Below are 70,554 nucleotides of genomic sequence, written 5' to 3'. Positions count from 1 at the left end.
ACCCTCCCTCACTGACCCACTGATTGTCCAGTCTTAAGGGACCCAAGCTATATGGGATTAATGTCTATTGTCTGTCTGTCTGTCTCTCTCTCTCTCTCACACACACACACACACACACACACACACACAGAGCAAAGGTAACAACCTCAGAGCCTTGCCGGGCTTGCTTTGTGTCACTCTACTCTAAGCTTGTAGCTAAATAGTGGGTTAGGCTCTCCTGCTAACTTGGGTCATTTCACTTCCCTCTCTCTCCTTTTGCAGCCTCAAGCCAGTGACTTGCCTGTCTGAGGCAGGGCTTTGTCTAAGGCTGAAGCGACTCCCCCCAAACCCTGCCCCAAATCTGGCCCCTAACTCCATGGAAGGCTCTGGACACCATCTAGTTCAGGCTCCTGCTTGTGCCATGTAACCCCAGAGATCTGCCTCTGCCCAGCTGACCACAGAGAGGATCTGGTCTCTCTCTCTCTCTCTCTCTCTCTCTCTCTCTCTCTCTCTCTCTCTCTCTCTCTCTCTCTCTCTCTCTCTCTCTCTCTCTCTCTTTTGCTTTTCGGGTCACACCCAGCAATACACAGGGGTTACCTCTGGCTATGCACTCAGGAATTATTCCTGGTGGTGCTGGGGAACCATATGGGATGCTGGGAATCGAACCCGGGTTGGCTGCATGCAAGGCAAACGCCCTACCCACTGTGCTATTGCTCCAGCCCATGGATCTGGAACCTTCTCTTACCTCTGGTCCCAGAGCTCTTCCCCAAACTCTTCAAACTCTCTCAAGTTTGCCTTTTTTTAAAAAAAAAATTTAAAGCTGGCCTTTGGGGGTGGGGGAAGGGAGGCAGGGCGGGTCCAGGCAATCCCAGGGCTGATGGCCAGAGCAGCCTGGCCTGAGTCTCCCACAGGCCTCAGGGGCCATAGGGCAGCGGACCCCGAGAGCCTGCACGGGGGTCCCAGGAAAGGCCGGGGGGCTGCACTCAGCTGCTCTGTCATCACCTCCACAGCACCGAGGCCGCCGAGAGGGTGGCGTCCAGCCCCTCCCTGCAAAAGCCACAGCGCAGACACCGTGCAGAGACGTCCGAACACGTCCTTGACTTGCCGTGGACCCCACCCTGCCTTCTCCTTTCAGAACTCGCCCTGTGACTGGGCTCCCCCACGACTCAGCTGTCCTCTTGGCAACACGGCCCCTCTCGCGCGCGAAAAACAGAGAGAGCAAAGCCGACGTGACTTCAGATGAAAAATCTCACCGTTCCGACAGAAACGGTGTGTAGGATTCGCAGGAAGGAGCGAGTCCTGCCAAGGTAGGGGGGAGGCCACCCGGACCGAGGGCAGGACCCACAGAGGCAGGGCCCTAAGGGGATACGAATGGACACAACTGTCCCCGTCAGGGCTGCCTGGGTGAGGCTGAGGGGGCGCGTCCCAACACACACACACACACACACACACACACACACACACACACACACACACACACACCCTCTGTACTTGGCACACAGCACTGAAAACAGGAAGGACGGAGCCAGAGACTGGCCTTAGCTGTGTCCAAACGACCATGGCAGTTGGGCTCACCTGTCACCTCACAGGTGCCAAAAGCAGCAAGCAAGGGGTGTTGTTCCTGTAGTGGACTCTGGGGTCGGGCTCTCCCCGTGGTCCCCCTCTCTGACAGTGGTTCCGATGGGCGTAGGTGAATGAGAGGCCCCACAGTGCAGCTCCCAGCACGTGGCCCCCCTTAAGCTCTTTCCGGCTGTCCACCCTTGGTCCAGTTGGTCTAGCGAGTCGTCACGTTGTAGGTCACACCACCAGCACTCAAATCTCTTATCACCTCAGACTTGTCTCTTTTGACCCCCTCCCGCCCCTCCACCTCTGGCACCCACAGATTTTTTTAAAAAAATTTTATTAGTGAATCACCATGAGGTACAGTTACAGACTTAAAAACTTTCGTGCCTTGGCCAAAAGGCACATGAAAAAGTGCTCTACATCACTAATCATCAGAGAGATGCAGATCAAAACAACCACAAGATACCACCTCACACCACAGAGACTAGCACACATCCAAAAGAACAAAAGCAACCGCTGTTGGAGAGGATGTAGCGAGAAAGGGACCCTTCTACACTGCTGGTGGGAATGCCGACTGGTTCAGCCCTTCTGGAAAACAATATGGACGATTCTCAAAAAATTAGAAATTGAGCTCCCATTTGACCCAGCAATACCACTGCTGGGAATATATCCCAGAGAGGCAAAAAAGTATAATCGAAATGGCATCTGCACATGTATGTTCATCGCAGCACTGTTTACAATAGCCAGAATCTGGAAAAAACCCGAATGCCCTAGAACGGATGACTGGTTGAGGAAACTTTGGTACATCTATACAATGGAATACTATGCAGCTGTTAGAAAAAAGGAGGTCACAAATTTTTTATTTAAGTGGATCGGCATGAAAAGTTTCATGCTAAGTGAAGTCAGAAAGAGAGAGACAGACATAGAAAGATTGCACTCATCTATGACATAGAGAATAACAGAGTGGGAGACTAACACCCAAGAATTGTAGAAACAACTACCAGGAGGTTGACTCCATGGCTAGGAGGCTGGCCTCACATTCTGGGGAAAGGGCAACTCAAAGAAGGGATCACCAACTATAATGTAGTCGAAGGCCATGTGGGAGAAGGGAGTTGCGGGCTGAATGAGGGCTAGAGACTGAGCACAGTGGCCACTCAACACCTTTATTGCAAACCACAATAGCTAATTAGAGGGAGAGAACAGAAGGGAATGCCCTGCCACAGTGACAGGGTGGGGTGGGGGGGAGATGGGATTGGGGAGGATGGGAGGGATGCTGAGTTTACTGGTGGTGGAATATGGGCACTGGTGAAGGGATGGGTTCCCGAACTTTGTATGGGGGAAGCATAAGCACAGATGTGTATAAATCTGTAACTGTACCCTCATGGTGATTCATTAATTAAAAATAAATAAATTTATTTAAAAAAACAAAACAAAAAACTTTCGTGCTTGCATTTCAGTCATACAGTGATCGAGTACCCATCCCTCCACCAGTGCCCATTCTCCACCATTGATGATCCTAGTCTAGTATCCCTCCCACCCCCCCACCCCACCCCTCCTGCCTCTGTGGCAGGGCATTTCCTTTTGTGCTCTCTCTCTCCTTTTGGGTGTTGTGGTTTGCAATAGAGGTATTGAGTGGCCATCGTGTTCAGTCTATAGTCTATTTTCGGCACGCATCTCCCATCCTGAGCAGTCCTCCAAACACCGTTTAATTGGTGCTCCCTTCTCATTCTGAGTTGCCTTCCCCCCCCCCCCCGTGTGTGAGGCCAGCTTCCAAGCCATTAAGCAAACCTCCTGGTACTTATCTCTACTATTCTTGGGTGTTAATATCCCATTCTGTTACTTTATATTCCACATATGAGTACAATCTTTCTATGTCTGTCCCTCTCTTTCTGACTCATTTCACTTAGCATGATACTTTCCATGTTGATCCACCTATATACAAATTTCATGACTTCATCCTTTCTAATAGCTGCATAGTATTCCATTGTGCGGATGTACCAAAGTTTCTTTAACCAGTCATCTATTTTTGGGCACTCGGATTCAGGCTATTGTAAACAGTGCTGCAATGAACATAAAAGTTCAGATGTCATTTCTACTATACTTTTTTGGCACCCACAGATTTGATCCCTTTCCCTATGGGCTCTTATCTGCTCCCCCGTAGAAGTGGGACCAGGCCATCCTTGTCTTTCTCAGTCTGACAGACCTCACCAGAGAACGTCCTCTAGTTCCATTCACGAAAGGGAAAATGGTGGCATTTTCTTCTTTCAGTAATTATGAGTTCCCACCTGTGTAGGCTGTTGAACCAGCACCCGATCCCCCAGTGCTGGACATCTGTGTGTGTGTCCAGGTGTGGGCACCGTAGCTAGGGCTACTGTCAACGGGAGCCACAGGGATCCCTTCAACAGTGAGTTTTTTTCTTTGGTGATATTTCCCCACGTGTAATCACTGATAGATCAACTTACTCTCTCTCTCTCTCTCTCTCTCTCTCTCTCTCTCTCTCTCTCTCTCTCTCTCTGTGTGTGTGTGTGTGTGTGTGTGTGTGTGTGTTCAGGCCACACCCAGCAGCACTAAGGGCTTACTCCTGGCTCTCAGAATCATTCCTGGTGAGGCGGGCTCTGGGGACCATATAGGATGCCAGGAATTGAACCCGGGTTGGTCTCATGCAAGGCCAGTGTCCTACCCCACTGTACTATCTTTCTACTTAACATTTTATAAGGAACTTTATAAGGAACTTCCACAGTCTCCTAAAGTGGCTGCCCCAATTCACAGTCCTACCCACAGTGCGCCTGGGTCCTCTCCACATCCTGCCAGCATCTGTTACCTCTCGTCCTTTGGACACTGGCCACTCACAGGGACGGGTCTTCCTGTGACTGGTTGGTTTGCAATTCTGTGATGTTGGGTGAGGCTGGCCCCCTTCTTCTCCCCCTGTTGCCTGCTCCTCTTCTTAAGAAAAGTCTCCGCTAAGTTCCAATGCCTTAGTTTTTTTAAAGATGGCTTGTCGGGGTGGGTGCTTTGGGGTGTCTTTGGGGAGCTTGAAAACATCAGAAATGTTCCTGCTGAGAAGGAAAAGCAGAAGCCAGGCCCCAATGAGAGAGTGAAACTCACCTTTCCCGTCCTTCCTCCCCACACCCCCATGCCCCACCCCCCAGCAGTGACACCAGGAGCCTCTCTCCGAAGGAGTATCTGAAGGAGTATCTGAGCTCTTCCAGCCAGTGACAAAGACCAGGAGGAGGTGCGACCTGCTGGCCGAGTGCTCAGCAGAGCGGAGAGCACTGGGCACTGCTGGCGACTTTGCCTCCCCGCAGTGCCAGGCATTTGGCTATTCAGACCCAGTACCTGACTTCCCCGGGCGTTGGGGGAGGGGGGAGTCTACTCCCTTCACTGTTGTGAGGCTCGATTCAGGGACAACCCTTAGATGTCCCAGAGTCCCCATGGTTCCAACTCGCTGCATGATCACACGTAAGAAAGCCCAGTGCAAGACCCACTGGTGACTTTAAAAGTACGTTCAGGGTCCAGAGCAAGAGTCCAATGGGTAGGGTACTTACCTTGCATATGACTGACCCCGGTTGCATCCCATGTAGTCCTCTGAGCACCACCAGGACTAATTCCTGAGTGCAGAGCCAGGAGTAACTCCTGGATATTGCCAAGTGTGACCCCAAAGTTAAAAAAATAAATTAAAATCTCAGAACTTTTAAAAGATGAAAGCATGTTCAACCTCATTTATTCTGTGAAGGGCCTCCCAAGGATTTTGGCCATTGCTGAGCGTGCCGGGATGAGGTGAGTCTCTTCCTGCTTCCCCACTCTCTCCCGAGGACCCTCACCTGCCCCTGCACCCCTCAGTACCAGAGAACTTCTGCTGGCTCTGGGAATTGCTTCCTAAGATGGTCCGCAGTTGGAAGCCTGCCTCATGAGCTGGGGGAAACCCGCCCTGCTGCTGCCACTGGCTCTTTCCCCCTAAGAGGTTAAACAACTGACGACAGTTATTTCAAGCCTTGCAAAGCTTTTAAAAGCTTTTCCCTCTTGATGTTTTGGTTCCATGGGTCTAATTCTTGGAGTGCTGTCTGGGGCTCAGCAGGGAAAGTGCCCCCTGCCCACCCCTCTTCCCCTGCAGTCTCTCCGGCCCCCTCAGCACCCTCCTGCTCCCCAAAACCGCAGTGCACACCAGGGAAGCCCGAGGGACCCTCCTGAGAGCTCTGAGGCTGGAAGGGATTTCATGGTCACGTGGCCTCCAGATTGGCATGGGGGAGGGGCTTGCCTCTGAGCTCCTCGGGATGCGCTGGAATCTGAGCTGATAAGCATCATGCAAAGGCAGAGATGAGCAGGACAGAACAAAAAACTCCTTCCTCCCTTCTTCCTTCCTCCTCCCTCTTCCACCCTCCTTCCTCCTTCCTTCTTCTCTTCTTCTCCCTCCTCCTTCCTCCCTCCCTTCCTCCCTCCCTTCCTCCCTTCCTTCCTTCCCTTCCCTTCCTTCCTTCCTTCCTTCCTTCCTTCCTTCCTTCCTTCCTTCCTTCCTTCCTTCCTTCCTTCCTTCCTTCCTTCCTTCCTTCTTTCCTTCTTCTCTCCATCTCTTTTCTTCCTTCCATCTTTACTCATTCTTCCTTCTTTCCTCCTCTATTCCTCCTTTTCTCCTTCTTTCCTTCCTCCAGCCCTTCTTATTTTTTCCTCCTTCCTTCTTTCCCTTCTTTCTTCCCTTCTTCCCCTGCCCTCCTTTCCTTCCTCTTTTCAATTTTTCCTTTCCTGATTTAATTCCTCCCTCCTCTCTCCCTCACTTCCTCTCCACACCAGCCCTCCCTTGAGCACTGATCATGGATGGCACCAGGCTGTGTTTCCCTGAGAGAGCCTCACCCCTACTGAGGTGTGTGTCACCCCTTGCACTGCTGGTGGGACCTGCTTGCTTCCTTGGGTCAGGACAGTGAGAGTGGCACTGAGCTCAGATCATAGAAATGACATTGGTCGTATCTGTCTGTCTCTCTCTGTCTGTCTCTCTCTCTCTGTGTCTCTCTGTTTCTCTGTCTCTGTCTCTCTATGTCTCTCTGTCTCTGTCTCTCTCTCTCATGCTGACTCTGGGCCTCCAGCCGGCCGCATCACCAGGCAACACCCACCTTGGTGACCAACCCTCAAAACCCTCTCTGAGGCTGGGCCATGGCTGGGCCTTAGGGCTGTCCCTTAAGTGCTCCCCTGAGTCTTCAGTCCACAAAGCAGCAATAGCACAGCTCATAGGAAGGTGCTGAGGGACTGAGTCCCCCAGGGAGGCACAGATGAGGATTCCGTTGTTGACTAGGCCCGGAGGAAGGGCCAGTGTGGTGGGGGCGGGGGGTGCGTCTGGAAGGGCTTGGGCAGAGGCCAGCCTTCAGCCAGGTCGGGAGCATGGGGGAAGGAGACGGGGTCACATCCCTGGGACACACGCCCGACCCCCCGCGTGGGAGTGGATGGTCTCGAAGACTGTGCGTGGGTCCCACAGCGACCAGAGCCTCCGCAGCCACCGGGATAAATGCCATGGAGGCCTTGTCTGTCCCTTGAGTCCGTCCCTTGCCCACCCACGGGGAATGTTCTTCCGGCCACTCTCCTGCTCCCTGGCTCGGGCCCCTCAGGAGTCCCCAGGCGGCTCCCGCCTGTTTTACTTGCTTGCCGAGCCCCTGTCGGAGGCGTCTGTGTGTCTGGGTGTGCGTGTTCGCCTCGCGTGTGGGCTGTGTGACCCACCACGCCGTGTCTGTGTGTCTGCGTGTCTATGGGTCCCCCTCCCAGGGCTGCTCTGACCCGGGCATGTGTGGGAGCGGGAGATGCAGGAGATGTGGGTGCCGGACCCGGGCCGGCCCTCTACGGACCGCACTCCGCGGGGCTTAGTCAGGAACGGATTAGAATTCCCGGGCAGGCCGCATCTGCAACCAACTTGAGGGAAATAATTGTTGAGCAAGTTGAAAGAAAAAAAACGTTGTAGCAGGGAACTTCAATCCGGCCAGCCATCCGTGTCATTGAATTAGGCTAATCGAAATCCTCAGGGCCTAATTGAGCAGCCTCGAGGCCCACCGAAGCCTGACCCCACAGGGCTCTCTGGAGCACCCCCTGCTAAGGCTCTGCGGAAGTGAGGACACTGCGGGCTGGGATCTGGAGGCCTGTGGCCACGGGGACTGCAGAGGCCACGCAGGACACGCAGCAGCCGTGCTTCCAGCCCGGCTCTGTGGCACGGTCCTGAGGCCGCCTGGCCGGCCACCCGCCCTCTGCTCTGGGTCCCCGGTCTGGCTGGGCCAAGTGGGCAGCAGTAACATCTGACGCCCTCCAAGGCTCCGTCTACCTCTCGCCACCCCGGAGGACAGTGCCGAGGACTCGTGCAGGAGAGGGACTGGGCCAGGAAGTCGGCTCTGGTGGCTCCAAGGGCCTGAGGGAGCAGAGGCTTCTGGCGCTTGTTGTCTACACAGCCAGCATGAACCCGGTTCAACGCCCCCTGAGCCCCTCCAGGAGTAAGCCCTGAGCACCGCCGGGCGTGCACCCACCCCTCCCAAGAGCAAAACAAAACACCGCGGGGCTTGAGTTTGCTCCCTTCCTCCCACGCGCCTGCCCAGGCCCCTCGCTCCCTCCCTGATTTTCCATCCAGCCCCTCCTCTTCCTCCCCATTCCCGCCCCCCCACCCCAGTTTGTCTTCTTCCCTCTGCCAGCCCCAGGGCACGCCTCCCAGGGGCCCCGCAGACATGGTAAGAGTGCCACAGCCCAGTGCCAAGCTTCCCCAAACTGCTCCTCTCCTTGTCTCCTTGCCCGGGGGAGCCCCCTGCGCGCCCCCGAGCGCAGGGGGTGTGGGTGAGAGCTGAGGGTGAGTTGGTGGCACTCGGGAGAAAGGTGCTGAACCAACCTGACAAATGAGCCGAAAGGGATGTGTGGCCGGGACCGCCCCTCGTTTTGATCCCAGTGCTCTGAACCCCCGATGACATCCCGTGGCATATTCCTCTATTAATCAGAAAAGCCTTGACAGATGCAAGCAATTTGTCTTGGCGAGGGCTGGAGGGGGCTTGGGAGGGGGCGGTGGCGGGGCGCAGCAGCGCCGTGAGGAGGCTGAGGGCTCGTCTGGAAATGGGGGCTGAATTCATGCATACTAAGAAGGCCGGAGCAGGGGGAGCCAGGCGGATCAGAAAGAGGCGTTTTCATTTCAAAGCATATTTCTCCCTTGATTGTATGGAGGGCGGGGGGGGGGCTACTGCCACCAAACCACGGAGGCTGGGATCCAGGGGTTAATGCCACCCAGACCCCATCAGGGCTCAGATGTTTGAAGCACTCGCCAGGGGGTCCAGGTGTGGGTCCCCGACAAGAGGGCCACAGCGGCCTCGCCACTGCTGTCCCCACTTCCGCCCGGGGCTGCTCCCACAGCAGCCAAGGGTGGAGCTGCCAGCCGTGGTGGGCACCGCCGCGATGCAGAGAGAAGTCAGGCGTCGGGACAGAGCAGTCACCCGGCACCTGGGTCTGGGCAGAGGGGCGGGCCAGGAGGGAGACTTGCCCATTCCCCACGAGGGAGCCTTCCCAGGGCAGGGGATGGGAGCTGGTGGCTCGGAGGGGCCCCCTCATGTGGCGAGACGCCCCACAGTCTCTGCTCGCTCTGCTGCGAGAACTCTCCTCCTCCTCTTTCCTTTCCTTCCTCCCCATCACAAACTGGATCTGATTCAGCTCCAGGGCCCAGGACCCAGTCGTCGGGATTGGGGGGCAGCTCAGAGTACCAGCTCCCGGAAGTTAGTGGAACAGAATTGCAGAGGGTGGGAACAGAATGCATGGGGCAGGGGGCTCAGAGGTAGGCACACAGATGCCCAAGGGCATTGCCCAACTCGTGCTGGCACCCGGGGGGGGGGGGTTACTGTGTCTAGTTGATGTTCTGCCTTCAGTAGGGACCCTGACAACTGAATTTTGTGTCTGTTTGCCTGTGGGTTTCTGGCGTCCAAGAAACGCGGCGCGAAAGTCTCATTGTCGCCGAGGAGGGTTATGAAATCTCCCTCCCATTCTGCTGGGGAGTGAGGCGGGGGCAGAAACGAGCAAACACAAAGCAGAGGGCCCACAAATCTGTTTTGATGTTTCAAACACAGGTTTTTAAAAACCCGCTCCTGCAAATTTTAGAGCCAGCCAGCGTTTTGATCGTTCGCTTCCTTCCCCTTGCAATAAACACCTAACACACATTGCCAAGCTTTCTATGCCAGGGGTCTACAGATCCGTGACTCACCCAAGAGAGCCAGGGAACATGAAAAGATGTCGCTGGGGAGAAATATGCAGGAGAGGCTGGGAGAGGTCACGCCTCCGCCAGGCAGGACAGACTCCCACAGCTTTTCCTAATAAACAAGTTTCCAGGGCCCTTTGAGTTCTTCCGGAGAGGAGAGGAGCGTCCCTGGCCTCATGGACGGCCGCCACGACACGGACAGGGACCACATGCGCCCCGAGCTTCTGAGAGTGGCTTAAGAACAAGGATGGGAGGCCCCGTGGGGGGAGGGGACGGGCTGGCACTGCAGCGGCAGGTCCCGTCAGGGAGTACCCAATGGCGCCCCCACCCTGCGTGACCGGGCCGTGGGGGGCTGGAATGAAGGAGCATTTGCTGGTTGCAAAGAGCCGGTTGTGAGATTTCGCCGTGACTGCGACGGCCGGGTCTGTGTCCACGGGGCTGTTTATTGTAAGATGCTCAAGGCCACTCCAGGGAGTTGGGGGAGGACGTGGCTCGGCGCGAGGCCCCTGCCTTGCATACATGAGGCTGCGTGCTGGGCCCCCGGCACTGCCAGGAGTCCAAGCTCTGGCCTCTCAGGTCCAGCGGCTGTTAGGCCACAGCCAAGGATGCTACCCAGCACACACACAGCAGCAAAGTTGCGCCCCAAAGAGTGCTACAGCAGCAACAACTGGAAACTGGGGGATCGAAGCGCTTTTCAGAGAACTTGGGCTTTGTATTCGCTCTGCAGGTCAGGGGTTAGCTCTGGTTTACTGCCAGCCGGGAACGGTAGCACTGTAGCACTGTCATCCCGTTGTTCATCGATTTGCCTGAGCGGGCACCAGTAATGTCTCCATTGTGAAACTTGCTGTTACTGTTTTTGGCATACCAAATATGCCACGGGGAGCATGCCAGGCTCTGCCATGTGGGTGGGATACTCTCGGTAGCTTGCCGGGCTCTCCGAGAGGGGCGGAGAAATCAAACCTGGGTCAGCCGCGTGCAAGGCAAATGCCCTACCCACTGTGCTATATCGCTCCAGCCCAGCCAGGAATGGCACATGGTTAAATTCTAGTCCCATTTCCACTCACTCATGTTCCACCTCCTCCATGCAGTCCCCTGGTGCTTCATGAATTTTCTAGTTTCTTTCCTCATTCTCCCCAGGCCGAGCCCGCGGCCACTCAGGGAGATTCCACAACAAGTAGGAAATGATACGGCAACAAGGCAAACGCCGCTCCGTGTGGCCAGGGCTCCCCTGGCGCTCCGAGGCAGCCCCTCGCCCCCAGCAGCTCCCCTCCAGGCCCTGCTCCCCATGCATCTGGCGAATCTGCCAGCCCAGGAGTAAGGGGGGAAGAGCCAGTCCACTTCCCGGCACCCCGGAACCCTCGTCCTAATGACGGAGGGACAGACTCAGCCCAGGGCTTCTGGAAGGTCTTTCTCTGCATGGGTGAGCCTGTGGTCCTGGGCAGCGCGTCTGAGAATGCGTGTGAGTAGGATGGAGTGCACGTGTGTGTCTGCAGGGGTGGGTGTCTGCGCGCCTGCTGCTGGGGAGGTGGAAGACGAGAAGGAGGAGATGAGTGGGAAGGGGTGTGGGGGTGATGTGCAGACCAGGCTCTGGGCGGGGGAGGAACACATGTCTGCAGGGGCTCGGTGACAAGGGAGAGCCCCGGGGCTGCAAAGGGAGCAGAGGCCCGGGCAGGAAGGCCTCTAGGAGGTCCAGCAGCTCAGTGACGTACTCGTCAGTCCTGGCTGCTGTGCTGCCTCACGCTCCTGTGGGGACCCGTAGGGCAAGACGAGCTTGTGTCACAGCACCCTGACTTCAAGGGTGCCAAGAGAGGGTGCAGAGAGGGTATGGTGAGAGGGTGCAGAGGGAGGGTATGGAGAGAGGGTGCAGAGAGAGGGTGCAGAGAGAGGATACATAGATGGTGTGGAGAGAGGGTGCAGAGAGGGTGCGGAGAGAGGGTGCAGAGACAGTGAAGAAAGAGGGTGCAGAGGGAGGGTGCAGAGGGAGGGTGTGGAGAGAGGGTGCAGAGAGAGGGTGCAGAGAGAGGGTACATAGATGGTATGGAGAGAGGGTACAGAGAGGGTGAGAAGAGAGGGTCAGAGAGAGTGCGGAGAGAGGGTGCAGAGAGGGTGCAGAGAGTGTTGGAAAGGGTGTGGAGAGGGCACTTCTGAGGGTGCAGCATCGCATCCCCAAGTGCAGGTGACACTGAGATGCCTGAAAGAAGCATTCTCAGCGAGGGACTGCTCCTGAGTCAGGAGCACACCACGCACCTGAGGCTTGAGGATGTGGAATGGGAACAGAACCAGGACTGCATCTGCCCGCCAGGGAGAGGAGCCGGGGCCCTTTGCAGGGGGTTCTGGGGCCCCAGGGTCCCTAATCTGAGACCCAGGGCACATGTTAGAGGCACAGAGAGATCTTCCCGACAAGGACCAGGAGCCCCGGCCACTACTTGGTGCGTAACTGGACCCGAGTGGGGGGTACCCAGGGTCCGAGTTATCAGGGTCCCCCTGCCTGTGGTCAAGGAGGGCCTACGTTTTCCCGAGCACACATCATTAATGTGCATTTGTTGGCAGGGGGCTGGGTGGGGGGTGCAAACCCAGCCATTCTCAGGGCTGACTCCTGGCTCTGTGCTCAGGGCTTTTCCCTGAGGTACTGGGGATCAGAGTCGGTCCCTTGTAAGGCGAGGGTCTTAATCCCCTGTGTTCCCTCTCTAGGTGCCACATCAGCAAGGTTCATGGGGCTGGGGGGGCCTCTGAGTGTGACCCTTGAGAGGCGTGTGCTCAGCAAGCTCGTTGAGCGAGTTCATCCGCAGGCTGATTCGGACCAACCGTCTAGGGCTGAGCTGCAAGCCCACCTTCCCCAGGCCCTTTCTAGCCTCACCCCGCCCTCAGGTGCTCCCACCCGGACCCTCCACAGGATCTTATGGTTGGTCCCGCCTGTGCCCCGTGCACTGGGCATGGTGGGAGTGGGGCGAGAGCACCGCCGCCCGGAGACCCAGCAGAAAAGGGCGGGGGGATGAAATGGAGCTAGAAAGAAGGCCACGAGCCACAGCCACCGGCCACACGCGTCCAGGGGAGCAGTGACCTCCGGCCTCTAGTTGGGAAGTAAATGCTCGTCCAGGAGCTTCCAAGAAGCAGGTCCTCGAAGGGTGCGGCTGGGAAGGCGGTTGTGAGGCTGTGTCAGTCGCCTCGTTCTGGGCGCGGGTTCCAGAACGGGCAGGCGCCCTTCCTCTCAGCACACTCGCCTGCACACGGAGGCGGACTTCAGCTCTCACGCCTCAAGAGAGAAGACAGAGTGCTGGGGCGGGGAGGGGGGCAAGAGGGGAGTGGGGCCCCCCCCCGTGTCGCCCAGCTTTCCCCACAGCCCTGATCCACACGAAACCCAAGGAGTGCTTCTCCTCCGGGATGGACTGAGCCATTTCCGCCTTCCCTGTGCCCTGGACTGTCCACCGTCTCCTCTTGCCCCTCCGGGGGGCATCTGGGCCTGTCCCGTGAACTCCACTAAGAGACGTGGGAAGTAGGGAGGGGAGCAGCGGGGGGTTGGGGAGGGGAACCCCAGCAAGGTCATGGTGACCTCAGCTCAGGACAGCCATGGGAGAGTCTGTCGGGGCCCTGGCCCCACGAGGGGCTGAGACAGGGCCTGCAGCTGGGGTGCAGCCAGGTGCCTAGGCCAGGGAGCCCCTAGCAGGCTGGGGGTTCTGAACGAGAGACCCCGAGAGTAGGAGTTGGGAAGGCAAATGCTCCTCGGCTCCCTCCTCACGTGAGAGACCCCCACGGCATGGGCAGGGCTGGTGCTCCCCCCGCCCCCGTGGCTCTCTGCTTACAGGAGAGAAAGGAAAGAGGGAGATGGTGAAAGGGATGGGGAACCCCTTCCATGCAGGATGCACTAAGCCCTGTCCCCATCCATTTCCCTTGTGACCTTACAGTGCCTCAGGTCAGGCTGCATCCAGGGGGAGTGTGTTAGCTGGCGGACTCCGAGAAAGGATTCGTCTCCGGTTTGGCCATGATTCCACAGACGGACGCTGTGTAAAATCTAGGTTCCATCTCTCTCCCAGGACTTACCATTTATCACTTTAAATCAGTATCTATTTTTCATTATAAATCCCCAGCCCTAGAGCCCCAGCCCTGGGCTCAGCCCTGCCCACTCTCTCCTCTTTTCACTCTGTGCCCAGTGCTGATCCGCTTTCTCAGGAACTGCAGCGGGCTTCTCTTCTACTGGAGAGAGGGGCTGGGGGGCCAGTGGGTTGTCCAGCAGGCCCAGCTTCGTCCCCTCAGGGCCTGGATGGCCAGCTGCAGTGCAGACTGCTGGAACAGTGCAACATCAGAGCTCTGTCACAGCCTGAAACCACATTTGGTCACAGTAACAACTTAACTAAGGGGGAACTTTGAAAATAGAGTTACTTAATCGGGAGATAGAAGAATGGCAGATCTAAAGTTAGTTCCATGGCTTGAGGATGTCAGCAAGGACCAAGACTTCTGCCAGCTGTCTATGCTGGCGTTTTAGCATTCCACACCACCCCCACCCCCACCCCTGCCATGTTGTCTCATGGTCACAAGATAGCTGCCACCACTCTAGACATCACATTCTGGTACAATTGTCTATGTGTTTAGTTCATGTGTCTCTCATTTCTGATAGGAAAACTTCTCCCAGAAGTATGACCGGAGATGACTCCTGGATCACTTTCCAGATGAGGTTTTGTGCCCACCATTCCTAAGACTAAGACATCTCTTATCAGAGAATTCCATGCTATTATTAGTGACAGAGGTTAGGATGAGTAGGGGCCAAGGTACTGGCGGTGCGTGCTAATGGTTTCTCTGAGACCAGGCTGGGAGAGAGAGCCAGGACAGTGAGATTTATGTGACAACAGTCCAGTGGAGACAATGGAAGAGGAGCTAAACTGGATGTTACTGACCTACAGTGTAGACAATGGTGGTGGTAGGGAGGGATAGAGCTGAGCCACTTACCGTATGTCACGCTTCATCCTCTCTCAACATTCCACACTCACTCTCAAGGCAGTTCTCCTCCTTCAGTTACCAGAGAACTGGGATGCTTCCTACCAGACAGCAGAGGGTGGGGTGGAAGCTATTACCACACTGCCTGGTCACTGCGAGGGGCCACTGGGAAATTTCAGAAGAACTGTTACTCCCATCCATCCATCCATCCATCCATCCATCCATCCATCCATCCATCCATCCATCCATCCATCGGTCCATTTATTCATCCATCCATTTATTCATTTATCCACCAATCCATCTATCTACTCTTTCATCCTTCCATCTATTCATCCAATTATCCATATACTCATCTATCTATCCATCCATCTGTCTATCCATCCATCCATCTATTCATCCATCTACCCATTCACCTACCCACTCATTCATCCACCCACCCACCTGTCATTCATTCATACATATTTCAATCTACTGTTCTGTCTGACCATCCATTCACCAATCCATCCATCCATCCATCCATCCATCCATCCATCCATCCATCCATCCATCTATCCATTCATCCACCCATCCATCCAGTCCATCCATCTGTCCATCCACAGATAACCCTACCATAGTAATCACTGCAAAGGACATGGCACCACTAGGAAAGCTTGGAGACGGCTCAACCCTGAGGGGCGTGGGCAGGGTTGGCAGAAAGGTCGCTGGTGGGATGGCGAAGTCATCCTGATCTGGGATAGCGACTCTCATAGGAGGCCGTAGGGGCCCTATGGGCCCCCAGGATATTCTGATGGGGCCACAGGTGAACAGTCACTTATATGGGGAGGGGGCACAGCCCAAGACTGTGAAGGGACACACAGAAGAGAAATAAGGTGGGGGATTGGGTCACTGCTGGAAAATCCCACCGATTGAGGGGAAGGAATTCCCAGCCAGCGAGGAGGAAAGGCACAGGCTGGGGGTTGTAGCAGTTAAATAACGCAAGAGTCACCCGGCTGGAACAGTCTTGGCAAGGAATCTGGAAGTTTCCCCAGAAGGCAGGGGCTGTAGCGGAGCCCCTGGGGCAGAGAGATGCTGCCGCCAAGTGGGGCTTCCCGCATGACCCCCAGGGACCTCCCTCTCCAGAGGAATGTACTGGAAACTGAACTGCCTCTTGCATCTGCCTGAAGCATGGACCAGAGATGCCCCAATCCAGGTAGACAGTGAGTGGAGCCCGCAGGCGCTCCTGGGACAAGGGAGAGGCCGTGGGGCCCTGGGCAAGGTACCTGCTTTGAAGTAGGGCTCCCCCTTTCCTAGGCCCAGTGCTGGTTGGGGGGGGAGAGCACCTTTCTTCCAGCTGGGTGGGGGGTGGTTCCCCACCGCCTTCCCCACTGGCAGCGGAGAGCACTGGGTCTCATTAGGAGGAGGCTGTGGGCTGAACCCAGACCGGGCCCCCAGCGAGATCTGATAGGTAGCAGACATGTGTGCTGGGGTGACCTGGGGAGGCTGTCCCCCCTGCACCCCCACCGCCAGCCGCCCTCCCTGCCCCGCCTTGCAAGGTGCTCAGCAGAAGGCGGCTGGAGGACAGGAACAGGAGGCCATCCCCCTAATCAGAGCTGACTTCTGGGAAAATTAAACCCAGCAGGCCACGCGGGCCCCGGGAAGCCTCCTTCCCCGCCTGGCTCTGTCGGGAGGTGCAGCCAAGCTCTACGCTCCTCCTGGCGCTGTCGGTGGGGGGCCAGGACCCCGATGTTTGAGAGCTCTGTGTGTGCTATCAGGGTGGGAAACAGCAAAAACTGCAGCCAAGGGCGAGCTCTTTGCAGCCTTCTACCTGCAAAGCCTCTGGCAGATTTCCTTGGTTGCCTTTTCACAAACTCCAATGTGAAATGTCATGAGTTTTCCAGGTGGGCAGTGACAAGGCACAGGACTCCTTCCCAGGTCATCTGAAGGCTGTTTACCTTCAGGGGTGCCCCCCCCCGGCCCCATGAGCCTGCACAGGAAGCCGGGGGAAAGGGTACGGGAGGTTGATCGCCATGTGTGTATTGGGGGCGGGCAGGGGCGCGGACTGTATCTCAACCCTGCTATTGCCATCTGGATTGATGGGCAGACCTGGAGTCCTCCGTCCCTCCCCCCCTCTCCCTCTCCCTCGCCTTCTCTCTCTCTCTCCCCCTCCCTCCTCTTCTCTCTCTTTTCCCTCTCTCCCTCTGTCTCTCCCTCTCACCCTCACTCTCTCCTTCCCATCCTCTCTCTCCCTGTCTCCCTCTCCTCTCTCCTTCTCCCTGTCTCTCTCCCCTCCTTCCCCTTTTCTCTCTTTCCCCGTCTCTCATCTCTACCTCTCTTCCTCTCTCTTTCTCACCCTCTGTCTCTCCCTGTCTCTCTCTTCCTGTCTCTCTCTCCCTCTCCCTTTCCCTCTCCCTCTCCCTCTCTCTCTCTCATTCTCCCCCCCACCCCATTGAACTTGTGCCCCGAGCAGCCAGATGATAGAGCCTGGGGGTCTCCTCCATGCGCCCCAATTTGTCCAGAGAACCCTTTGAAGGCTGTCATGGGTCCGTCTCCACTTAAAAAGACCCTTTCTCAGGAGGATTTGAAGCATATGCTTGGCCAAGGCTGTCAAAATGCATCACAGAGATGGCCCCAAACTGAGCGACACGCACCCCCCGGTCCCGATCAAAGCCGGGGAGGCAGCTTCCCGCTCCCTGGGGGTGCGGGGGGCGGACATGGCGGGAGGCAGCCTGGAGGACAGGCCGGCACCCCCCCCCGTGCTATGGGGAGGGGCCGCGGACCCGGCGCGGAGCAGGGGGGGCCCTGGCCGGTCCGAGCCGGAGCAGCGTCCACTCAGAGCCACGGGCGCCCGAGTCTGGTGGCCAGGATGCGCTGGGGTGGCCACACAGATGAGGGGCTACACGGATGGATGGGGCGTGAACCCAGGAGATGGGGGGAGGATAGTGGAGACCCTCAAACCGCTCATCTGGGGGTGATTCTTGCTGGGAACCAGCCGTGGCCGTTTCTGCAGGCGGCGGCTGAGTGCGCGCCCAAGGTCTGAGTCATGCGCACTGCACCCACCTCAACAAGCGGGTCCGTGGAGGGAGCATCCAAACCCATGCCCTGCGGACCCCTGAACATCCCTGAGTATCCCTCCGCACAGACAACAGACGTCATGTGACTCATCCCAGTAAAGAGAGAGCTTAGGCGGGAGGCTCAAGAACTTGGGGTTTCCGCGGGAGGGATAGTACAGCGGGCAGGGTCCTTGCCTTGCATACAGCTGAACCAGGTTCGATCCCCAACATCCCATACGGTCCCCCGCGCCTAACCGGAAGTGATTCCCTAGTGCAGCGCCAGGAGGAAACCCTGAGCATTGCCGGATGTGGTCCCCCAAAACAAAAAGAACTTGGGGTCCCAGACCCAGCAGTGAGAGGAGACTGGGGAGCCAGGATGAGGAGGAGGGGCAGTGCCAAACACAAGGCCGGGGCCCCCTCTGTGAGCGGGAAGAAAACCCCTACATCTCCCGGGGTGAAGGGAGAGGGGCTGCTTCGCGGTGGTCACGGTGGGGGCTGGCCCGAGGACAGTGTCACTGCATCTGGGAGACGGTCCAGCTGGCACCCTACTGGCCTTGTGGGGGGAGGAAGAGGAAGAGTGGGCTGCGCCCAGAAGAGGGGTGTGGGCTCAATGGCTGGATTCTGCTTGCTTGGTTCCCCAGGGCCCAAACGGCCAGGAGGTCAGGGGGCAGGACCTCTGCTCGCTCTGGCTGCTGTCCACCACTTGGGCAGACCTGGGGTGGGCACAGCACGGGCCCCCCTGACTCTACCTCACAGTCCTCATCCATCCCTGGGACAGTCAAGTTTCCCTGTAAAGTTAGATACACAGTGATGGCATTCTGGCGGGCGGGAGGACTCGGGGAGCAGATGCTGTGAGGGTACCTTGGGAGGGCTTGAAGGATGGATGCCGGGGTTAGCAGAAGCAGCAAAGCTCTCTTGGGACCCCCTGTCACCTGCTGCAGAGACGGCCCCCAGCCAGGCTCTCCCGCCAGAGCTGACAGATAAGAAGTTGCTGGGCTGGTGTGTCTCTTCCAGGCATGAGTAGGGCTGATTCCTGGCCAAAGCTGGGCTGGAGGAAAGTACCAGAAATCAAACAATACAAAAACACAGTTGTAAGGAACAACAAGGCAAGGCACAGAGTGGAAGGAACTAACTCGAGCGTCGGTCTGCAGGGACCGGGGGCTGGCAAAGAGGGGAATAAAGACCCCCACACAGGGAAGAAGATGCCCAAGCAGCAGTGCCCAGGAAAAGCTGCTGGATGCCAGTGGGCAGAGAGAAATTGCAGTGAAACCTACCAGAAAGGTGAATGTTCCCGGGACCAAAGGTAAGGTGCTGGCCTTGCACATGGTCAACGCAGCTTCCAACCCCGGCACCCACCTGGTCCCCCAGGCTGCCAGGAGGGAGCCCGAAGCACAGCCCTGAGCATTGCTGGGAGTGACCCCCAAACAAACCAACAAAACCCACCAAGGACCCATGTTCTGATGAAGATGCGAGCCCCAAGAACACCCCTGCCCCCGTGACTAGAGGCAGTGACAGATGCTACCACCGAGACAGTTTCCAGATAACCCCTCACTTTCAGTTTTCAACTTTCCCAAGAGAACTGCAAACCTGCGAAGGTCTCATCTGCAAATGTCTACAGAGGCTTTATTCATCACAGCGAAGGCCTACAACCATCCCAACATCCATCTAAAGGTGTGACTTTAGTTCAAGTGCGACTCACTGGTAAATGGGGTGCTGAGTCAGCAATGAAATCACCAAACAGTGCTCCTGGGTGGAAGGGGCGCTCATGATAGGAGCAGGCCTGCAGTCCCTTAGAACCGAAGGGGGGAGGTAGCATCGCTGGGCAGGGCCTTGGGGTCCCGCACACGAGGCTGCTCTGTGTATCCTGAAGAAGCTGGTGACACCGGAGCACACCTGTGTCAAGACTCGTGGAAACAAACGCTGGACGTGGTCGCAGCATCCTGAGTCCAATTTGCTCCTCTGACCTTGAGTTAAAGCCCACGGGGCAGTCTTCAGCACACTTGCCTGGGAGGCTGGGACCTAGTGACAGCCAGCACCCGCTAAGGCACCCCTGTGAAGTGCCCTCTCTCCCGCCCCCCTCTACCAGGATCCTTGCTGGCTCCCCTCCCCCGCAGAAGGACTGGCTTGGACAGCCCCTGGCCACGTCTCCGGTAGATTCGGCCACAGAGGACGGGGAGGGAGGGAGATCCGTGAGGTTGCTCTCTGTGCCCGTGACTGAAGGCCCCAGCCCCTTTCAGGTCCTGGCCACCCTTGCAGGGGCTCCACCTGGCCCGGGCTCTGGGGCTCCTCAGGTGACAGGGAGGTGAGAGCCCTCCAGCGGTGGTCCCGCCCCCTCCGCCCGAGACCACGCCCCCGACCACGGCCCCGCCCCCTCCAATGACGCCTGAGTCTGGCGGGGGGGGGGCCTCCCCCCACTCCGCTTAGGCTCCTCACCCTGCCTTTTCTCTTTGCCTCCTCACAGCATGACCCAGACACCACGGCATCCATTTATTGCACACGATGAAGCTGAGGTTCAACATAAGCGATGAACTCGTAAAGGCCATGCCACCCACAAAGTTCAATGGTATATGGTTCAGCCCCTCGCACCCCCACGGTCCCTGAGCACGGCCAGGAGTGATTCCTGAGTGTCGATGGGTGTGACTCCAAACTAAGCAAAAGGAAATGGCATCAAAGTCGGGGCCCTGAGTGTGGCCGGCGTCTAGGGCTCCCTGCTCCGAGCAGGTACCAGGCCCGTTCTACAGTCTTGGCTGGAAGCGGGTTCAGACAGGTGACGGTGGCCGTGAGGGACACGAGGGCTGGGTGGTTCTTGCAGGAATGAGATCTCAGTGCCCACAGAGCGCCCTGCACCACATCCAGTTCTTTTGCCCAGCATCGAAGTCAGGTCTGATGCACGCCAGGCACTGTTTTACCACCGTGCCACCCTCCCCAGCCCTGGAGCGAATGAGATACCTTGCTGGCCTCACCTCACCATCTGCCCTAAGGACCAGCTGGGGGAGGGGGGCTGAGGGACACTGGCGGCATGTCTGCCACCTGTGCGTCCAGGCTGACGTCACCTTCCAGGCAAGGTACCGAGGGAGCCTCACCCTGGAAGGCCAGGGACATACAAAGCCAAGCTCATTAATCACGGGGGGGGGGGGGGCGGGGGCTAGCAGGACCTGGAGGGGGGACAGCAGGTTTAGGGTTGTTGTTGTTGTTGTTTTTTATAGGACACTGGCTGGATAGAGGCCACTTAAGAGGTGGGGGATCAGAGAGTAGAGGCGCAGGGCAACCCTTTCCAGGCGGACTCCACAGGCGTGGGGGTAGGTGGCACAAGCCATCCAGGGATCAATACAAAAGCCCATTTGGGGATGGGCATCGCTTTCCACAATCTCTGGCTCTCTTTTAGCCACGGGGCATTTTGCAGGGGGTTCCACAGACTCAGGGCCACCAAACAAAACACAAGGCCGGCCACCAAGTCAAACATCGGTATTGGCTAAACATAAGGGTCTCGGACAGTGTGGGGGAGATGGACCAGTGCTGAAAGAGTCTTGGATGACCCGACACTCCGGCCGTGCATCTGAGACCCGGGGAATCCGCAACCCTCTGAGAAGCCCCCAGGCTGGCAGCCTCCCTGATTTGCCTGCAGAGGAAAGGGGGCCCGGGGTAGGGGGTATGGAGGGAGGGCTTGGCCGGTATTGGCACGGGACCCTTTTCTCTCCTTACAGCTGCCACCTCTGAGAGCTAATTGCCCAGCAGGGCTACAACGTGACTTCTGGGCCAGTGTCAAACCACAACAGAGTGTGACTCCCTTTCATCGTGGCTGGGGGAGCTGCCGGGCTGGGAGGGAGGGAGAAGCCTCACTTCAAAGGCCTCCTGGACGCGCATTCCAGCCCCTGCCTCCAGGTCTGCATTTGGCTTCATTTCTGGGACTCACTTGGCTCCGGGGACTCAGGTTTGATTTGTACGTGGTGAGGAAAGAATTATTGCTCTTTTTCCTCCACTGAGATACGGGAGAGAGTCCTTCCGCGAAACAGGACACCCCCTGATTCCTTCCCACTGAATCCCCATTCTCCTACTGGGACATGCCCTATGACTCATCCCCAGGGAGTCGATGGGAGCACTGAGCGCCGAGCATTCTGGGAGTTGACCTGTCAGCGGCTTCTGTGACTCCAGAGTCCTCTCAAGCTACCAGAGAGCGGAGGAAAAGAAATCACGTGGCCCTGGAAGCAGTCCCCGAGTCTCTGGACAGTAACCCCATCAGAGCCCCACCAGCAAGTGTCTCAAGGTCCCCGCATGTCCCCTACCCTAAAAGGAGGCAAACACAGAGATGCGGGGAAATAAGGTGAGCGTGGACCATCCAGAGAGGCACCACCCCAGGTCTCAGGCCTCACGCTGCTCCCTTCTCCTCCTCCCACGGACTCTCTGTGACCGGGGTTTCGGAGCTAGGGAATCCAAGGGACATCTTATCCAAAGTCACCCCACAGGAGGGAACCCCTGAGCTCTGGGATTTCAGAAAGAGGATCGACTGCAGAGGGAAAGAGGAGGGAGTCGCCACAGGCTCCCCCCTAACCCCACCCCCTCCCAGACAATCACTCCCTTGGGGTCACTGCTCCAAGGCTTGGTGACAGTTCTGAAGAGGCGGTAGCTTTGCATCCACACTCCACGTGGCTGCCGTGGCGCCCCCTGCTGGAGAAAGAACCCTGCGGCTACAGGAGGGGCGGGCCGGGAGGGCGTCCGGTGCGCTGAGCATTTGGGTCCCGACGGCAGTCCCACAGCGACACCTAGCGGCGCCCTGAGAGCACACTCGGCCTCGCGCTGCAGGGAGCTGCGCGGGACCGGAGCATCTCCTTAGGATGTCAGCAGACAAGGACCAAGCGCCAGATCTGACGGCTGCGTTTAACCCTCCCACCGAGCCTCCAGGAGAGGCACGGGACTTGCCCAGAGAGAGGAGGTGGCCAAAGAAGGACGAAGGACGCGGTTCCTTTCTAGAAGCTGATTCCTGTACGGACACCCTGTGCAAGCCCAGATGTTCAGGGCACTCCCAAACCACACCGTCTGTCTGCCCTTAGAGCGTTGGCCGGAGCTGCCACTAGGACCTCCTGCCACCGGCCTCTCCCTGCCTGGCCCTGGAATCTTAGGGATGCTGCAGCCCTGAGTGTAAAGCGAGATGGTGCAGGAAGTGAGACGGCGGGGGTAGTGCGTGCAGGACCGGACAAACAGCCGCGCCTCGGTTTCTCATGAAAGAAATTTCCAGTGGGCTTACTGACCTTGGAAAACATCGACCTCAGTCCAAGCCACTTCCTGCACCCAGTTGGAACTGCAAAAATAACCTGGCAACAGAACCCCCTGGGTCCGTGCAGATGGGAATTACTTTCGATCCAGGGCAGCTTGTCCCTCAGTCAAAATGTTGCACATACGCAGCCCAGCAGCCAGCTCTGGGGAGCAGGGGGTGAGCAGCGGCAGGAAAGCGAGAGCATCCGGGTGGGAGGAAGGAGCCAGCCTCAGAGCTTTCAGCATCTTTGTCCCGGTGCTACAGGGCAGAGTCCCCTGGTCGTCCTAGAAGCAGCTGAGGCCCCTGGCCATCATTTTCTGCTGGCACTGTTCAGTTGGAGGGTGAATTGTAGCTCCGTGGGGGGCGGGGATGCTGTTGGAAGAAGAGGCAGAAGGTCCAGAGGAAAACTGGAGCTGGACTGAGAGCTCTGGGGCTGGAGGAAGTGACTCATGCACCCCGACAGCCACAGAGTGGGGGAAGAGTCTTTCTGCCCACACAGGCACACGACGAGACTTAGTGGACAGTGCCAGGATTTCTAGAAGCCTCAAGGATTTCCCTCACCCCCTGGGACACGTGTGGTGTGGAACTTTCCCAACTTAGGGATCCTAGCCCAGCCTTCTGTCTTCATTGATTGGACGGAGGGATTTCATTTCAGAGGACCCGTTTGTGCCTTTGTAACACACATGGTGGCTGCTCTGGGTCCACGGTCCCAGAAGAGCAGCAGGGTCGGGAGAGAGCAGGGCTCTGAGTGCAAGGGCTGACAAACAAACTATATAAAGATTCACTGTCACTCTCACTGTCATCCCGTTGCTCATCGATTTGCTAGCATGAATTTGCTAGTGCTACATGTTACTAGATGTTGCACTAGTAACGTCTCCATTGTGAGACTTGTTACTGTTTTTGGTATACTGAATACGCCACAGGTAGCTTGCCAGGCTCTGCTGTGTGGGTGAGATACTCTTGGTAGCTTGCCGGGCTCATATAACTTAAAAAAAAAAAAAGCAACCCAATTTTAAAGATAGGCAAACATCCTGAATTCACACTTCTTAAAAGAAGACATAGAGATGGCCACATACACATAAGCCTGCTCAATGTTGCTTACTCTTAGGGAAATCAAAACCACCATTTACATAGGCTACGTTCACAAGGGTGAGTTGATACCTCAGTCCTGCTGTAATGACCTGTTTCAAAACGATTGGAAAGTAGCGCTGGTGGGAGGGGGAGAAAGGAACACTGGGAAAGGTTATATAAAGTGGTGCAGTGCCTATGGAAAATGGGATGGAGAGACCTAAAAAGAAAAAAGAAAAAAAAAGAAATTCTATATGATCCAGCAGTGCCTGGACAGATAGCCAGAGGATACTCAAACATTAATTCAAAAGAATATCTGTGTCTATATGTTCATACCAGCGTTATTCACAGCAGCAAAAATAAAAGTATTAGCTTAAAGGCTCACCAGCAGATGAGTGGGTAAAGAAGTTTTATTAATTATATTCAGTGGAATACTACTCTGCAATAAAAGATGAAATTCTGTGCTTTGAGAAAAAAGTAAGTGGATCTTGAAGTGATTATGCTCAATAAAGTTCAGGAAGTCATGAAATGATCAGATAGTTTCAGTCATATATGAAGTGTGGCCCAAAACTCCCACGAATTCCTAGACACAGTGAAAAATATGGCAGTTACATGAGGATAAAGGAGAGGGGTGGATTGAGGAGAATGAGGACAGGGACCCTTTGTCTTGCCAGAAGGGGAGTCTCGAGCAGGGCTGGACAGGGCACTCCACGTGAGGTTGTCAGCTGGGCCTCACCGGGTGACACTCCGTGCATCACCTCTGCTCCCTGCCCAAGCTGTGACCCTAAGCTACTGCTCACTGCAGGACAGGAATCTTTCAGTGGTGGGATGACACTGGAACTCTGGAGGAGAGAGTGGTGACAATCAGACACATTTAGAGGTGTGAAGGGACATTCCTAAAATTCCAAATTTTGTAAATTTTACTCAGGGATGAGTTAACAATTTTTTAAAACTTAAAACAAATTAAGAAACAAAACATTTCTAAATTTTCTGCATTCGAGTGAAATAGAGACCCTGGAAGAGAACTTAACTTGGACTTCATGCATCCAGAAAGTTGGGGTTATTTGGCTTGCTGCATGCAACCAATCTTAGTATAAAAGTGTTTTCCGTTTCCCTCCCGCCAACCCTCAAGGACGCGCCTTGGAAAGCGAAGGGAAACTGGAGACATTGATGGGGGAAATGTACACTGGAGAAGGTACGGATGTTGGGTGTTTGAACATTGTGTAACTGAAACTCAACCATGAACAACTTTGTAACTGGTGTATTCATGGTGATCCAATTAAAAAAAAGTGTTCTTTGTAATTTTTTCTTATTACCATTATTTATTTTAAAATAAAAAAAAATTAATGGGTACCAGACTCTGCTCGGCAATAAAACCCGTCACTACTTCGAAAAATAAAACAATCCCAGAAACGGCCCTTCCTGCTCCCGCCGCCTTCAAAGAGACTACATGTCCCAGAATGCCGCACGACGGCGCGAGACCCGGAAGCGCTCCCGTCACTTCCGGCGCCGGCGGGCAGGTCGCATCATGGCGGCCTTGAGAACGTCGGGTTCGCTCTGGGCGCTGCTCACGGGGGCCCGGCGCGCGGAGCGGGCGCGTCTCCGGGCCGGAGCTCTGCTGCAGCCGCTGCCCGGGCCCCGGCGGCTCAGCTCCGAGGCCGGTGAGCGACCCGTGGCCCCGTGTCCTTTCCCCGGCAGCTCGGCCCGTTGCAGAGCCCCCCGCGAGGTGCAGGGGCCCCGCGATCGGAGGGCGCGGCTGGGGGCCCCGGAGACCCCGGGCAGTGGGGGGCGTCGGGCACGGTGCCCAGGGGTGGGGCGACCGCAGCGGAGACCCGGGGAAGCCACGCGAGCGGGCAGCGCGGGCGCCTTTGCAGGCGGCGGAGCCGGCGGGTCAGAGGCTCAGGGCTAGACCGACACGCGAGGGCTGGGGGCGCACTGCGGGGTACGCGCTTTCCTCTGCGCTCAACTCCTGTTCCTTCCAGGCACCCCCCGGGCGCGGATTTGCCCACCCTCTTCTCCCCCTACACCCACCTAGCGAAAAAGAAAGAAAAGAGAAAAATCAGTGTTGCCCCTTTAAGTTTTGGGCTTGAGCATGTGGCTAGAGTAATCTCTGATAACTAATAACTTATCATCATCATCCCGTTGACTCCTCGAATTTCTTGAGCGGTCTCAGTAACGTCTCCATCGTCCTAGCCCTGAGATTTTAGAAGCCTCTCTTTACTCGTCCTTCCCAACAGTGCTGCATTGGAGGCTCTGTCAGGGTCAGGGGAATGAGACCCATCATTGCTACTGGTTTTGGCATATGAATACGCCAAGGGGAGCTTGCCAGGCTCTCCCATGTGGGCAGGAAACTCTCTGGTAGCTTGCCAGGTTCTCTCAGAGGGAGAACTAGGCTATAGGATTTTTTCCGGGAGCTTGGGTTTAAGTTCTGGATGTTGGCCATTGGTGGGATTACACGGTGCCAGGGGCAGTCCCTGGGTGTGACTGCCTAGCTACTGGAAAATGGGGGATCTGGGCAGAAAACGCCCAGTCCAGATCTGAGCAGGCTTGGAGGTCTCATATCAAGTAATAGCTAGGACTAGGACGGAAAAGATTAGTTGTAGAAACAGATGTTTAGTGGGACGAGGTGAGGGAGAAAAGGCAGTGGGTAGGTGAGTTGAGATGGGAAAGCTGGTAGGTTCGACTGTTTTGGATGCTTTAGTTTCCTTCAGTCACTGCCTCGTTATAAACTTGGAATATCTTACCTGATTCAGGGGTGGTTGTAAGCAGCCTTGAAGATGTATGCGATGTATGACGTGTGGGTGTAAATGGGAACAACCACTCCAGTTAGTGTATGACATTAGTTCCTTGTTCGGTATTTCTCCCACCAGGCGTTTTTTGGGCAGAAAATACCCTTGTGATATTGGATGCTTTGTAAATTTTGAATGAATGAGTGAATTGAATTTTCTAGGCATTGTGCATAGGGAGATTGACATGGTATTAATGATTTTTTCTTTTTTTTTCTTTTTGGGTCACACCTGGCGATGCACATGGGTTATCCTGGCTCTGCACTCAGGAATCACTCCTGGCGGTGCTTAGGGGACCACATGGGATGCTGGGGATCGAACCCAGGTCGGCCGCGTGCAAGGCAAACGCCCTACCCGCTGTGCTATCGCTCCAGCCCCCCTTTTTTTTCAAATTAATTTATTTGCTCTTTGGGTCACACCCAGCGGTGCACAGGGGTTATTCCTGGCTCTGCACTCAGGAATTACTCCTGGAAGTGCTCAGGGGGCCATATGGGATGCTGGGAATCAAACGTGGGTCGACCGCGTGCAAGGCAAACGCCCTCCCCGCTGTGCTATAGCTCCAGCCCCTGGTATTAATGATTTTTATTGTTAACTCATCTATTAGAGGGCTTACAGCCTTCCTCTTTTGCCATCTTATTCTTATTTAACAGAATCCGGTGGGTCCACGGTCAAGAAACCTTCATTTACTGATGAGGAAGTTCAGAACCTACTCATCAAGATGACGGGCTTGAATTTGGAGAAGGTTTTTAAGCCAGCTGTACAGGAACTGAAGCCACCAACTTACAAGTTAATGACGGAGGCGCAGTTGGAAGAGGTACACGAAGGCTGGATATTGATAGAATAGTTTCCTGGTTGGTGTTTTTGGGGGGATGGTGGGGCTTGGGGGGGGTACACCTGGTGGTGCCCGTGAGACCAGAAGTGATGTTTCTGAGCCAGCGTTGTCTGCATCTGAGGCAGAACACCTTTTTTGTTTTGTTTTGTTTTGTGACCAAATCGGTTTTGCTCGGAGCTTTCTCTTGGCTCTGTGCTCAAGGATGACTCGTGGGCAAGGCTTGGGGACCATATAGGTGTGGGGTATGGACCCTGCATCGGCCCCATGCAAGGCTAGTACCCTCTCCGCTGTACTGTCGCCTCAGCTCCCAGAATGCCTTTCTTAGAGGGTTAAGCATTATTTTCTTTTTTTTGGTTTTTGGGTCACACCCGGCGATGCACAGGGGTTATTCCTGGTTCTGCACTCAGGAATTACTCCTGGCGGTGCTCGGGGGACCATATGGGATGCTGAGATTCGAACCCGGGTCGGCTGTGTGCAAGGCAAACGCCCTCCCCGCTGTGCTATCGCTCCAGCCCCATTAAGCATTATTTCTTGAGATCTCTCCAGAGGCCGGTAGCTGGTTTTCTACAGGCTCTAGTGAGGAGTCTTCAAGGCACAGCGCCGGGAACAGAAATAGGGGAGAGGAGCGGGGAGAAGCATGGCCACGTGGGGCGATTCCGGGTGCAGAGCGGCCGCCACTCCCAAGCCTGAGCGCCTGCCCTTCTCCTGCTGCTCGGGCCTCGTCCTGCAGAAGCAGCTGCTGGAGACCGGAACTCTGGCGGCCCGAGGAGCACTGAACACCACAGTCCTCAGGCACCTGCGTCTTCTGCCGACGGGGTGCTTCGTGGAAGATGCTCTGTGCATGAACGCCATGATTGCTCTGTTACTTCAACAGGGCTTCATTTTTCTAACAAAGCTCCCAATGAGTCCGTAGAATATCAGTTGATGAATGTCACATATTGTCGGTCAGAGGTGACTGCTGTCCCCTGGGAGGCTGGAGCAGTGGGAACATGGGTTCCAGCGGGTAAGGTGCTTGCCGTGCACGTGGCTGACCAGGGTTCCATCCACGGCACCTCATGTGGTCCTCAAGCCCACCAGGAGTGTAGTCAAGTGTGGCCCCCCCAACTCAAATCAGAAAAACAGACAACAGAGCAGGGTTTTTGGAGCTGGGTCACCTGGGGTCACTTCCAGTGCAGTGGCTTCTGAGGATCTTACAGAAGGTCCTTGAGTGATTTCATTTGTCCAGTGTCATTTCACTGCGGAGTTGATGAGGAGGGAAAGAAAAAGAAAAAAGAAACAGGGGCCAGGTGCTCCGGTTCACGGCTGCACCAGAGTCTTCTCTCGTGGTGGTTAACGTTTCTGATTAGCTCCTGCTTTACTCAGGTGATCTTCTGGTTTGTAACCCTGTGACTTTCCTTGTCATTTTCATCAGGCTACCAGACAGGCAGTCGAGGCAGCTAAAGTGCGATTAAAAATGCCGCCTGTTCTGGCCGAGCGGACGCCAATCAATGATGTGTTAGCGGAAGATAAGATTTTGGAAGGAACAGAAGAACACAAATACGTGTTCACTGATATCACCTACAGCCTGCCGCACCGGGTGAGTCTCCGTCGCGTCACGGCCTGGTCTTTATCTGACACTGTGTGGTGATGAGCCCGAGGGACCATCGACATCATGTGACACAGCTGTGTCTGCCACTTCCAAGCCAGAGTTCTCTGAGTGAGTGAGAGCCTGTGGAAGGTCCGGCATAAGGAAGAAGAGAAATGTTGGCCAGCCCTGCGTGATCATACTTGTTTTCCTACAGATTACGGGCATGGGACATTTCAGATCGATTGCAGAGAGGGACAGATCTGCTGAGACTAAATGAAGGATCTTACCGAAACCCGCCCCCAAGCCACAAGAAAGGCAGAATCTCCCGAGAAAGTGGGAGAAGGGAGATTCTTTCTAAGTTAGGCCAGTTCCTAGCTGACCTTCTAAGAAGATAGGGGGTTTCTTCCAGCAGATGCATGCAGATGCCCCCCCCGCCCCCCAACTAGACTTGCCAGGCTTTGAGGTTTAAAATGATCCGTGAAATCACTCATGATTACACCTTATGGTTTCAGTTGTTGATTGCGAATTTTCTTATAGTGGTGCTTTTTGGGACACTGGAACTAAAAATAAGTCCTCACAAACTCAGCCCTGATTGTGGTGTCTGATTCAGGAACGGTTTATCGTCGTGAGGGAGCCCAGTGGCACCCTCCGCAAAGCCACCTGGGAGGAACGGGACCGCGTGATACAAATTTATTTCCCCAAAGAGGGCCGTCGAGTCTTAACACCAATAATTTTTAAGGAAGAAAATATCAAGGTAAGGGGGCCTGGTGGCGTAGTTTGTGGTGATGGTTTCCGGTTTGAACCAGTGGGCTCTAGGGCTGTTTGGCATTTTGCTTTGACCAAAAGGTCAGTGTTTTGTAATGATAACACCAGTGTGATTATTCGTCCTGGCATGGCTGTTGCCGGGGTTGGAACCCAGGAGTGGGAGTCCGAAGGCCTGTGTGGTTTCTGTGTGCCTCCCGGGAGGTCCCCTGAGGGTACATGTGGAGGGGCAGGACTGTGAGGCGTCAGCACAAGCCTTGAGCCTCCGCGCGGTTCCTGCTGTTAGATTCCCGCCTCTGCTGCTGTTTCAGACCATGTATAGCCAGGACCGGCACGTTGACGTCCTCAATCTCTGCGTCGCCCAGTTTGAGCCAGATTCCGCCGAGTATATCAAAGTGAGTACACTGCGTAGTTCCTAATGTGCAAACTAAGTATTGGTGGGGGTGGGATTTTAACTTAGCAAATTGAACTCGGGTGTGTGTTTTGGTAAGGGGAGGAAGGGAGTGCTCCAGCATCTTCCTGTGTCTGATCTTTACCAGGTAACTAATCCTTCTTCACAGCATCCTTGAGTTAAGGTTGAGAGAACATTCGCTCAGAAGGCTAAGTAGCTTGCTGAGAGTTGCATCTAAGACGTGGTAAAACTGGGATCCAAAGTTGACAGTAATGCCTACAGTTCCTCATAGGCCAGTCAGTGACTGAGATTTGCCAAACTGTATCATTAAGTAATTGTGTAGCACCTTCTGTTGTCAGGTGTTCTGTGAGCATCAGGGCAGTGAGCTGAAGCGGAGAGGGCGTGTCCGGGCCAAAGCCTGCTGTCCTGAGATCACCAGGGAAGGTGCCGGGGAAGCCTCAGGCACTGAGGGATCACACAGTGCTCGCAGAAAGGCCTTCATAGTGGCCTCTGGCTACACTGAGGGGGGCCTGGACTCCAGCCAGGCAGCCTGTAGAACGTAGGAATGTTTCATCAGTCATTTGGGGAGGGCAGTCCGGAAGGAGAGCTGAAGGATGGACTAGGTATTGGTGGGATGGGGATGGGCCCCGAAAGAATAGTCCAATTTCCTTTTTCCCCTGGAGACCCAAAAATGGTGCTCCAGTACTTCAGTCTCTGCGTATGTAATAGGTGCTTCCCAGTCCTTGGCCGCAGAAATGAATCGATGTGGCCATTAGTGTTTGGCAGAGTTGCTAAGGGCAGGACAGTGGAGAGCTGTCTTATTTGTAACTGTTAGCAGGCTGATGAGAGTGGAGACAGGTGAGAAGCAGGCCTGATGTCACTCATCCTTTGTTGGGCAGCTCTTGCTGATAAATGTCTTCAGTAGTGCTGCTTCAGATTTCACGTTTCTGAAAAATGGCATTTTATTTCACGTTTCTGAAAAATGGCATTTTCTGTGGACAGTTTCATCATCAGACCTATGAAGATATCGATAAACATGGAAAGTATGACCTTTTACGTTCAACAAGACACTTCGGTGGAATGGCATGGTACCTTGTAAATAAGAAAAGGATTGACGGTTTACTGATTGACCAGATTCAGCGAGATTTGTAAGTATGATGTTAGTAAAAGGATAATTTTTATTACTCTGTGTGTGTGTGTGTGTGTGTCTGCGTCTGTGTCTGTGTCTGTGTGTGTGTCTCTGTGTGGCGCCCCGGGACCCCTCACAGCCATTCTTCGCCAACTAAGCCAGCACTGGATGGTTCCTGTTCATCCATCTCCCATAGGATGTCCTTGTTTGATGCAAAGGTCTGAACTACAGTGATTATGGCCACCTGGACTGTCAGGAGTCCTGACTCAGTACCCTCCCTGCAGACTGAACTGTTCACACCAGATAAGACATTGAGATTTAGAAGGTCCCTTGGGCACTAGCGGCATTCATAAAGGCAGCTGATTCTAGCCTGCCCTGTGAGCCAGCTCAGTGCGAACTTCCTGCACCCCAGAGAAGCAGGGGGCTGGCCGGGGGGGACTCGCCTGTAGGTGCTAGCGGTGATACTGCCTGAAAGTCAATTCGCCTGTAAAGTTTCTCAAGTATAGTCATTCCCATACTGTAAAGAAAAATAGTAATTTTTTGGGGTTAAAGTAAAAACTAAAGCAACTCAGAATTATATAACTTTAAAAGTTAAAGTACATCGAAGTGTATTCATATGTACTATCATGGTTTTCATTATCCCATGTAAGGGTGTGGCATCCGAAGCTGTTTTCTGGGAAGAGAGGCTTGGGTTCTTCACTTCACCTGTTTTGCATAAAAAACCATTCCTGGAGGAAATCTTGCTGCAAATCTCATACTGGGCAGTAGAGGGCGCACGTCCGCACCAAGTGAAGCCCAGGCCAGAACTGGGATTCCGCCTCTCTTTCAGACTCATTCCGCTGGTTTTAAGTTGAGATCCTTCTAAATTCTTACTTAACATGTAAATTTATTTGCTCTTAATTTTCAGATACAAATTAGAGGTAAAGCTAAATAATTCCCTGAGAAGCAGGCATTATACTCTCACACAGAGGCAGTGAACCCGTAGTATGATTTTAATGTATGGAAATCTAGTTAAGATCTCTACCTGGCCAGTGCCTAAGCTTAGAGGAAATTTATTTGAAGATGTAGTTTGTTATTTTAATTGGGTTTTATTAGACTACAACAAGCACATCGATTCATAATAAGCATTTGTGAATTGCGGGCCCTGGGAGGCTTGACTTCCGCTGCTTCCTGGGTTCTCCCGAGATGCCCTGGGGGATGGTGTGCCTCGAGGGCAGGCATTTCTCTAGGCCCCCCAGGGCTCCAGAACTTCTTCCAACTCCAGTGTCAGGGAAGGCTTAGGAGTGACAGCTTTTGGGAAGTACTGAGTTAGGGCACCCAACACGAAGTCAGTGACTTACTATACAGGAGAACCCCCAAAGCACAAGCTGACAGGCCCCTGTGGGCCACACCTGGTGGTGCTTGGGGGTCTCTCCTGGCAGGGCTCCGGGAACGGTGTGATCCTGGGGAACAAACCTGCCCTCAACCCTCGGAGCTGTCTCCCTGCCCCTCCGCTCTGACGTGGCCCAAGGCGACGGACAAGAGGGGAGTGACTCACTGGTTTGGGAATGGCGAGGGACTTGGTGCCCACAGAGGGGAGGCGTGTCCTTGTCCGGCTCCCTTGCAGGCGGCTGTGGCAGTAGCATTTCCTCCTGCCGCAGTGCTCCTGCTTGGCTGGTAGGGAGCGCGCATCTCCGGGGGCCTGAGTCTTCCTTCAAGGCCTGGGTGGCCTCTCAGAGACAGTTACCCACACGTAACACATACCCACTCCGCGAGAATCTGTCATCAGGTGACATCCTGGCGTACAAGTGGCTTAGAGTGTCAGCCTCTGGCTTCTATGGGTCCAAGGGACATTCCTGCCATCTGCGGTGAGCCGTGTTATGTGGCTAGGAAATGTGCTTCCCCTGGGAAGGTCAGAGAATGGCAAGCCGAGATTGTGGCCACTTTGGTTACATTCCTTCCAGAAGCTGGGCGCTCCGGTGTCAGCCCAGTTGGCACGAAGTCCACATAATCCGATTTTACTGAAAACTGCCTTCAGAAATAAAAAGAATAAAAAGCTGGTGGCCTTTAGGAATGGCTTTTCGGCTTAAGGAAAGTCTGAAGTAGGATTTGGTTTTGCGCTGTGAGCACTCCCCCACCGTCTCCCTCAGTGACAGCGAACCCTGTCGCTCTAGGCTTGACGACGCCACCAGCCTGGTGCAGCTGTACCACATCCTCCACCCGGACGGCCAGTCGGCTCAGGAGGCCAGGGCGCAGGCCGCCGAGGGCCCGCACCTGATCAAGGTAATGGCAGCCCTGGCACGGGCGGGTCCCGCTGCGCGGTTACGAAGTTGACGCTGAGTGTGTGGAACGCTGCGGGACCCTGAACATCAGCTACTTGAACCCTGACATTTCTCAGCCGAGAGAGGAGGGATGGGGGCGGGCGAGCGGGAGCTGCACCGAAGGCCAGGGAGTTCGGAGAGTGGCAGCAGCTGTGGCCGTTTTACTAAAGCTAAGGGTTTGCAGTTTCGTTATTTTTTTTTTAATTTCAAATAATGCTTATAGAAATATAAGGAAAAACTACAGCTACGCTGTTTTGCTAGTTACAAAAGAAGTGTCAAGGGGCTGGAGCGATAGCACAGTGGGTAGGGCATTTGCCTTGCACGCAGCCAACCCGGGTTCGAATCCCAGCATCCCATATGGTCCCCTGAGCACTGCCAGGGGTAATTCCTGAGTAAAGAACCAGGAGTAACCCCTGTGCATCACCAGGTGTGACCCAAAAAGCAAAAAAAAAAAAAAGAAGTGTCAAGCACCGGCACTCCTGCCGCTTGAACCCAAGCTGCTCCCACCTGCCTCGTGCTCACATGCCTGCCTACATGTGACCGCGCCACAGTGGCGCCGGCATTGGGCAGCCTCCCCTGTAAAGGTGCAGAGTCCCAGTGATCCAGGGAGGGGCGGCCACAGGTGATCAGCCTGCATGGCTGCTGTCCCAGTGTTCCCATGTGGCGGTTACCAGGCTGGCTGAGGAGACGCACTCTGACTTCATGTGATACGGCCTATCAAGCAAGAGCTTCTGAAAAAAACTCTTTAAAGTGAAAAATTTACTCGACTCTTATCCTCCCAGTATTTGTGTTGAAACAAAGGGGTTTTGCTCTATCAGGTGGTGCAGCTTTTCCTTTTATATGAAAACAAGCTGAGAATAGCAATTCAGGGAACTCTTAGATGCTGGCTTTTGCTCAAAGTTATTGTGAAACTCCTCGATTTTTTTTTTTTTTTTTTTTGCTTTTTGGGCTACACCCAGCGATGCACAGGGGTTACTCCTGGCTCTGCACTCAGGAATTACCCCTGGCGGTGCTCAGGGGACCATATGGGATGCTGGGAATCGAACCCAGGTCAGCTGCGTGCAAGGCAAACACCCTACCCACTGTGCTATCACTCCAGCCCCCTCAAGAGATTTTTAGCTGGAACTTTGCTACTACAAGAATGCTAACGTCTCAAACCTGAAAACTTTATGTATGTATGTATGTAACTTTTCAAGTTTACAACTGCTTTTTCTTTTTTTTAAAAACAGGTCTTTGCAAAAACAGAAGCACAGAAGGGAGCATATATAGAATTAACACTGCAAACTTATCAAGAAGCGCTCGTTAGTCATTCTGCAGCTTCCTGAAAATATTTAAAAAATAAATTCCATTTTACTAAAGCTATGGATCTGCAGTTTCTTTAAAATTTCAAATAATGCTTATGGAAATACAAGGAAGAACTATAGCTACACTGTCTTGCTAGTTACAGAAGTATATTTGAGGAACTGTTAATGAATGTCTGCAATCACATCAAACAGCATTTAAAGAAAGCATTAACACTTGCCATGTTAACAGCCAGTGCGTCTCTGAATGGAGCTCAGAGAAGCTGGGTTTTCAGACCAGGTGTCCAGAACCTGATTGGTACAAACGAATAGGAACCTGTGCTCTACAGCTGGAGGGAAACAGTGCAGTCAGAACAAGAAAGAGTATTTTGAGAACTATCACATGGAGATTCAGTTCTAAGGACAGCGTAGTAGTATTTCAAAATGTGATTTAGTTATACAGGCAACATGTGGGTTGGTCCCTAAGTATAGCTTAGTTCTCCCGAGTCTTCTAAAACTAGAAGTCTGTTCTTGTTACTCAGAAAGCATAAGAATCTCCATTAATTCAAAATAATTTATGAGATATAGTTTAATGACAGTATGAAAAAAAATCAAAGCCCACGTGTGCTTTGGTTAACAAGGAAACAGTGATTTGGAAACACATGAACTCCTTCCACGGGCACTGTGCTCCCAATGGCCTGAACTGTTTGTTCACATATAAAAATTTAAGGAGTTTCTCAAAGTCCAAAGCACTGTGGTTGGTGTGACGATCAATTCCTGCCCGCAATGGCCTGTTCGATGCATTAGTGGGATAGATTACTTTCAGTCATCCAACATATCTTCATCCAAAATACCTTCATCCAGGTTGATATCGGTTGTGTCAATATTGTCCAAGTCCAAGTTAGTCAAATCTATTTCCAGTTCCAGTAAGTTCTGCAAAGCAAAGGAAGAAGGTGAGTTATCTAGTACTGTGGTAGAGGTTGTTCCATGCTGCAGAGAGAACTGAAACCTAAGAATCCAGTAACACTAAAACCATCCATTTCACAGCCCTCACTCTGAAACTGAAGCCGTCACTTAGAATGTGACGCTTGCCCGTCCCTGGACATTCCTGGGGAGGGCCTGGACTTCTGATGGCAAGGGAGGCTGTGAGATCTGTACCTCTTCTTCTTTGCTGGCCTTGTTCGAGGACTGGATGATGACAGGGTTGGAAGAAGCAGGTTTCTCTTCAGGTTCCTGAAAGCCCAAGTAAAGGTAGTGATGAGCACTCCCCTCCAGTACCCCCGAGAGAAGCACGGTCAGGATTCGGAAAGAGGGTACTTGGGACTGAACCCCGAGGTGGGCGCTTGCTGTCTACTGACCTGTTGAGCTGCAGGCCTGGACGGCTGAAAGCCTTTTGCCTCTTCCATGACATTTCTCTCTTCATTGGGCTGCCAGAGGGAAAAAGTCATGATGCAAGAGTCTGATCTGGCCCAGATCCCACACCGTAGCTCCTACACCGTTACCTCAAATCTGGGGGGAGGTGCCTTGCCCACCCCCAGCTCCTGCCGTCACGGCTGGCCCGAGCTACTCACCGTGACCAGCGGGTACTGCCTGGCAGGCAGCAGATCGGCGTGTGTCTCCTTCACCCACTCCTCCACCACGAAGGCCTCTTTCAGCCCGGGGAAGAGGTTTTCATACTCCGTTGGGTCAGCCAGGGACTCTGCTGCTTTCTGGTTCACTTTGGCGAGGCTTTCTCTCCAGAGTTTCACCACCCTGTTAGAGACCAAGGGGCCGGAGGGGGAGTGAGTCCACGTGCTCTGCTTCTGGCCGAGCCATTTCTTTGTACAACTGAAACAAAGCCCACCTTGACACCTGACTGGGTAAGTAAGTCCGGGCCAGGAAGGCCGCCTCGGGCAAGCGTCCAGTTCTAATCAAGAGCTCCAGGCAAGCATCAAGCCTGAGGATGAAAAAGACACCGTTACCCGGAAGAAGCGCTGTACGAGTCGCACTTATGCACACACAAAAGGTGGATTCAGTGTGGCTAAGTCAGCGTGGCTCCCCGTGCCCACCCACCTCATTCCTGTCACTGAGCCATTAACCTGTCATCACCCGCCCTTGTGTTTCCTGACCAGGGGTAGGGAGGAGACAGCGCAGAGAGCACTTCCAGTCACCTTCGTTTGCTTTAACAATTCCCAGGAAGACTCTAATAAGGCTTTTCAGGATCAACTGAGGCTACAGACAAGTGTCTGCAGGCTGCAGGCGACCTGGGGGCATGAGCGTTTCCTAAGTGGGGACACTGCACGGTCACCAGCACGCCTGTCCAGGGCAGTCTGAGACCAGCAGTGCCAGCAGCAAAACACTCATGTATTTTTTTGCTTTTAAGTTCCTACTTTCTCTGTGTTGTATAAAGTGGACAGTGTGTTTTAGAATTCAGGATTTTTGATCTTTTTTTTAAGGTACTATTATAATCTATCTCCGACATCTTCAGCATGAAATAAGCAGAAGGGTTAATATTTTGTAATAATACATTAATACTTCTAAATGCAGTAAAAAGGCACTCCTAGTGGCACAAATGCAATTCATAATAGTACTTCAGAATTAAGGTCATGTTTGCTATCAAAAATGAGTTTATGTCATTTGGAATACTTTTCTTTTTTTAAACAAAAAATGCTTCATAACTTTTTTAGGATTTGGGGGCTGGAGAGAGAGATAGTACAGGGAATTAAGGGACTTGCCTGGCACAAGACTGACTTTGGTTCAGTCCCTGGCACCGCCCGGAGTAAGCCTTGAGCAATTCCGGGTCTACATCACCTCCCCCATCCAAAGAGATCTTTGGATTTTTGACTATGGATAAGGAATCACAGGCCTATCCTAAAACATATATACACATATAAATAAATGACTGGGATGTCTGCAGTAAAGGTTAATTTCATAATATGGTCAGGTAATGTTGATTTGGCTTACACGAACTGCTAGACTTAAAAAGAGAACTTTTATGCTTTATAGTGGGATCCAAATCTACAAGAACTGGCACCCTCACTTCCCTCGTACCATGAGCAAATGAGAAGAGCCCCACCTGGGTAAAATCACCCGCCATTCAGGTACCAAAGGGAGCAGCTCAGGAGTCGCCCGAGCTGTCCAGTGAAAGGCTCAGGCAGGAAGTGGCAGAGCTTCCTCACACAGGCTGCGTGCTGAGCATGCCCCAAAGGTGCCCGCCAGCAGCCGGGGGCAGCGAGGACCTGAGACCTGTCCTCCTCGGGCTCCCCTCCCCCCATGCCTCAGGCAGGGGCAAACTCTGCTCTTGGTTCACGCACACCCCACTTGGCGCCCAGGTGCACACTTACTTGCCCTGTAAGAAGTAGCTCATGAAGGCCACGTTATTCTTGCCATCCCTCTCCGCGCCCTCGGCCAGCTTGTTCACCATATTGGCATTTCCGGAAGCAGTGGCCAGCAGCAGCAGACCCCCGTAGTCCTGTGCGTGGTGGAGGCACTCCTGGGCCAGGCCGAACTGACACTTACTGATGGCGAGTTCCGCGAGCTGCTTCCACTTCTGCTCCGACTGAGAAGACGCACGGCCCAGTTAAAAGCCCTTGAAGTCAACGTCTGCATTTCCAGCGTCAACTTCAGTCTGTTAACCTGAGCGTTACCAGGCAGCTAATAGATATTTCTGTATCTCGAGCTACATGCCTCTTAAATTGGTTTCATCAATCAAAATAAGAACGATTTTGATTGATGAAAATATATGAGGAAATGGAATTATTCACAAATACAAAATCAAATATACAATGTTAATGGTGCATGAATAATCGACCCATCTATTTTATTTTTATTTTGTAATTATGCAGCACTGAAAATAAAAGTAAAGCCATCTAGGAGTTTTAAAGCAATATAAACTGAATTATATGGCAGTTATTTTAATGAGTAATTTAATACCATTTTTGAAAAGAGAACACTGCTTATATCCGTAAGTCTTTAACAATTATCTGTCATAGCTTCTCAAAAATCAAATGTTACACAATGTGGATCTTAACATAGTTAAAATTTATCTATACATCTGAAATGAGTTTGTCAGACTTGCTCAACTGAAATTATACTTGTGAGTCCTCAGAACCCAAAGATCCATAAAAACTCTCATTAATCTGTATGGCTGGGCTGGAGCGATAGCACAGCGGTAAGGCGTTCGCCTTTCACGTGGCCAACCCATGTTCGATTCCTCCGTCCCTCTCGGAGAGCCCGGCAAGCTACTGAAAGTATCACGCCCGCATGGCAGAGCCTGGCAAGCTACCTGTGGCATATTGGATATGCCAAAAACAGTAACAATAAGTCTCACAATGAGAGATGTTACTGGTACCCGCTCAAACAAATCGATGAGCAACGGGATGACAGTGACAGTGACAGTGAATCTGTATGGCCAGGATCAGGTCTGGGACATGGACGGGTGACAGCTGTCTGCACTCTGGGACTGAGTAACTAACGTCTTCTACCTTTCCTTCTCTGCCAAGACTCATGTAAGAGATGAAACTACTAACCAGTGCTCCACTATAATCTATTTTTATTTATGCAGTGATTGGCATAATGCATCTTTAGAAAGAGAAGAGAGAGGAGGGAATCCTCCTTAGGAGACTCCCCACAATCTGGGAGCCTCCCTGCATTCTTGTCCCCTCTTTCCCTTCCCTAAATAAAGCCTTATCTGAATTCAGCCAAAAAAAAGAGGAAAAAAAAAGGCAATCACTAGATGAGTCCATTTCCATTTCAGAAAACTACAATAACACAAGTTATACTACACAGACAGAGGTACTAAAGACCTTTCTATCAGTGACGAAAATTTGTATATTACTACATACCTCGGCTTCCACGGCTAACTGGTATGCAATTTTCAGTTCTCTAAGTTGAAGAGCAAGTTCAAAGCGATGCTCAGGATCTGTAGATACTGTAAGAGCTTGCTGCTTGAAGCCCTAAAAAGAAAAAAACATATATGCACCTCTAAGTGTGTATGAGTACAAGCAGGAGAGTGCAAACATATATGTTGCTACATAATGCACACATGCACATGGCAAAGCATCCACTTCCTTCTCAAACTGAAACCTGGCCACCGACGCCACCACACGCCACCTGTGGCTCACACTCAGCAGCGGCTTAATTACCACTAATTGCAGTGCCTGCATCAATGTGTTAAATCGAACAAAAGTGACCCAAGTAAATACGCTCTAATGAGAAAACAGAAAAATAAAAAGGGTTGTTAGCTGCTAAGAACAAATCTCATGGATACGACTGTGCACCCTGTCGCTTTCTAATGAGCACAAGATGACCAATGCTAGATAAAATTAATGAGTAATTAGAAATGGGAAAACAGAGTGTCCAAAGGGAAAGGACGCTGGTAAGCTTGAACAAGAAATAGAACAGGAGCTAAGCAAGAACTGTTTCATGGACCAGAGGCACGGGGTCAGGGAGGAGGCTCCTGGGACAAAGCACATGGTGTGAGGTGCTGGGTCCTGTCGCTGCCACCAGAAACCCTGTCCCAGCACCGAGAGGTGACCCCACAGCTAACAAACAGGCTCACTAAGCAGGGCCGCGGAGGTCACCAAGCCCAGGCCCCAGGGTTAAGTCAGGGTGAAGGCTCTCCTGGCAGCCCTAGGTCACTTGGCCCAGACACTGGGTGACAATTCTCTGCCTTTATTGTCTCAGCAGAGGCAGGAGATGCAAAACTCAATCACCAGGAACAACTGCTGTCATTGCAAGGCAGCTGCCCCAGGGAGACTGGCAGCACTGGGGCGGGGGCTGCCCTCCGGCACATGAGCTGCATAGGAAGGTCAGATGCAGGAGCGTCTTCTGCCCGAGGGGGGATGCTCGGCACGGAGAACCTGGACCGCTGAGTTCCACTGGCTGGATCTTCAGGAGGGTGAAGGTGATGTTTAACATGATTTAATCATGCAAACTGCCCTTCTGGGTATCTAAGTGTGCTATGGAAACACATTCTCAAGAACCTGCACTGAAGCAGACACCGAAAACCCGGGAGCGGCCGGGACGGCAGGCGCAGGTGACGGTCGAGCAGATGAAGCCGAGCTGCTTTCCTCCTCGGCCCCCTCAGGTGGCACCAAGGCTTTCGCTGTCTTGATTTTAAGATGCGGGCAGGCATAGGAGGCATCAGCAGCAAGATTTTGAAAATCTGAAAGTCTGAGAAGTATTGACAATCCATTCAAATGACAGGGGAAAACTAATCAATCGTGAGCCAGGAAGGAAGCAGGCCCCGAAGTCACCTGGTTCCTGCCGAGTCCCCAGGCTGCAGTGCTGTCACAAACACGGACAATGGCTGATGCGCCTCTAAGCAGCGGTCAGAGCCCCCAGCTCCCGCGCCTCGCCCCACACACAAGGACAGGCCCTGGGCCCAAGAGGACAGCGAGGGCGTCTCTCATTGGGCGATGCTGCACACGTGCACGGAGTTCTGAGCTTCAAAAGGGAAACAGGAAATGAAGAGAGGACTCGGAGGATGGACAGTCAGCACTTCACACGGCCAATGAGGTGACAGGGGAGCTTTCTGAACTCGCCTGGCAAAGGGGAAGGAAAGAATACTAACAGTGTCCATGAGGTCACTGTGCCAGCCAGCACGGCACATCATACCGTCAAGGGCCGGGGAAGCCCAGTCAATGAGCAGATAACATGCCACGGCCCATGCTGTGCTCACTACCTGCTGGGGCTGACCCCAAACTCAGGACTTCATCTCAGATGCCCTCCTGAGTGAGTGTCCACCTGAGGGAACATCTAGTAGCCAAACCGAGCTCTAAATCAATCAGCCACAGCAATGAAGGAAGAGGACCAGGTAGGAAGAAAAGAACTTGCAATGAAAATAGAAAACTACTGTCCATATCCTGGGGACACTCATCTCCTAAGAGAAACTTGAAAGCCCCGAGAAGAACAAAAATGAGAAAACCAGTGCAAGAGGTTCAACTTTGAAGAACACTTCTATAATGAGAAAATACGGTAACAAAGGCAGGAAATCATCTGAGATGATTCGGGAAAATCTCTCAGAAGTGAGCGGCCAATTAAAAGATTTCATCCTATACCCAGAGCTATAAAAAACAACTGGTCCCTATCAAGACCCGCCACCAGGATGACATTTCAGAACAAAGGACAAGATCCAAAAAAAAATATTGAGGGGCTAGAGTGATAGCACAGTGGGTAGGGCGTTTGCCTTTCACGCGGCCAACCCGGGTTCGAATTCCAGCATCCCTTATGGTCCCCTGAGCACCGCCAGGAGTAATTCCTGAGTGTAGAACCAGGAGTAACCCCTGTGCATCGTCGGGTGTGACCCAAAAAGAAAAAAAAAAAATATTGAGAGGGAAAAACAGATCGGGCACCAAGAATCTCAACGTAAGTCTTTAAATGTCAACAGTTATTAGAAGTTAGAATAGAGCAATGCCTTCAAAACAGACGGAAAATTAGCTCTAGCCTCGTTTTCTATACCTGCTTAGCCAGTTATGCTCTGAAGGTAGAAGAGGGTCACATTCAGATCATCAAAGTCATGAAAAATTTCCTATCCATAAATAACCCTTTTCTCTGAAAACCACAAAAGGAAACACTCCAGCCAAACAAGGGGCTAAGCCAGGAAAGAAGTTATGGGGTCAAAGGAAACAATGGCTCCAACCCGAGAGCGGGCCAAAGACGCCCAACACGGATGCCAAGGGCATGGCAGTCCGGGGGGAGAAGCCGAGGCAGATGCAATACACTGCAAGGAATTTTCAAAAAAGGCTGGAGAAGTGGAAGAGAAATGAACCAAGATACTTGGGGAAAGGTGACTGCTTCCTTTACACACGCTCCGTGAACAGACTCAATCACTATGTTGGAGGAGAGATTGCCAGCATCGCCCAGGAAGCCCCCAAACGCAGAGTGACCCCACCCAAAAAAGGAAAACCCCATCAACCCCCTCTCACCTGCTTTTCCAGGAAGTGTGCCACCCGGGTCCTCTGCTCCTTGGGGATGGTGGGCAGGACCTTGTCGGCCATGCTGAAGTCCCGCCGCATCACGGCCGTCTGGTACTCCAGGACGGAAACCAGCAGCGAGTAGCTGACGATGTTCAGCTCTTTATCCCCCAGGTACAGCCTGTTGTCTTTAGGGATGTAGCCCAGCAAGTACATTGTCCTGCAGGAGAGAAGGCACCCAGCTCCAGAGATAGGCATGCTGGCGCTCCCTCCCTCCCTCCCTGCTCCCACCCTCCTCAATGCTCTCGCCTCTGGATCAGAACATTTGTGTCCACCTGGCTGATGCAATCTGGTGGGCAGGTGAGAAGCTATGAAAACACGGAACAGCAGGGGCACCACTGCCACCGGCCAGTGACAGGTTTGTCCTTTTAAGTGTACCCTTAAGGTAAAAACACAATGATGCCCAAGCTACACTACCTGTCCAGGTGGGCGATGGTGACGATCTCTCCTCCGACATAGTAATTGAGTCTGTTCACGGAGCTTGTGTAAATGAAGCAGTCACCTACCCACAGTCCCGTTTTCACAATCTCCTGAATCTCACCGAGAACCTGCAGCAGGGAAATAAAGACCCAGGGCTGCCTCATTCTGCATGAGAAATCCCACCAGTAACAGAAACCCGAATTCAGCTGGGGGTGACATGGAAGAGCGGAGAACACAGAGTGAAGGCCAGCGCACAGCGCGAGACAAAGTCCCAGAAAGAAAATCTTTCCGTGGAACGTCTGTCTTTGTTCTTCACTTAAGAGCATATTCCTGGAAGGATTACTTGGAATATCAAATGTCACCATTATGTCAAAAATGTCATTTAAGTGCTAAGCTTCACTCTGAATGGATAGATGTGTTTTATAAAGTCTTCCTGGACATTCCACTGCTGAGTATCTTCCTCATCTGGGACCCAAAGCAAGTCATTCAGGCAAAAACGCTTAAATCTCTTCACTAAGAGTTACCCAAAGATTTCCGCACACCAAAGCACACACTTCTTTTCAACACAAATACTTTTAGACTCCAGTCTCTGAGCCAAGTTTTCCAAGGTCATGTTTCACTGGAACCCCTTAAATTCTGTGTTTTCCCAAACCTAACTTCTGATGTGGACAGGGGTGAAGCGCTGTGACACGCACATACATCACTGGAGCACAAAGGGAAACTCGTGCTGCTGCAATTACCTCAAAGGCATCTTCAATGCCATCTTCCGTGACTCCCTCGTGGCTCTCCTGTGCCGCCAAGACTTTCTCCGACAGATACTTAAGGATAAAAAATGACTCCTCGGTGGCAATACAGACCAGCTCTCCAGAGTCCGACCAGAAAATCTGCAACATGACAAACAAAAACAGAGACAAATGATTCCGGATTTCTGAGCGGCTCTGACAAACTGCACTTGGCTTTGTTCCTGAGAAGATTTATCTTCTTATATTAAGATGATCAGTATCACTTAACAGACCTGTGCAGTGCATATATGCCTGCACTTAGGGCGGGGCTGGGAGTGGAGTCCTGGACATGGAGAGCCCCAGCTAGGGAGCAAGGGAGGAGAGCCGTCGGCAACACAGGGCCTGGCTCTCACAGCAGCCGCCTGGTCCCCACTGCTCTCGGCGTTTCCGGTATCGCCAAGTCTGTATTGTCTTTTGTAATCCCCTTCCCCTGTGAAATTTTAATACCAGAGATACTACCTAAATTTGCACACTTATACTGCGTATACACAGGCCCTGAGTATTGTGAAGAATTATCCACGCTTCACGTGAACACCGATGGTTCTGCATCTCTCAGGAAGCAGTTTTTGCTCCATGGAGAGCACCATGTCCTCAGTGAGAAGAAGCGTTTTAGAAAACAGAACCAGGAACAAGAAAGGTGGACCCCTCTCCAAACAGGATTTCCTGATGATGAGAGCTGTAACGTAGCAGGCAGCTCTGATGATAGGAAACTCTGCCACTGGAACGGGTTTACCAGCCAGTAGCAGGTAGGATACGAAAGGGCGTCTCAAAGCAGAGAACTTCTCAGGCCCTACAGGTCAAGAGCTCTCTGACTTCAAAGCAAGCTTTCTTCCATTTTCAAGTCTTTCATTCTTTCATTTCAGAATCAAAAGTCATCTCAGTATGAATAGGCATTTGTATAAAAGTTTGTATGAATTTTTTAACTTTTCAAAATGTTCATCTGTCTCACTCAAATAGCACAATTCTGTCTAAACAATCCCCAGGTACATGGCACTGGGTCTAACTCAATGGAGCCAGTGCTCTCACCAGCACAGATGTTACAATAATATCGGAAGAGACTCACGTGTTTGGGCTGAATTTCAATCCTGCGGATAAGCTCTGTATTGTCCCAGTCATAGAAGGCCAAGCCATTCACAGACCTGACTCCCAACAGGAAGCCTCCATAGATACCTACAGAGAACAAGAGACATTTCTGATGAGATGCTCCAGACCATTACACAGTTTTGAACATGTGTGTGTAGAAAGAGCACTCACTTTCTGCTCCGAAATCGGGTTTAAATGATTTTTTTTCCTTAAAGTTCTTAAAAATTTTGACCACACTGCTGCTCTCTCTAATTGCATATCTGGGGGGCAAAAAAAGAAGAAAAACACAGCATATTAGATACCAAATCATAACTAAACATGAAGTTACAAATATTTCCAAATGCATTTCAGTAGTGAATTATGTAAAAATATAATATTTCAAAATTCAGTATTTTCACCTCAAAGCCTTTGTGAGCACCTTACAGCTAGAAAAATGATGAATGGTGCTGACAGTACTACACAAATTACTTGGGCTTACAAACTATTTGAAGAACTAAAAAGCAAAAACAAACCCAAAACAAAAACAAACAAACAAAAAAACTAAAAAGGACCGAAGGAACCAATGCCTACCAATGCCTAATGTAAACGATTATATCAACTGATATATTCATACAAAAGAACACCATCGGGTAAAAAATGGAACCAAATAAGGATGAATCTCAAAAACACTATGTAGGGCAAAAGAGGCCAGAATGAAGAGCCTGTGCTGGTGCACGTCTTTTTACATGAAAGTAAAGATGTTGACTTCAACATGCTGGCAAGAGATTCGAGTTTCCTGGGAGCCAGAGCAAGAACGAGACTGCCGGAAGCTGGGGAATGTGATAAGAGGTTCCATATTCCACCTAGCAGGTGGGTAGAGATCATCTCACCTGTCCAGGTTCATTATATATACCCAAAAGAGAGCACTTACTTTGATAAATCAGCTCTTAATAAACGTGACTTTAAAGTAAAACCTTTTGAAAGTGACTCACTCATCAATCCCACTGGGCGACAACTCAGGGGACCGGGTCTGACCAGGCCTTGATGACAGGGGCTGTGGCTGCCGCTGGGCCTGAGAGCATCTGAGAAACTGACCGACAGGGGTTTTGCTCTAAAAGACACTGAAGGGGCCCTGGCTGGGTAAGCAGGAGGGAGGGCGCCAGCTGAGAGGTTCAGGGGCACTGAAGCGGGGAGGCCGCTCACGAGCCAGGACACTGCGCGGATGGCCGGAGGACCTTTACAAGTGCCCGCCGAAGCGGGAGACACCTGCTGGGGGAGCAGGGGCGGGGCACGGGGGTCCCCTGGGATGAGGCAGAAGGGCAGTAGGGTGCTCGGACCCCGGGTGGAGGGGCGCTTTCTATTTGCTCCATGATAGAAGGTAGATTTTGGGGTGCTGAGTAAATAGCTCAGAAAATGGGGTCCAGAGGCCAAATATGTTTGTGTACCTCTACCTGTTTTCATACACAAAATTGCATGTATGTAGGAAAAGATCAAAATAATTTCTGACTTCTCAGTGAAATCATTTTGTAAGGAAAATAAAGTCCAACATCTTATAAAACACTGAGAACCCAGTAACCATGGCTGAGAGTAGAGACAAAACATGGCGAATACTAAGAAAACTGTAAATATGTTTCTTGCTTTTGGGCTGGGTCACACCTGGCGATCCTCAGATCACTCCTGGGAGTGTTAAGGGACACGTGGGGTCCTGGAGATCAAACTGGGATTGGCCACACACAGGGCAAGCGCCTTAACCCCTGCACTACCTTCCGAGTCTGCCTAAACGCGAATATGCAATTCAATGCGTGATCTGAAAAAGATCAAAACCCTGATGCATATTGCCAGCAACAAGATGGAATGTAAAGCAGGAGCCAGATGGGAATCAGTATATTAATTCTGAGCTATACAATCTCCTGTTTTATGAGACTATTTGATAAACATTATGAATTTCAACAGAAACTGGCTTTGTAAGAACACGGGTGATGAATGCCAGGTTGGAAAACAAGTCCGTTTCTTTCCTGGGGCAAGGAGAGGGGTCGAGGTCCCCCGCCAACACCAGGGGCCACTCCGGGTTGTGTGCAGGGTAATCCCTCTGCAGGGCCACAGGGATACAACCGGGATTGGCCGCACATCTCCTGGACCATCTCTCTGGCCCCGGAAACTATGGTTTTAAAGACTCCATAAAGTTCTCATCAAGATGTCATCAGGACACGGCGGCTCTCCCGAGTGGAGAGAGCCTCCCTGGGGCCAGGTCCCAGGCAGAGCCTCTTGGGACATGACTTGGGACGTGCTTAGCCCCGAGCCCGAGCACCAGGCCTGGCCTCAGGGTTCATCGGGGAACAGCGAGACTGCCCTGCCTGCCCGAGCGAGCCAGCTCAAGACTGGACACAGCGAGGGCGCAGACGGCAGCTCTGCCCCTCCTCCTCCCGCCAGCAGCTCTCCTGGGGACTGCCCCTGGCCACGGAGAAGCACAGTCCGGGCTGAACCCCCCGAGCTCCCGAACACGGCAGCACACATATATGCCCCGGCAATCGGGCCGGCAAGAATCGCAGCCAGCACTGCCACTTACTCAGAAGAATCGTGGGCCCAGGCAAACTCCTGGGCTGACCCGAAGCTCTTGTTTCGCAACGCCATTGCCGTGTAGATGATATACTCGCCGTCACCACACACCACGACAAACCTGGAAACCCAGACGCCAGGGAGGGAAGAGCAGAGAGACCAATAACATGGGCAGGCTAAGAAGCAAAGGTTCAGCTTCAGGGTAAAATGCTCCAGTAACAAACGTTTTATCGGTTGACTGCTGGAAGCTTCATCTTTCACTTATACATTTCTTTGACTACAGAGCTAGACAGAAATATTCCACCCCACGTCCCTAGGCCAATTAATTCCTTTGGCATTTGTTGGGTGCCAAGACCTTCAGTCCTTTACTCATTTCCACCACCAGAAGGCACAGCTTGTTGTAAGATTATCTTCATTTAAAAACCAGCCATTCAAATATTCATAGCTTATCCTTGTTTTTAATGGCTGTTACTTATCTAATAATGAGCAAACACAGAATGCAGCATAGCCACATTTTCTCAACATAAAACTCTCTTTAAAGTTCTAATTTAGAATGCTATGATTGGCTGTTATTACATTTGCCTAAGGCAAAAACACAAAACTTGGGGGGGATATGTTTTATTATATTAAGGAAAAAGTATAAAGCTAATATACTCTTATATAATATGAACTCTTAGCTTCATGAGAACATTATATTACAAATAGTTATAGACACTATTTACTGAACAGAAGACTTGGTTTGAATACTTTGTCTCTTTCAAAACTCAGGGCAGCATTATAAAATGCCCAGATCAAATGTAAAATAATGTTTAAAGCTTCATAGTTTGTTAAAATTCATCACGTGTAAAAACTCTTCTCTCACATGATGCTTGGCACATGTGAAATCTTAAGAGCAAAATGAACTGACGGTTCACATTATAAATAAGAAGCCAAATTGTTACTAACTCCAGAGGACTCACAGCCTCAGAGTCAGTGTTTGTTAAAGTCCGAAAGCATTTAGGAAGCCTTGACCACTAAGCCTTCCGGTAAGGAAAGATCCTGAGCTCAAAGGAGCCTTAAGACACACTTACAGACCAAAGATGAATTGAAAATTAAAAAAAAAAATCAAAACTTCTCCCTGGACTGGACCAGAGAGGCTAATGAACTTTCGCTGCAACCCACACGGCTGCTGTGGCGGCCCACGGCTGAGTGAGGCGACTGAAAGCCTGGGCACATGAGCAGGGGGCGCCCACCAGAGGTGGGGGTGGATGTACACCCACACAGAGACATACAGACACACACAGACACACACACAAGTGCACACACGCACACACAAATACACAGAGACAGACACACAGACACACACACGCATGCAGACACACACACACACAAACATAGACATGCGCACACATGCACTCCGAGGCGTGGGGAGAGACGTGGCAACAGCTTACCGCCCGTTCGGATTGTGCTGGATAGTCTGAGGGTATATTTCACAACTGCCCATGTCCTTCACGGCCAGCGGCAATCTCTCCCCATCTTTAATCTCAGCATCGCCCATTGCTTTCAGGTTGGCCTGCTGGACCTCGGAATGTTTGGCCCAAATGATCTTCCCGTTGGCGTCCATGGACATGGCAGGCTCCTCCCGACCAAGCTGGAAGAACGACAAATGGCTCTTAGCAGCAGAAACAGAAGCACAATGAGACAAACAAGGTCTATTTTAACAGGGGCTCTGTTCATTTAGTGAGGGCCCCTTCTTCAGGGCTCAATGTAAGAAGTGCACTTTAATTACAGCCGAAGACTTGCAACATGCCTCACCCCATGCAAGGTAAACGCCTTGGCCTACGGCCAGCGAGCCAGAGAGGAGTCTAGCTGGAGAGTACCTTCACGATGATGCTCCCTTCATCATAGCCCAAAGCAACGTTGTTAGATCCCCGCAGACTGGCCACACACCACACCCTCTCCATCCCGTAGTTCAACGTGCTCTCCAGACGGTATGTGCTGGAATGCCAAATGCGCACGGTTCCTGCAAGAAACAGTATGGATACTGCCTTATTGATCTAACATCCAACAGAATGTGCCAGGTGAACCAGCCGCAAGAAATCTTTATATATACAAACAAAAAACACTTCCTGGCTTAATTAAAAAAAAAAAAAGTCCATAAGTAACAATACAAAGCAATGGACGTTAATGATATTAAAATCTGTAAGAAACTAAAATTGAGAAATATTAATTCTAAACATAGAAGAGGAATAGGATTTCCTAGGTTCGGTGCCTCTGTGCTTCAGATGTAAAACTTTCTCCCACCCTTTTGCTAAAATCCTAGGAGCTTGGGAGGTATGTATGTTTCCATTTCATCATTTTCCCAAAGCACAAAATCCCGGAAGTGGCTGTAAGACCCCAGACATAAGATTCCAAAGCACCGGCGCTTTCAGTTATTCACTAGGACTCCTGGATGTCCTCGTATGCACGAGTCAGAAGATGTCAAAATGATCAAGGTGATGGTGACCCTTTCTTCTTCTTCTTCTTCTTCTTCTTTTTTTTTTTTTTTGTTTCTTGGATCACACCCAGCAATGCTCAGGGTTTCCTCCTAGCTCTGCACTCAGGAATTACTCCTGGCGGTGCTTGGGGGACCATATGGGATGCTGGGGATCAACCCAGGTCAGCCATGTGCAAGGCAAACACACTACCCGCTGTACTATCACTCCGGCCCTATCCCTTTATTCTTTACAGCCAATGTTATCTGAAGAAAATAACAGAATCCGGCTGGAGAGATGGTACACCTTGATTTGCACATGCTGACCAGGTTCAATCCCTAGCATCTCAGATGGTCCCCCGAGCACCTCAAGGAGTGATTCCCCACTGCAGAGCCAAGAGTAAGCCCCGATATCGCTGGGTGTGAAAGACAAACAGACATACACAGACACAATCAGTATCACTGGAAACCCCCACTTACATGCAAAGTGCTACCTGGCTTTGTAACCTCTGCAGTAACAATAAGCAAAGAAATACAACACACATCTCTAACTTACCGTCCTCTGAGCCTGTGATGATGATTGGCAATTCGGGATGAAAACTGGCACATGACACGTTCTGGGCATGCCCCTCCAGTGTCTGCACACATGTTTTGTTCTGTAATCAAGACATAAAAACCACGTTTTATTAATGAGAGAAAAGCACTCAGCCTTTCTTTTCCATGCAGAGATAAAGTTTTTGTGATAGTCATTAAAAACAATCTAAATAGAATTCAATACAGATAATCTTCAAATAGAATTATCATGGTACAGATTTTGACTATTTGATAACCAGACAATGCAGATGATCACACATTTTTTTTAAGATGATCACACTTAAAGAAAAATAACATGCCCACCTTAAAAGATCTGGTTTCCATTAGAATATTTTCACCAAAAATTAATAAAACATCTTCAATAATTTTATTCTGCATTTAAATGTGAACTTAAAATTAAGTTTCTATGTAAAGCTAGCTTTCTATGCCTTGTTTAAGTGTATGTGAAAATCTTGAAAGGACAGTGAAACAAACTTCAACAAAATCTCATACCTAAAAAAAGCAAAGCAACAAAATGCATATCTTGTTTTTCTGAGAGTCTACATGACAAATGCTTGCACCATGGCTATGCCAAAGGGCATTACTCATTGATTTGCTAGCTTTCAAATATAAACAAGAGCCTGCTAATAAGAGACACTAGTGGATATAAGAATTTATTCTAAATAAAATACTGAAAGTTTATAATTTCTCCTGTGAAGGGAAATGTAGAGGTGTTGGCATTTTACCGTGATAGACTGTGCAAGCATTTGTTTCCTTTCATTTGTGGGAGCAGAGTGAGCAGTGCTCGGGGACCGGGTGGGCGCATGAAGCACAGAGCCTGAGGAGCTCGCCCGGGCCCTTCATTTCACTGCTCTGGAGTATCTGGGTCCACAGTTTAGGTGCAAATACTAAAGCCTTTAGTTACAATGCAGTGAGCAAAATTCAACAGGGGACAGTAAAAAGTCTCTAACAAAGACAGGAAGTAAGATTCTGAAATATCTGTACCTGATAATCCCATATTTTGACAAGCCGGTCATCTGCCCCTGAAATGAGGTATGGCTTGTCGCCACCGCTGTAGTAATCGATGCAATTCACGCCTTTCTCATGTCCCTCCAGTGTGAAGTTCGGGGAGGACGAGCCCAGCTGCCACACCTTCAAGGAAGCACCTGGTGGTCAGGGGCAGCTCGGCCAGGCCCACACACACCCCGTCCAAGCCCGGCCGACAGAAGCCAATGAATACTCGACCTTTTCACCCACGTATTTTTTTTCTTTTTTCCATTACATGAAACTTAAGTTTTGAACAGACACTCTAAGTAACATAGGTGACATTGTGAGAAATGCTATCTTAAGGTAGTAAACGCTTTGATGAGAAACTTAACATAAACCTAATGAAAGTAGACTGAGTGAGATGAGAAGAATAAAAACATGGAAATGCAGTCAGACGTTATTATAGCCCGGTGGTAAACTTTATAAATAGTCCCTGGATGCTTATTACAAAGGAGGCCATTGGTGAGCACAGAGATGTATAAATAAACGTTTACCACTTACAGTATATGGCCCCTGTACTCTGAGACAGAGACATCTGTTCAGATGTAACTTTTAATAATTCAGGCATATAGCTTCTTAATGTTAAAGTACTAATAAAAACATAAGATATAAGATGTAAGCATAAGCAAAGTTAATACAATAATCAAGTTTAAATACTGCAATATACAGTGCCTCCGTATCTAGTAATATATACATCTATACAGGTACTGTAATTAAAAAAAGAAACAGGCACGATTATACTCAATATAACACGCATCAGATACTAATATATGGCTATGGAGTTAGGGATAAAGGGCGGAACATCAAAATTTGGGGGTCTAAATGTGGACAGACCTTGGTTATTATTTAATGTAAGGCCATCATAGAAGCAAAAAGCTGTGGATGGAAAGGAAGGAGGATGACAAGTTTTGTCTAGAGGTGAAAGGAATATCTGCAAAGAGTGTCTCAGAGCAAATCATGGTGCCCTGAAAGCCGAGGAAAAGACATCCAAAGGGAAAACAGAATTCCGGAGGAAGAGGGAGAGGGAGCGCTGAGTGAGATGAGGTATGTGGCTACTGGCAGCTTGAGAGAAGGTGACTGGTACAGAGTGACAGGAAAGGGCTCATGTTTGTCGCACTACTGTGGGGAACATGAGTGTGTCACACCAGGACCTTTGGACTTTACCCTTAGATCAGAAGCTGACAGATAAAATTTATAACAATAACAGAAACAGCAAGGGGGAAAGAAGTAAGAAAAAGAATGGAGGCATGTAAACACATTCATAATCAGCAGAGGTCAACAGTATACTCAGGGGGTGAAAGTAAGAGTAACTCAGAGAAGATATTGGTATCTTCCTTACCCCGGGTTCTCGGAGGCTCACTAGGGGTACAATTTTCTTCCATTTGGAAAAAGACTCACATTCATTAAAAGCACCAAACTGCCAGAGTATTTTCCTGTGGTTGTTTTCTCGTTTGTTTTATTTGGGGGTCATACCTGGCTATGCTTAGGGTTTAGTTCTGGCTCTGCACAATCACTCACGGTGATGCTCAGGGCACCATATGGGATGTCAGGAATCAAGCCTGGTTGGCCACATGCAAGGCAAATACCTTACTCTCTGTACTATCACTCCAGCCCCTGCCAGAGTATTTCTCTAAATAGAATTTAACAGAAAACTAAAGCAGCCACCAGGAAAAATGTTGAGTGAAATGAGTCACAGAGAGAGGGCCAGACATAGAATGACTGCACTCATTTGTGGGATTTAACAAAAGCACAGCAGGAGACTAATACCTAAGGTCAGTAGAAACAAGGGCCACAAAGATGGGTTACCACAAGTGGTGGTGGTGAGGTGGGTGGGTTGGGGGGTGCTTTAGGATAGAGAAGGTATCACTATGACATGAATAGTTGGGAATGATCACTCTGGACAAGAACTGTGTACTAAAAGTAGGTAAAGGAATAAGCATAACAATCTTTCAGTACCTGTAGGACAAAACAAAATGCCAAAAGGAAAGATAAAGAGAAAAAAAGTGCCTGCCATAGAGGCAGGCTGGGATGGGGGAGAGGGGCAGGAGGGAACTAGAGACATTGGTGGTGAGAAACTGTACACTGGTGAAGGGATGGGTGCTGAAACACTGTATAACTGAAACCCAATCACAAACAACTTTGTAACTGTGTATCTCATGGTGATTCAATAGAATAAATAAATGAATACACTATATCCCCAGTCAAAGTGAAAAGCTCTAGTTTGACTACAAAATGAGCTTTACAGAGAAACCTCCAAAACAGGAACAACTTTCTGGACAACCAGTTGTAAGATATCTGAAGTGACTCTACTTCACCAATAACCATGACAGACACAAAGAGCTGACACCCTACCTTGATGGTCCTGTCCAAAGATGCACTGGCAAACTGATTATTGTCTTTGGGGTTGATAACAATCTGCATGACGTAATGGGTGTGTCCTTCAAACACTTGTGAGCAAGACCATTTCTTATCCCAGTCCCAGAGCTTAATAAGCATGTCATCTAGGTCAAAAGAAAATCTCAAAGTTAATCAAAACTTTTATTTCTTTTACACAGAAGTAAATGAAGGGTCTCTGTGCCTATAGGCAGCCAGTGCACCTCAAACTTACACATTCTATAACACAAAAATAGAATCTGATGGAATAGATTTTTCCAAATCCTCCTTCTAATAATAACTCTCTAGAGAAGAATGGAGGCAAAAGAGGAAATTTATGGCAATTACAAACATTTCATGAAAGAATTTAATAAAGACTCAGCGGGTTTTTCAGCATGAGTAATGCAGGTCTGATTAGGTTCAATTGTGAATGATGGCAAAGAGCAGGGAATAAACACTTGCTCTTATAATAGAGCACTGTTTATTTTTGATTTTTTTTTGTAAAAAAAAGGTCATGAATTACTTTTCAATGTTTAACTTAGAAATGTTTCAAGAAGGGCTGGAAGGGGCCAGAGAGAGTACAGTGAGCAGGGCGTTTGCCTTGCATGCGGCTGACTTGGGTTTGATCCCTGGCACTCCACATGGCCCCTCAGGCCCACCAGCAGTGATCCTGAAGCACAGAGCTAGGAGTAAGCCCTGAGCACCACCAGTGTGGCCCCCCCCACCCCCCAAAAAAAAGGCTGGAAAGTGGGTCAAGTGGTGAAACACAAGGCCTGCAGTGTGTGACCCTGAGTTTACTCCCCGGCATCAAATAGACTTGCACTTCCAGGGGTGGCATCCCAACCATTCAAAAACAATCTAAGTGCCATTGCCAATTCAATGCAACTTGTTTTAATTGCCCTCTAAGAGGTGCACTGTTTGATACATCATACCAGAAGCTAACTGGTTTGAATACAAAGATTTGATTAGGGTCTATGGCAATTCTCCAGTTGCTTCCTCATCAGCATGTACATTAGCATTCTGTTGAGCAGATGTTTAAGCATCTAGACCTTCAGATCTTCCCTGACAGGAACAGGAGCGATTGCTACACAAACCCTAAGTATAGTTGGTATTTCATTAAAATACAATGGCAAGCAGCACGGATAGCATGTTAATGGAGCTGAATAGTTTAAAGGTGCCTTGGAATTAGAATCTACTCATAACAGCGGCTAGAAGAACCGCATGTCTCACTAAATGAAAATGATTTACTCGGGACACACATCACCAAAGGGGATCATCTCTTACCACTGCTAGTCAGAATAAAAGGCTGCGTTGGGTGAACAGCGATGCAGCGGATGTAGTCTGAGTGTGCTTCGAACATATGGACCCTCTCCAGAGTGTTGTAGTTGAACACTCTGATCTGCATGTCATCCTGGAAACAGACACCCCCAAATCATCAGAACTGATATGAAGTAAATTGCGTGGAAGGTATTTATAGGCTCAAGGCATAAATCCATACTTCAAAACACTGCACTAATTAACAGAGCAAATGCAGAATAAAAATACAGCAACTAATTTGCATAATCACCAGCCAATTCCCAAAACAAAGTCAAAGAGTTGCTTACCGCTCCGGTCACAACCCAGTTCTTCCTTGCAACAAACTTTGCAGCGCGAACAGGAAGGTCACACACTTCAAATGTTTTCACCAGTGTCTTTAAAATTCAAGAATATACAGTTTGAGTTATGGAAAATAACCAAAAATCGACTCTGATATACCTAAACCATGCAGTTATGGAGGTCAGCATTTCTCAGCCTTTTCCTACCTGTGGCGCCCTCCAGCCTTGTTTCCATCTTGGGATGTCTCCCACCCCTTACAGGGTTGCCCCTAGTCTTGTGTGGCTCCCCGTTAATTTGACAGAAACACAGGCTCATATGGTCCCCAGCTGAGAAACACTGACTTAAGTCACTTGTATAATAATATCCTTAAGCTACAATACAAAAGCTTAATACATAAATAGAAAAACCTATAGTTCATCTTTTGTTCAACAGACAGAAAATTAAGATACTTATGTGAAAGTAAATGTTCACAAGATAAATTCCCAGATCCTCAGTGCTCTGGCCCTTCCCTATTGTATCTATCTGATATAGACTTGTACCTATCTGATCCTCTTACCTCCCCCAAAAACCACCTAAAAGAACCTTGCAAAACAAACAAAGAAAAAGAACAAAAAGGAAAAAAGACAAAATCATCCATGAAATAGCTGTGAAAGAGTAAGAGAGGCCCAGAGGAGGACAATGAAGCAGATGACACTGACGTAAGAAAGAGAAAAGCAGATCAGGGGGTGGTCATGTGAAGCAGCGGTGCTAATGCAGAGAAAGGCAGGGGGAGCATGCAGCTTTAAGCCACTACACTGAAATGACAGAACTGTGGATGGTTACACAGAAACAGAAGGATGGCCTACAGACAGAAGGAAGCATGCGGGCTGAGGAGATGCACTGACTATGTGTCGAAGCAAAATCAGAAATGACTGAAACATCTGAATGAAGAGGAAGACACCATATTCAAAGGAAGAGGAAACTGTCTCAGGGCAAAAGGAATGTACAAGATATAGATGTGAGATTGCAGAGGGCAAAAACCCTGACGTGGGATGGGGGGTTGGGGGCGATAGTACATCGAGTAGGGTACTGCTTTGCACATGGATGACCTTGATTCAATCCCTGGCATCCCATATGGTCTCAGAACATCACCAGGTATGACTAAAAAAGAAAAAAAAAAACACCAAACACCAAAAAACCCCAAAAAAACCCTGAAGTGGCAATACTGTGATAAACGGTGTATCTGTTATTCATTAGATCAACAATCACTGGAAAGTTACTATGTATGTCAGGCTATATATGGTACAGGTGCCAGGTGCATTAAGGAACAAAATGTTCACCTGTACTAAGTGTGTATTTGTAAATTCAGCATTATAGTGATCTAAGAAGGAATGCAGTTTTTAGGTTTACTTTTTTTTTTCTTTGCTTTTTGGGTCATACTCGGCGATGCTCAGGGGTTACTCCTGGCTTTGCACTCAGGAATTACTCCTGGCAGTGCTCGGGGTACCATATGGGATGCTGGGAATCGAACCCGGGTCGGCGGCATGCAAGGCAAACGTCCTACCCGCTGTACTATCGCTCCAGCCCCTACGCTTACTTTTGACCTTCGTTTCCTCACCATATTCAAGCTATCTGAATTTTTTCAAATGTAAATTTTATCTGGAGTTTAAGAACTCAACCTCGTATGCTGGGTTGGAATGTAATTCAACCTAGCATTATAATTACTGTATAAGTAGACACATTAGTGCTGATTATATGTTCTGTACTTTAAAAGAAAAAGACTGGCCAAGAAAAACTAATATGAGATATTTATTCAGATATAAGAGAGCCAAACAAACATTTAAGGCAAATAATCTATAAAATGCATATTCTCCTATGTGAAATCAATTTGATGAAAATACTTGTATCAATTTATCTGAGAAAGCACTCAGTAGATAGTACCAGACTCTGCTATATATATGTGTGTGTGTGTGTGTGTATGTATATCACTGCATCACTGTCATCCCGTTGTTCATCGATTTACTCGAGGAATAGAGTAACGTCTCTATTCCTCCTAGCCCTGAGATTTTAGCAGCCTCTCCTTACTCATCATTGCCAATGATTGGAGGCTCTTTCAAGGTCAGGGGAATGAGATCTATCATTACTGTTTTTGGCATATCAAATATACTACGGGTAGCTTGCCAGGCTCTGCCCATGCAGGCGGGATAATCTTGGTAGCTTGCTGGGCTCTCTGAGAGGTATATGTGTGTATGTACATGTACATATAGATATAGATATGTAGATATAGATAGATCTATGATTTGTTGCCTACTGTCTGAACTCCATCAAATATGGTGTGGTAATTATTAAAAATAGGTAGTAAGTGTCTTATAATGTGTCATGTGGCTGCTTTGCAGCCGTGCAGTCCAGAAAGTGGCCTGGAGCGTGGAGGGGGTTGGGTAGTGGAGATCAGCTGCCAGGGCTGGGTCCCTTGGGGCGTAAGGGTTCTCATGTGCTCCATTTTGGGGCAACCCAAGTGAAAACAGCCTGGCGCAGAGTCCGGTTGCGTGGCTATGGGGGCCTCATTTTATACTCCCATCTGTGAGGAGCAGCCGTGTGTGTGTGTGTGTGTGTGTGTGTGTGTGTGTGTGTGTGTGTGTGTGTATACATATATATATAATATAGTTAATAAGCATTATAAGCAGTCTAATAAAGGACTGCTAATTAAGTCCTCAAAATTTCTTACCTGTGTTTCATGATTCCAAACACACACACTTCCATTGTACAGACTCGCCAACATCCATGGCTCTGTGGGGTGTAAATCTACACTCTTCACACGGTCAGACCGAGCAGTCAGCTTTCTCTTGATATCAAGTCTCAGAGGCTGATGAGAAAATATAACCAAAACAGTCATTAAAACACTACACCAAATAAAATATCTGTGAAATCTACACTGAAAACAGTGTATTAATAGAGGTGCACAACAACTACTTTCACTTTGCTGAACTGCAGACAGTTTCAAATCTACAACACCTACTTCTTCACTGGAATAAAAATATTTTTAAAATGTCTTTAATTTTAACTCCATAGTGGCAGCATCAGAATTTTTGGTCTCAGAACATCATATTCTTTTTTTTATTTATTTATTTATTTATTTATTTTTAATTAGAGAATCACCGTGAGGGTACAGTTACAGATTTATACACTTTTGTGCTTATACTTCCCTCATACAAAGTTTGGGAACCCATCCCTTCACCAGTGCCCATTCTCCACCACCCGTAAACCCAGTGTCCCTCCCACCCTCCCCAATCCCATCTCCCCCCCACCCCACCCTGCCACTGTGGCAAGGCATTCCCTTCTGTTTTCTCTCTCTAATTAGCTGTTGTGGTTTGCAATAAAGGTGTTGAGTGGCCGCTGTGCTCAGTCTCTAGCCCTCATTCAGCCCGCAACTCCCTTCCCCCACATGGCCTTCGACTACAATGTAGTTGGTGATCGCTTCTCTGAGTTGCCCTTTCCCCGGAACGTGAGGCCAGCCTCGAAGCCATGGAGTCAACCTCCTGGTACTTATTTCTACAGTTCTTGGGTGTTAGTCTCCCACTCTGTTATTCTATATACCATAGATGAGTGCAATCTTTCTATGTCTGTCTCTCTCTTTCTGACTCATTTCACTCAGCATGAAACTTTTCATGCCCATCCACTTAACTACAAAATTCTTGACCTCCTTTTTTCTAACAGCTGCATAGTATTCCATTGTATAGAGAACATCATATTCTTAAAAAATTCTGAGGTGCCAGAGGGATGGTATAACGGGCAGAGAGGGAAGAACCTGGGTTTCATCCCAGCACCACAAAAGGCCCCCAAGCCCTGCCAGGAGAGACCCTGACCAATGTCAGTAGTAAGTACTGAGCACCATTGGGTGTGAACTCAAAAGGAAAAAAAATCCAGTTTGAGCAATCAGTTTGTTTTAAATAAAGCTCACAACTTAACAGTATGTGTTAGTACTAATGTATACTTTCCACATAATCACATCATTTATTTTAATTTTTATTTTGGTTTTGGGACTACACCCAGGGGTGCTCAGGGTTTACTCCTGGTCCTGCACTCAGGGATCACTCTGGTGGGCTATGGAGATCTTATGGGGTTCCAGGAATTGAACCCAGGTCTGCCCTGTGCAAGGCAAATACCCAGCCTGCTGTACTATCTCTCTGGCACTCATCATTTTAAAGATGTATACCCAAGTGTCAAAATGTAATAAAATTACTTATTTGTACTGTTCTATCAGGGCCATACTTGTCAGTGCTCAAGTTTGTAAAAACATTAAGTGAAACTGGCTTTACAAATTCTGTGACCCAATAAAGAATATATAACAGCGTCAGCACTTTTACCATCTGATACTCTGACACCAACATTGTCACAAAGCAGCACAGTGAAAAGGGCCAAGTATGTCTTTTTATTTATTCATGAAATAGCTATGGACTTCCCCAACACTTTGAAAGTCCCTGTTTTACAGATTATCTGGTGATGACATGTGAAATACCTAATAAATTACAATTCTGTGTCCATATTATTAATGTCCCATCATGTACCATGGGCTGGGTTCAAGCTCAGGCACACACAAACCCAAATGAGGGGGGCCGGCAGGAGACAGAGACACACAGAGACACACAGAGACACAGAGGCGGAGAATATCCCAGTGTTATTCTTGAAGTCTTTGTAAGCTAACAGAAGTGCTTTGGGACGGCATCAACTGTGGTGCCCAGGATCTCTCAGACACAAGGCCAGCCTTCTACCTGTGAGCCACATTATTAATTTTTGTGCTCTTCCATGATGATCTTGAGTGTGAGAGAAATTTATGATTACTTTTCACTCGAAATGAAGACGGCTTGATTTCCCATGCTAATTAGAGATGATTTCCTATGGCTAAGGAAATGATTACCAGGCCTTTATTTGCCTTTTATTTGTCAGATTTGGGTCACGGGCTATTTCAAAGCCTGTGCTTGCTTCTACACCTATATTCCTCACTTTCAGCAATTATTTATACCTCTCACATGAAGAGATCAGAGTTCCTGGTTCTTGTCTACACCAAACTACAAAAATGTCTCCACCATAATTATACTTTTCTTGTCCTCTCACTATTAGTACTTTCTATCATCTTTACAGTCGAAGCAGAACCTTTTATTTCACCATTTCAGAATCTGTCCCATTATTTATCATGACTGATTTTAATCCCTTTTTCTGAGAGCCAACAAAACATAGAGTATCTAGGATAAGCCTGGAATACATGGCTTTTATGAAAATCAACACATACCATATACTTGTCTTCTAATAACTGGACTCATAAATTATATACATTTCACCATTAACATAGTTTCAGTTGTTGGTAACTGAGTATGTGATACTCCAGGACAGCAGGCTAAAGGACTGAGTGATGTGTCAAAATATCTTTACATACTTCCAACATACAGATCCCAAAGGCAAGAGTTTTTGCTATTATTTCTTGCAATAGTTCAGAGACTAGTTTGAATGAGACACTGCTCTAGGCAATGTCATACAAAGATGAGAGTGGTACCCATATGGTATTGCCTCCCCTCTTCCAAATGCAGTTTGCATGAGGACTCAGTGTAAATGCTCCAGATGATCTGTCTGATTACCCGAGGCAGACAGGACCATCCCTAGGGGGTCCTCTAGGACTATGATCATTCTTAGTAGCTTTGCATACATGTTTCTTCTTGCTTTCTGGGATATATGTTCCTCAAAGGTAACGTCACCGCTTCCTAATACTGTCTATCTCTACAGTATCTTATACATTTGGGTATAAGAGTCTTGGGACAGAGAGAAGAATCAGGGTTTAGAGAATTTGGTAGGATTCAAATTTCAGTACTATCAAACCTTTTCAATGTCAGCAAGTCTCTTTTACTTCTCTAACTGAGAGATACTACTATTATATACTGCTAAAGTGCTATGAGAATTAAATTCGGTATTACACAGCTAGAATAGTGTCTGGATTACCACAGTCCCTCCATTAAACACTATTTGTAGTTCACTTTCTCAGTTATTGGCGATTAGGAGGCAAATGCAGGGCACAAGGTAAATGACTGAGCTAAGAAAATTCAGTTTCCAATCTTAGACAAGTGACTTCAAACGTGTTGGAGAAGGAACTACTGCACACTTCTGGGGCCGGAGAGATGGCGTACCAGGCTAGAACAGCACACACGCTTCGCATGCAGGAGGCCTGGGTTCAATCTCCAGCTCACATAGTTTCCGGAGCACCACTTGGGAGTGAGCCCCAAGCAACTCTCCACTTGGGGACCCTGGGTGTAACGTAAGCAGGTGGTGGAGAATGAATGAGAAAACATAACCAGAGACTGGGGCATTGTGTCATGACTCCTGGGGACCCAGGGATACTCATCATGAAGTGTGGCTCCCCCAAGACCTCACGAAGCACTGCCTACTTCTCTGCATTTCCCTGCCTGGCCCCACGGCGTGCAGGGAGGCCACCTCTGCTGTAGCTCAGCCCCGCTGCAAGGAGCCTTGGCCCAAATGCATTTAAAACCGCTTGTTAAGCGAACAGCAAGATGAAGAGTTGGATTTACTCATCCCTGGTCGTGAAGTTTCTCTCCGTCTTAACTGTTTTTTTGTTAGTGTCCCCAAAAAGTCTTTAAATATCAAACACTCTCCTTGGCCCCGCCCCCCGAAAGGAGACACTCCCACTCCAGTCTAGTCTTAACACAAACCGAACGACTGGGGGGCTGGAGGTGGGGATGAGAGCGATCGCTTTGCAGGGGTGGTGCTGGCGGTCAGTGCAGCCACTCCGGACAGCTGCAATGCAAGCACAGCGGCCAGTTTCCACAAACAGCTCAACGCTTCCTCCCCACGAGGACGCAAAGCCGGGATCCCGGCGCATCTTTTCAGCCGCTTCAGGCTCCTTCTACTACTCTCCGCGGCGCCTCGACCGAAGCTGAAAGTTTGGGGGTCGCCAGTAGCAAGCTTCACAGCGGGGCAAGCTGGTGTCACCCTCACAGGGGCTGAGGCGGGTCCTGGGGCTGCAGGACTGTGCCCAGTCCAGCGCTTTCGGCCTCCACCTGCCGGCCCCGCGGCCTCTGCTGCAGAACACGGAGGCTCCGGCCAACGCCCCCACGCAGCGGAGGAAGGAAGCCCCCAGCACAAAAGCCACCCGGGACCCCAGCGTCCTGCCGCTTCCTCCCTCCCTACCCGCAAACTGGACCGGGACCCCCGAAAGGCCTGTGGCGGCGGTCTCGGAGGGGGCCCCGGAAACTGAGCGGGGCCAACGGCGCCCCGCTCCCTCCGGCAGGGTCCGGACTTACCATGGCTGCGTCGGTCCAAGCCGGGACGGCCTCACTCGCTAGCGGCGACTCAGTCCCTCCAGCACCCACCGACCCGCTGACCCGCCGACTGACTGACGTGGAACTTCCGGGAAGTGGCTCTCGCGAGAGTGGGGAAAGCCAGGACGACGGGAGCGCCTGCGCAGACGCGGCGCCGGGGATGACCTGCCGCGAGCCCCGCCCCTGTTTCCTAGGCAACGCGGCCTTGCCCGCGGAGCAGGCGACGCTGGCCACTTCGGGTGTGGCGGCGACCTTTAGGGCCGCGTCTCTGGGGCGGCGGGGCGAGAGGAGGCGCGAGAGCGGGAGACGAGGACGGGGGGCCGCGAGCCGCCTTGTCCCGCGGGCCCCGCCGTGGGGAGAGAGGGGCAGAGAGCCCCGTGCGTCCGGGCGCCGGGTCCGGCTGCGCGCGGGGACCGAGGCGGAGCATCCCCGAGTCGGGGACCCCCAGGAGATGGGGCCGCGGGCGCTCAGGTGCGGCGCGCCCTGGGGATCAGCCACGCCCGTTCCCTTGCGAGAGTTTGGTTGTGGGCCCGGTGCCAGAGCGGGGACCCCTGTGCCCTGCTGACGAGCCCCCCCGCAGCCCCCCAAGGCTGCCGCCAGTAGCCCAGGAGGGAGAGTTGAACTCCCAAAGGAGGACGGCGCCCAGGGGCTGTGGCACACCCTCACCCTTCTCCACAGGCGCTGGGTGTGTGTGTCGGGGGGGGGGGGTGGTCTGAGGGGACACGGACTCCTTGACAGTAGTTAGGTGTATGTGATCTATTGGGGTCATGGACTCCACGTCACAAAATTGTGTGTGTGTGTGTGTGTGTGTGTGTGTGTGGCCTGAGGGGACATCTTGATGGGTAGTTCTGTGTGTGTGATCTAGTGGGTCATTGTCACGTAGTAATGTGTGTGTGTGAGTGAGAGAGTGATCTGAGGGCGTCACGCGTGGGCCTACATCATGTAGTGTAGCATGTGTTTGTGATCTAATGGGTCATGGACTCCACGTCACCTAGAAGTAGTGAGTGTACGTGATTTTAGGGGTCCACCAGATCAGGTATAGAGTGTGTTGGATCATGGACTCCACATCATGTAATATAGTTGTGTGTGTGTGTGTGTGTGTGTGTGTGTGTGTTGTGATGGTCTGAAGGGTTGTGCTTCCACAGTCTGGTAAACTCCTTAGTAGGAGTTTTTACTGTGAATGTGACCTTGTGTAACAGTACCGTCTCCACTGTGAGACTTGTTACTGTTTTTGGCATATCGAATATGCCATGGGTAGCTTGCCAGGCTCTGCCGTGAGTGCCGGATACTGTGGTAGCTTGCCACGCTCTCCGAGAGGGACCCACGAATCGAACCTGGGGCAAACGCCCTATCCGCTGTGCTCCAGGGATTACTATACTACAATACACTTGAGAATTTACCTAGCTGATATTGAAGAGAGAAGTAAAGCCCCCAGCTATCCCGTTCATGCCCCCTTTGACTATCTTTTCTCATTATTCCCCACTGCATTTAACTAACATTAAGTTCTACATTTATTCCCTATAAATTCATTCTTTCTACAACTACAGAGTATTGAATTTGTACTATATGCAAAGCACTATACAAGGTGCTTCTTGAAGATTATATCCACAAACATTGTTAGATTTTGCTTAAATGAAATTTTATTCTGAGGAAATAGGATTCTCTGCTATAAGCTAATACATAAAATAATGTTGAGATATATTTGTGTATATTCCTGTGTGTGCCACTGTGGGCTTAAAATAAAATCTTTTGTTTACTCCTCAGTTTAGAGGAGACTGGAAGGTTAGGAAAATAGCTCTGGGGAAGAAAAGAAATATGAACAAGCTTAGCAAATTGGTGAAAGGTTTCCCAAGAGGTTGTTTGCAATTGATCAACAGATCTTAAAGTCTTACCTGGTCAATTTCTAGGATGACTGTTTTTACCATGCTCTTTGCTGCTAGGAGAATTCCAAGTAGAAATTCAGCATCAGTACCCTTTATACACTGTTCCCTTCCTTCTCTTCATAAGAAGTTGAGGGATTGAAAATTCTTTGAGTTTGTCTTTTTAAAAATATGTACATGGCTCATCACTTTGAAAGGGATCATGAGTAAAAAAGCACTGTTCTCAAAGTGGGTTACAGTCTAAAAGTAGGAGGGACTAGTTATACACAAATGACTCAATTCCAGATGGAATTTTAGTCTTCTGAGAGTGAAGCAACAATAAAATATTTAGGGTAAAATATCCAGTCAAGAAGATAATGTGTTTCATAAAGGAGGTCAACTCTGGGCTGGACCTTGAAGTGAAGTGTAAGCAATATGTTTGAAGACCAGAAGAGATTCAGTTTGCATTAAGAACTTTCATTTAGAAGAGGAGTGAAGGTGAAGGCTAAAAAGAGTGATGCCAAAACCTAAAGATTCTTATACAGGGAAGAAATTGAGCTTTGATTCGGTAATGAAATGATTCAGAAGTGATTGGGCCAGAAAATAAATGTGTTCAATCTGTTCACCAAAAGATTTAAATTTTGATATATATGATGAAAAGAATAGTGAAATACTAATACAAATTTGAGAGACATCAGCGTGGAAATAGCAACAATTATCAAGTACCCTAATAAGCTCACACTGGAATATGCACTTGTATATTGTAATTCATATGTAATACTAAAATGGCATTATTTTTTCAACACATAGACAAAAACCTAGCCCCTAATGGGTTAAGCTGTATATGACACTCTTGAAGAATGAACTACAGATCTGAGATCTGAACCCAAGCCATTTCCAAAACTAGTATTTTCTTTGCTGAACTATAACTTCTTATTTTTCCCTGAGAAGTTAAAATCAACAGGAACACAAGTAAATCTGAATTTATTATGAATTAAAGAACAAGAGGAATCCTACTGCTCTGTTTTGAAGCTAATGAACCCAAAGAAATATCTTTTGTTAAAGGAAATGGAGCCAGAAAATGAGACTGAGAAGTAAAAAAGTAGAGGAAGGCAACAAGTAAGAGTATGTCATAGAAGGAAACATTGAAAGAGATCCTAAAGAGTGCTTGGCAGTAGGCGTTAGGGAACTTAACGATGCTTCAAAGGTAGTGGGGGGGAAATTATTGCCAATGAGTTAAATGAATATGAAGACACCACTTTTGAAAATAACATTTTCTGTTGTGAAATGCTAGAAAAACAAGTTTTAGGGCACTAATAATTGATAGAGAAGTGGAGGTGGTGAGTATAAACCAAAAGCATCATGATGAAAAGGCAAATGTGATTTCTCACTGAAAGTGGATTTTTTCTCATATATGGAATGTAGGTGACATTATGCTCTTATTAGCTCTTCAAATGCAGCCAAATGGACCTTTACAGTATGAGCAGGAACTTGGCAGACAAATGTCAAGAAGGTATAAGCAAGATAGTCTAAGGGGAGGAAAGTGAGAATTCTAATAGTAGTTGAGCATGTCTGAGACAAAAGAGAGAGGACTGAAAACTGGAACAAGAATGAAAGATAAATGAGGCTCACTTCCTGAAGATCCATAATTGCTAATTTCGAGGGTCTGGACTTTATCCGGAAGGCTCTAGGGAACCATTGGAGAATGTTAAGTAGGGTAATCTTCATGCACCATTACCAATTTACCTTTGCATGTTACTTACGTTCCTTATTAAAGGAAATGTTAAAGTTTTCAACAGGATTTCTATATGAAGTGCATGAAAGTGAGTTTTGGTCACAATCACAACCAACAGAGAAGCTGGTGGTTGCACTTTGAGTCAAACTTCGACTGATATCAAAGCACTGATCAACTTTTTGTAATTCCAAATCTAAGAATTTAACATTCATTCAAACAAAACAATTTCATGGGAGTTTGATGTGGGATTTGGGATGGGGATCACCTTTACTCACTTGAAGACTAACAATCCAAATAGCTCATTGTGTTTTGGCTGAATATAATTTCACCAGGCTGGAGCGATAGCACAGTGGTTGGGCTTTCGCCTTTCACGAGGCCAACCAGTGTTCAATTCCTCCGTCCCTCTCCAAGAGCCCGGCAAGCTACCAAGAGTATGGAGCCTGCACGGGCAGAGCCTGGCAAGCTACCCGTGCATATTGGATATGCCAAAAACAATAACAATAAGTCTCTCAATGAGAGACGTTACTGGTGCCCACTTGAACAAATCAATGAGCAATGGGATGACAGTGACAGTGACAATTTCACCTTTTAAAACATCACATTAACTTCGTCTCATAAGAAGCTTGAGAGGAAGCGGAGTTCAAGGTGAGCCTTGAATGAAGTGAAGGAAATGATTTCATCAATGGGAATTGCTAGACCTTCTCAACATGGTAGCAGAGCTGGGGATTTTGTCATTTTGTCCCACGTGCTGGGAATTCTCCCAGTTTTTCACTCATGGATTGTTAAGACCACCCCATGTCAAGTCATGGCTGGCCAACCTCTGGTGACTTCTTTGTCCTAGAGATGTCTTTTAGAGTGTCCTCTTTCAGTTTCAGTTTCAGAACATATAATGCTGGGAGCATTAACAGTCTATGATTTTGTGATCTGGTAGGAAGAAGTGGGGGCAGTGGCCACAAGTCCTATTCATAGGTACTTAGTTTTTCTTAACCTACATGCCAGTTCAGTGAGTGACTCTTCTGGGTTGTTTTGCAACATGCTGTGCACTTTCTCTGGGAGCCACCTCCAATCAGCAAAATATTGTTAGTTTTATTGTGCTTAAAACAATATTATATGAACGCTCAGGGGCTCAAGGCAAGCAGTCTTGCAGGTAGGGGGAGACCAGGAGCAGAGGCCCAAGTGTGCTGGGTGTACATGGGTCCCTATATACATTGTCTATCAACACATTTTTCCAGAAGTTTTTCCTAAATGGTAATTTTAGAACAATTATGCTTCCTTAAGAATTTTGCCCTTGTAAGTGACAGTGTTGCATATAAATGAATAACAAAGACGAATAGCCTGGATATTTGGCATATAGCAGTTACCTTTAAATTAATTGGGAAAAATTAACGTAATGGTGAAATATCTAGAGTGACAAGGCACTGCACAGTATAATTTCTATCAAATTACCTTATCCTACTTGTTTCTAAAGAATTTGTCAGCTCAAGTTGATCTAAGGGTGTTACTGAATTTGAATTCAAATGTTGTTTAAGTCCCAAGGCTTAAAATGAAGTCTTTGGGCTCAGAACTCATACTCTGGTTTTGTACTTGAAGATGGTGATCCAAATCATATTGAGCTATGCCACTGTGGGAATTTTCAACTGGTGTCAAAGCAACTTCACATGAATACTGCTTGATCTACTAAAATCCTAGGAAATCCAAGTCTCTAGGAAGAAAAAAGAGTTGTTTTGCCAAATATAACCATACCATGATACAACTGATGTTGACCAGGGGTACAGATGTAATTTTATCCTGAATAGGTTAATATAGAGAGTGAATACAGGTTAACTGAATCATATACATATTAAGTGAATATCAGTTAATTGGATCACACACATATACCTAATGCAGACACAATTTAATCCTGAAAAGTTTTATATATAAAGTTAATATAGGTTAATTAGACCATATACATGTAAGTCAGTATGGGGGGAAATTTATTTTTAATGTTTTTTATAATTCTATTATAAACATTATGCAATAAGAGAGTAACAAAGGAGCTCTTCATATGAGGAAAGCCTTTTTAAATCTGATTATAAAGCAAAGAAATACCAGTTTCCAATTGAATTTGGATTTTCATTTTATAAAGCCTGTTTAAAGTATAAAAATTAATACAGCCATAATAAGGATCAAACAGTTTGCCAGAAGAGAATCTGCAAATCTTATTTGCTTTACAGGAGCTAAGGACCCGATTTTGAGAAAGGAAGTTTTCCTTTGGATTTTCTTTTAAGGGGACATTCCTGGAGAACTAAACAAGAAAATCACTTGGTTGGAAGGTTTCAGGTTCTGAAGGGGAAAGATGGGGTCAGATGATCAGGCAGCAGAGGAAAGAAAGGAGTTCATAAGGAGCCTGGTGGGAGGGCAGTGAGCAGGGTTATAATCAACTGACTTGTATTGGTACTATTAACACTGAAAATAAGAAAACCAAAAATAAGGGTAAGAGAGAGAGCTGAAATGGGTGGAGCATAAGCTGCCTGTGTGCGCCCTGGGCCACTGGCTTGAATCTCTGCATTGCGAGGTTGTCTGAGCACTACTGCTTGTGATCCCAGAGTCCCACCACACCACAAAATGTTTCAAGATAATCTTTGATCTCTGGCAGATTTTGGTTTAGAGCCATACCCAGTGGTGGTCAGGGTTTTCTCCTGGCTCTGCACTCAGGGATCACTCCTGGCGAGACTCAGGGGACCATATGCGTGCCAGATATTGAATCCAGGTTGGACGTGTGCTAGGCTAGTGTCCTACCCCCTACTAGCTATCTGGTCCCATTGCTGGTCACTTCAAGAATCCCTCTGTAGGAACTGTGGAGGTGGCTCAAAGAGAGAGGGCTTGCCTTGCTTGTGTGAGACCCCAGCACTACCCCTCTCCCCACAACATGCACGAACGAACACTATTCTCTTTGTATTTACTGCAGTTTCTGAGTTATCTAGGCAGAGTTTTATTTGATGCAGCTCAGGATGCAGAATCTTGTGGGCCTGTGAATAGGCATTTCACCATTACTGGAAAACTTTAAAAAAATTTTTTTATTGGTGAATCACCGTGAGGTACAGTTACAGGCTTACAAACTTTCATGCTTGTGTTTCAGTCATACAATGGTTGAGTACCTATCTCTCCACCAGTGCCCATTTTCCACCATCAATGGTCCCAGAAACCCTCCCACCACCTCCACCCTGAACCCTCCAACCCACCCCACCTCTCTGGCAGGGCATTCCTTTTTGCTCTCTCCTTTTGGGTATTGTGGTTTGCAGTAGAAGTATTAAGTGGCCATCATGTTTGGTCTGTAGTCTACTTTCAGCCAGCATCTCCCATCCCGAGCGGGCCCTCCTAGCACCCTTTACTTGGTGGTCCCTTCTCTATCTGAGCTGCCTTTTCTCCCAGCATGCAAGGCTGGCTTCTAAGCTATGGGTTAATCCTCCTGGTACATATCTCTACTATTCTTGGGTGTTAGTCTCCCATTCTGTTACTTTATATTCCACAAACTTCTGGAAAACTTTTAATCTCTGTTCTCTCTCCTATCTTTCTAACATGCCAGTGCAGAAACTTTGTACCATTTTCATGCTTGTCCCACATATTTTTGTACAATTTTTCCTTTTCTTTCTGTTCTGCATGAGACAATAGGTCTTCCACCCTATCTTAGAATTCATTATTTCTCTTGTATTGTTAATGTGCTACAAATGAGATTACTGACTTACTGATTTCAGTTTATTATCTTTTTAGTTTTAGTTTGGATCTTTTTCCAGATTTGCTTTATAACTC

The 70,554-nt window shown here is 49.8% G+C and overlaps 2 protein-coding genes across 2 annotated transcripts; one reads left to right on the top strand and one right to left on the bottom strand.

The window, feature by feature from the left end:
* The first annotated feature begins 25,517 nt into the window (after positions 1 to 25,517).
* MRPS22 (mitochondrial ribosomal protein S22) lies at positions 25,518 to 35,136 on the top strand. The gene is made up of 8 exons (XM_004603214.2): positions 25,518 to 25,668; positions 27,444 to 27,607; positions 29,037 to 29,201; positions 29,803 to 29,946; positions 30,266 to 30,349; positions 31,348 to 31,493; positions 33,628 to 33,736; positions 35,004 to 35,136. Exons 1-8 carry the CDS (start codon positions 25,536 to 25,538, stop codon positions 35,097 to 35,099), a joined length of 1,041 nt encoding a protein of 346 aa, XP_004603271.2. The 5' UTR covers positions 25,518 to 25,535; the 3' UTR covers positions 35,100 to 35,136.
* A 482-nt stretch (positions 35,137 to 35,618) lies between these two features.
* Positions 35,619 to 63,270, bottom strand: COPB2 (COPI coat complex subunit beta 2). Its single transcript, XM_004603213.2, has 22 exons — positions 63,154 to 63,270; positions 58,575 to 58,712; positions 55,879 to 55,965; positions 55,559 to 55,685; positions 54,254 to 54,402; positions 51,860 to 52,006; positions 50,838 to 50,937; positions 49,689 to 49,831; positions 49,260 to 49,459; positions 47,840 to 47,950; positions 45,466 to 45,554; positions 45,275 to 45,381; positions 44,170 to 44,313; positions 43,427 to 43,557; positions 42,962 to 43,169; positions 39,878 to 39,988; positions 38,378 to 38,592; positions 36,898 to 36,990; positions 36,626 to 36,806; positions 36,413 to 36,481; positions 36,213 to 36,287; positions 35,619 to 35,987 (listed from the first exon to the last, which is right to left on the bottom strand). Exons 1-22 carry the CDS (start codon positions 63,154 to 63,156, stop codon positions 35,877 to 35,879), a joined length of 2,739 nt encoding a protein of 912 aa, XP_004603270.1. The 5' UTR covers positions 63,157 to 63,270; the 3' UTR covers positions 35,619 to 35,876.
* Between the last annotated feature and the right edge of the window lie 7,284 nt (positions 63,271 to 70,554).

This window comes from Sorex araneus, chromosome 2, assembly GCF_027595985.1.
Source record: "Sorex araneus isolate mSorAra2 chromosome 2, mSorAra2.pri, whole genome shotgun sequence".
Lineage (NCBI taxonomy): Eukaryota > Metazoa > Chordata > Mammalia > Eulipotyphla > Soricidae > Sorex > Sorex araneus.
This window is presented reverse-complemented; position numbering and strand designations above follow the sequence as displayed.

Bases quoted from the DNA above. Each gene is read 5' to 3' on its own strand.
- MRPS22 (XM_004603214.2), top strand. From the start codon at position 25,536: ATGGCGGCCTTGAGAACGTCGGGTTCGCTCTGGGCGCTGCTCACGGGG. The intron at 29,947-30,265 runs GTAAGGGGGCCT...CTGCTGTTTCAG, and splicing joins TTAAGGAAGAAAATATCAAG to ACCATGTATAGCCAGGACCG. The intron at 33,737-35,003 runs GTAATGGCAGCC...TTTTAAAAACAG, and splicing joins AGGGCCCGCACCTGATCAAG to GTCTTTGCAAAAACAGAAGC.
- COPB2 (XM_004603213.2), bottom strand. The intron at 45,382-45,465 runs GTGAGTGCTCTT...TGTTCTCTGTAG, and splicing joins ACCCGATTTCGGAGCAGAAA to GTATCTATGGAGGCTTCCTG. The intron at 43,558-44,169 runs GTAATTGCAGCA...TCCCTGCTGCAG, and splicing joins GCATTGAAGATGCCTTTGAG to GTTCTCGGTGAGATTCAGGA.